Genomic DNA, 72089 nt, shown 5'->3' on the forward strand with positions numbered 1-72089 from the left:
TGCATGATCAATGATCAGAACTTGTTTACAATAAATAATACATATTTGTCAACTTCATATTCTTGAACCGTAATGACATCCCTCGTCGCTACAATATCACTAACACTAAAACGCGACATTTTGGTTTTTAAGTGAAAACTCCATTAATTTGATTTTGAAAATGAGGCAATTTTTTTACGATATACATTCACCAAACAATACACAAACACTTCAATAAATACACACACACACATCTTAAGCCATTATACATCATTCGCATGACAGAATGCAATTTAGTTTATACATGTATATGAGATTTACATGCACAAATCAAAAAGAATTATGGAACCAACTATGGAAGAGTTGATAACAAAACACAAGTCTTTCACAAAATAATCTCAACATCACCATGTCGGTTTGACGGCTCCAACAAAAGAATCTCTCTCCACATCATCTACTGTTGTTCATCACAAGTACCAACACTCGGTACGAAATTGCAAGGGTGGGTTTATTATATAAAAGAAATCAATAAGCATCTGATGAAAATAATTAGAAAGAAAACAATAACAATAATCCATCAGTTCAACATACACTTAACAAAACCAATCAACTCTCAAATGAAATATGATATCATTCGTTAGGAAATAGCCTAAGCATGTCCATGCGACACTCTCACTTAGGAAAACTAGGCAGCAAGTGTCGAGAACACCATATTCTACATAGGCAACCTCACCCCCGCCCCAATAGTGATCAGCCTGAGTCACAAGGGAGTTCCAAACCTAGTGCATGCCCCTAAGTACAAGTATTTTCCCACATGAAAAATTATAAGTACTTATTGATAAAGTTTATACTATTTTCATGCAATATGAAGTATAAAACATGAGCACCATCAATGCATTAACTGTGGATAGTTAAAAAATTTAAGCAATCCCTTTCACTCTCCAGAGATACTTAAGATTCTTTAATCACTCTATTTCTCCTATCAGGGATATCCAACATGATCATTGCACCCCCCATTCCCCGTGTACATACATAGCATACATCCATCACAATGGCATCATCAACATCAAACATCATCTCATCTCCATGTCATTATCAACATCAGCATCATCTTATCTCAATATCATCATCAACATCAACATCATCTCATCTTAATACGATCATCAACATCATTTTATCTCAATATCATCATCAACAACATCTTATATCAACATTATCATAAACATCAAAATTATCTCATCTCAATGTCATCAACATCATCAATAATCACATTCCACATATAAACATATAAATTTTGTGCCTGGGATTCACATTGAAACACCACTTACCCCAAGATACATATAAATAAGAAAAATATATAACAATGTGGAATTTAATTAAACCAATTTTATCAAAATCACGTACAAACATTCATGTGGTAAAGGGTCACATTTGCTTCACTATTACCAAATAAAACTTATTAAAAACATATTCAGCTCAAGACAAGGCCGTCAAAGTTTACAAAAGAAATCTTGTTAAACAGTGGAATAAAATAAAGTAAAATAATATCATGCAATTGAAATAAAAATTCATGCCCCAATGTCACATCTTATCAGAGCATTGTGCACAACGTCCTCTAGCACGATGTCTTTAAAGTCATCCACCTAGTCATCTGCTCCCACAAACATAAGGTTTGAGATCATCACAAGATCCAAACACAAACAACACACATTGAGTGAATTATCACATTTCTAAAAAAATACATATAAACAAAGACGTAATCAAAATAAATTATAGAAGTATTTATAAAATAGCTCAACTTAATACAATCCACATTATTTCACCACTTTATCATTTAAAATTCATTTTTCAATCACCAATCACATTATACATGAATCACACACTCGAGTCAAGATGTAACAACACCCATCAATTTTATAATAAACAATTCACAGACGTTATACAACAATTATACTAAGACTCAAGCCTATATGCAATGTGGTACCATGTAAGTGAAAAATCACACTGTGGTGCTTATAAGTACATAACAAGACACACCACACAATAGGTATGTCAGGTCACTCTCACTAAGTAAAATCATAAGGTGACCAGCTAGTGTCAATCTGTTTTACGAGAATGTTCCAACCATATGGAATCCACATAGGCTTAAAGAAGCGCTCAAATCAAGTTTTTTTACCCTACACCCTAACTCAAACCCCACGCTCAACCCTTGGCACTAGAATAAACCCTAACCGCCAACCCTACCCACTAACATAAACACTAACATACCACAACCTATCCAATAACCCTAACCCTAACATAAACACTCCTCTAATATCTATTTTTATTCAAATATATTAAACATCATAAAACAATGATGTAACAAATATATTAAACATACAAAACATATTTATACAAAATATTAACTAAACTATTTTAAAAAAAGGAAACCTTCTTATGGAAGAACTTCTTCCGTAAGAATAATTTCCTTCTTATGGAAGAACTTCTTCCGTAAGTCTAATACGGAAGAACTTCTTTTGTAAGTTTCTTACGGAATAACTTCTTTCATAAGAAGAAATTTCTTCTTATGGAAGAACTTCTTCCGTATTAAGAAACTTCTTATAGAAGAAGTTCTTCCGTATTAAACTTATGGAAGAAGTTCTTTTGTATCTTGATACGGAAGAACTTCTTCCGTAAAAAGAAATTTCTTAATACGGAAGAACTTCTTTCGTAAGAGTCTTACGGAAGAAGTTCTTCTGTAACTTTAAATTTATTCTTCCATAAGAAGGTCCATCAACAATAACGCATACAAAAGACCTTCTTCTGTATGCTAAAAACGTTTCAAGTCCCACAATTTCACAGAAAATGGAAGTCCTCTACCCTAAAGCCAGAAACTCCTAAACTAAATCACCATTGGACATTAAAGGGGAGGGGAGATAGGAGGTAATAACCTCGACGGCAGAAACGCAACAACGGCCCAAAAAACCTCCCAAAATGAACGGAAATGGCAGCAACAACCTTGCAGGCACGGAGGAAGAAGGAATGCACAAAATGAAGAAAGATGAAGAAAGGCGGAAAGGTGAGATTGTTGGGTGTGCGTGCTTTTTTAAAATTTTAATAAAAGGGAAATTTAGCCCATTCACATAATTGTTGGGTGCACCAGCAATGTTGCTGGGTGCACTTAGCAGCACCCATTTTATAAAGATGCAAAGAACACATTGCTTCAATCATTGTGGTTTGTTTTGTTAATATGTTAAATTTTATCTAAATCCTATAATTAAATTAGCTAATTTTCATATTTGTTATAAATTTTGATTAAAAAATATTTAATAATGTAATTTTAATAAAGGGTATTTTGTAAAAAAAAAATCCTATTTGCCCAAGAAAGTTTTACTATAATCAAACATGGGAATCTTTAATTTTCGAGAAACAATACTAACCAAACTTATATTAAGTATTCCCAAGAAACATGATTCCTACGATTCGTAATTATCAGGAATCATGATTCCCAAAAATGAAAAAAACTTATATCCTTATCAAATGTCCCCTAAGTGTAATATTAGAGTCTTAAAAAAGGGTTTTGTTACTTTTAAATTTTAATTATTCTCCTTGTTTGTGTATTTCTTCTCTTGAATTGTGTGCTTTAAAACTTGTAATATTGTGTTTTATTAATTGATTGTTCAAGCGATTTAATTAAATTATAAGAGAAATTATATTTAATTTAAGTACTTGAATGAATTAATTAATAAATTTAGTGGTTTGATTTTATGTGTGTATGTGGTTAGTGAGTTTTTAGTGATTTGGGCTTAAGAGGATGGACTGCAGTTTATGTTTAGGGAGATGGGTGTGCATAGTAAGGCTTAGATGTGAAAAGAAGGAATTACAGGAGTAATAAACTTTCCTTCAACCTTAAAAAAACTGAAACTCACCACAAAAGCTCTCGTACTCTCTCCTTTCTCTCCAAGAAAACTCATTCCTTGAAGCTTTGATAACTTGGTTGTCTTGCTCAAAGGAGATCTTTTTTTTTCTCTCTTTAGTGCTAATGGTTGTCCCTTGGCGTGGTAAACACCTCTCCTCCCTCATTTACATTCCATTTTTTCCCTAGGGCGCCCATGGGGATTCCATGGAAAATACTTAGTTTTTGGGTTTGAATCTAACTTTGAGTTGGTTTTGGGTATGAATAATGCCCTTATAGTGTGAATTGCTAGAGGAGTTGAAGAAATCTTCCTCCTTGAACCAAAAGTTCCCTCATTTCTTCCTTTTCTTCATCTCAAAGAAAGTTCCTTGAGTTTGATAGGTAAGGGAAGTCTTATCCTTTTCTATGCTTAGGTTGTTGTGGATTGGTTCCAAGGTTGATTGAAAATGAATCTTGTTGTTTAAAATTAAAGTTTGAGCTTTTGAGTTTTCAAATTGAGGTGTTTGATTGTTTGATGAATATTGATAAAAAAAAAGTTCATATTTATAAAGAGTTTTAATTTTGTTTATGTATTGGAATTGATAAAAAGAATGCTGAGTTTGTTTTGGGATGATTAGGAAGCCATAAGAGACAATTCTACAAACTTTTGAAATTTTGTAGAATTCGCATCCAATGACTAGTCTGTCATCCAATGAATAGTTTTGAGTTTAGAAAATCAGTTCTTGATGTGGATATGCTTTATGTTCATTTTCCTTATGTAAATTATTTGTTTTGTGATCTTAATGAATTGATGATAGTACAAAATGTGATTAAGATGATGTTGTTTTAAGATTAGAGTTTACTTTATGTTGACATCATGAGATTCACATTCATATGAGTTTTTGTTGAGTTCTTTGCAAGCATTCAAGGTGTTAGAATGTCTTACTATGCTTATTGAACTATATGTGGATTCATGAGTGTGATGAACATATGAATGGTGAATTTATGATATTTAACCTCTTATGGTGTTGAGATTGGTGAATGAAATTGTGATGATATATGATATTGATTTGAATGATCATAACATGCATAAATTAATCAATGACATTGGATGTGAGTAGGAATGTAAGTTAGGGGGTTCTAAGAAGACCCTCAACCTAGTGTCGGAAGTTGTCGTGATGACTAATGCCAAATGAGCCTATAGAATGAATGGGTGACCAAATTCCTAGATAGGTTAAGATCTTTGAAAGCCTTACCAAGATAAGCTACTTCCAACGCTTATCCATTTTTTGATAAAACCACACTTCCTCCACAGTGTTAATTCAAGTCTTCTTGAATGGTCAAATCATAAAGTATGATTATGTTAGGGAATCTATTTGGATTAATCGCTCAAAAGGTGAAATCTTTCATCTTCCAAGAGTAAAGAGTTAGCATGACATAACATGATAGATAGACATTTGCTTATGATGTTTTGATGATGTAGTGCCTTAGGACACAAGTAGCTTTATGTTTTATGACTTGAGGATGTTTTATGGGTGATGTTTATATAACATGCTTCTATTCATGAAAAATTTATACATATTTTCATTAGTTAAACTAATTCAAGAGTTTTAAAAAGACTAAAAAATGAAGTTTTTCACGTTAAAGTCTTAGTGTTTCATGTAATAACATCTAGGGTCGTTACAAAACTTGATTGACACTTTGGTGTAATTTTGTTTGATTGAATTGTGAAAAATGAATATAACACTTTAGGTGTTTTTCTAGCTTTTAGATTTTTGTGCATATATACTCCATAGTTGTTGATTTTGAACTTTAAATTTACATGATTGTCTTTGATACCCTTGTGTATTGTTTTTAATATTTGTATATTGCTTTTAATATTTTTAAACAAAAATAAAATGAAATGCTTTACTTTTTCCATAAAAATATAACATTTTTTTAAAAAAAGAAACCATGTAATTCTTCATGAAATAAATTCACATTATTGGGTACTAAAAAAAATAAACTCACCATTATTATATAACGAATATCCTAACATAGTATTAACTATTGAGTGAGTGAGACTCTTGGAGACAATTGTAATATAATAGAACATATTTGTTTTCTTTATCAATTTTACTTGTATGAGGTGCATATAGTACACAGTTAGGAAAATAACTTTTAGAACTTAACTTTGGAACAATAGAAAGTAAAGTATGACAATAATTTTTAACTAAAAAAAACTAATGATTCCATTTGTAGTGAATTTTAGATTTTATCACAATTTTTAATTATTTGTAATTTAGTCAATAATATAAAGGATGTGTTTGATGCGCATTAAGGTATAACACAAAGAAAATAACACAAGACAACTACTAACATGACAACTTTTTATGTTGTACCTTATTTAATGGACAATGTCCAATACAAACACAATAATGTAAAATTTATGGGAATACTTTCCATTATTGTCCCCTTGTCCTCTCTCTTCCATTACATTCATCACTTTTTTTCAATCTATTACATATCCTTTATTTTTTTTAATTGAGTTGTGTTCAAGGATTTCATAGTGTATAATTACCTGTTGATATTTTACCATTAATTATGCCAATGTTGAATGGTGGACATTAATTGAATTAGTTGGTGAATGAAGATTCCATAGATGTTGATGAATTAAGCTCTAATAGTTATTTTGATTGGTTTATGAATTGAAATTCACATCTATGTTTTTGTTAGCAAGTCATATTGTATTTTAATCAATTCTCAACTTGATCCCATGATGTTTTAAGTCATCATTGCATGTTAATCAATTCACAACTTGATCTCATTATGTTAATCAATTCACTCTTGATATTAGATTCATGATGTTGTTTTAACTGTTATCACTTTCTCCTTTTGCAACATTTGGCATTACAAGAATAAAATTAGATTTGATTATCATTTCCTCAACTTCATCACGGTCATTAGTTACATTTCCTCTAATGTTTGCTTAATAGGTAATTCTTCACCTAGTACAATGAGCAATTCCATGTTTGAATTTAGCATTTCAAAATATTTCCTAATTAATAGTCCCCTAGGGAAAGCAACAAGTTTAAAGCAATTGACCTAGATCCCTCCTCCTTTACATTGGGTTAAATGTAACACAGATGAAGTTGCCTCAAGCAACCCGAAGAATGTTGGTCGTGGTGGTATATTTTGAACAATAATGTGAACTTGTTATGCTATTTTTCTCATCATCTTGAAATGAAAATCTTTCTATGAAGGACTTTTGGCTACAATCGTTACTATTGAGACAACAAGTAAAAAAGGTTGGAACAATTTGAGGTTAGAATGTATCTCATTACTAGTTGTTCAAGCCTTCAAATGTCTTGGTCCCTATAAAATTTAAAACAAATTCTTTAATTGTACAACTTTCAAACACCATGATAAATTTCAGAATTAATAATATTTATCAGGAGGGAAACCATTTATTCAAGAATAATGATACTCATACAACAAAGTTCTACAACAATAGCCAAGTCAACAATAAATTCAAATTTTAATGAGAAAAAAAAAAAACAAATTTCCTCCCTTGCCAATAAAACAAATCAAATCTTAACAAAGGAATAAATTTCTGAAAAAAAATCAAATTTGATTAGATAAATCTCTTAATGTCTTCATTTTCGTTCCTTTTTTCCTCCTTCAATGGTTTTTATCTTCTTCCTTCATTTGTGGGACTTGGTTGAAGACTTCTCTCTCTAGCTCTATTCATGGATCTTTCATAACTTAATTCACAACTGAAGTGCAGAAATTTCACACTAAAGAGCAATAGAGTCGTGGTTAATCAAATGGAGGCAAAGTTAACGAATTGAATGTACACTTGGGAATAAATCCAAATTAGTTTTCTACTTTTTTTTATCAAATTTGATTTTTTTTTATGCAAATGTAACGATTCAAACTATGCAAACCATTACTTGATAATGAGCGTGCTTATATCATTAAAAGGTTTTAGATTTGTTTTCTGTTTTTTTTTTATCAAATTTGAAATTTTTTTGTTGCTGGATTTGTTTTCCCTTTTTTTTTTAGTAAAATTTGAATTTATTTTTTTTACTTGGCAAGGATGAAAATTTGTTTTTAATTTTTTCTCATTAAAATTTGAATTTACTCTTGAATGGGTTATTGTTGTACAACTTGATATAAAAACTTGTATGAATATCATTACTCTTTATTTAAATAGATTAGCCTCTTATGGTGTCCATGCTATAGGTTATTTTTTGTGGGATTCTCCGTAATCTTTTCAGTCAGGAGTTGCTTCGGTATAGGAAAAGTTTTCCCTTTTACAGGTTAAATAGATTATATTTTTTCTTGTGTTTGGTTTGGTCCCCTCAAATGCTCTGTTACCGCCAATTTTAACTTTTAATAAAATTATTTGGTTTGCTGCGGATGAAAGGTAATGGTTGTAGTGTCAATATAGTTGGGGTTTCTTCCATTATTGTAATGGCTTATCATACCTCTTTTGTTGAAAAAAGAAAAAAAGTTAATGATAATGAATATAATAAAAAAAATTATTCTAAAAAATTCAATTTACCATCTTACTTGTAGCAAGGTCAGGAAGTAATAACAATTAACAACAAATAGTGCTACTTAATAATTATCTATACATATCACAATTTCACATACTAACCTAATATCTTCACTTTTCACATTATTTTTTTTCATCTTTCTCTCTCTTACATACATACAGAGAGAGATTTTCGTATAAAAAATAGAGATGCAAAGTTAATTATCATATCTCATATGACAAATTTAATAATATACATCATTTACACACACTTATTAATATAAATTTAATCAATTATTTTTCTGTTAGATTAATGGTTCTTTTATATAGATTAAATATATAAAATTTTATATCAATTCAAAATTATTTGATACATTATTTATAAACATTAAAAATAATGTAATCTATTTTTAAAAAAAATATACTAAAATATAAATCATCCAATTAATTTCTTATTATTCTTTTAATCATCCAATTAGTTATATAAAGTTAACATTAATTGACAAAATTCAACTTTTATGTAAAGTTATGAACAATGTATGTAAGAATTGATAAGTGTTATAAAGATGCAATGTTTTAACAATCAGATTAATTATCCACTCGGTCCAAAAATTAGGTTGATAGATCAGGGGCCAATGCTCAAACTAATGATCAATAATTGAATCTGATATAAATAATATAATATTTACATACAAATACATTCACATATATATATATATATATATATAAATATATATATATATATATATATATATATATATATATATATATATTATTTGTGTCATAAAATCTCTAAACATTTTCTATGGTGTAGTGATAAGTTGCAATGATTTCATTGTGCTACCGCCTCCACTACCCTTGAAAATGTGGTTATTAGACAAGCAAATTCAAATATTTTGGTTGATACAGACGGGTATTGTGTTGTTCAATTCAGTTTTAGATCGATTTTGATTGGTTTAATGATGTCATCATCCGTTTTGTTGCTTATTTGATATGAAAACAAACTCAAATTTCCTATAAGTCGAGTTTCTAGTTGGACCGACAGGTTTTAAAATACTGTACCGATATAATTTAATCTTTATATTATCTTAAAATATAATAATGATATAATTTGTTAACTTATTCCAACTAAAAACTAAATGAATACGCCTTAACAACATTTGCTAAAATATATCTATTTTTTATAATTAAAATATGTTATTAATAAATTATAATTAAATATTATTATTGAAAAATACTTAAGTCTCACATTGGCTAGAAATAATCTCAAGATAAAGTTTATAAGGGAAGGACAAATTGTGTAATGTGAAAAATCTAACTCAACCCACGCCAAACACTCCTTAGACTTGATGCGTGTTTAACTAAAAAATAAATAAGTATAAGTTAGCAACTCTCTCCCACACACATTTTATGAAAACAAAAATCATATATTAATATTTAATGTGGAGTTTGTCTCCATTAATATAATTTTTATCAAAAATAATATAAAAAAGTAATATATTTAGTATTAAAAAAGTTCATATATATATATATATATATATATATATATATATATATATATATATATATATATATATATATATATTACCATATAAAACACTAGAAAGATTAATAAGAGAGCAATGTTACTAAATCTTTTTCTAACAGTACTTTCTAAATATTAGAAATAAAAAAATTTATAATTTTCATTTCATATTTAAAAAAACTTGTTTATAATTTTATAATTTTTAATAAATTTTAATCAATAACTAAAAAAATACCTCCCAATATAAAGCCACTACATTACATAAGGATTTCAGAATTAATCATACATAAGGATGTAGCATTATTATTATTATTATTATTATTATACTAATATATATATATAGTAATATACATCTTATTTGTAGCAAGAAAAACACAAGGGAAAAAAAAAAAAAGCAAATGTGGTCACAGTGCACTGACAATAGACGGTGGTTGTTACCTAATTAATTGATTAATTGACTAGTCAACACAATTTCACCTCTTAGACGTACTATCGTACTATTCTTGACCAAGTAGCTTCACTTCCCAGTTCCCACGTTCTTCCTTCCAACCCAGCAGAGACCATCTAATTCAATTTTTCAGTACTTGAGGCAGAGCGAGGCTGAGGCCTGGACCTGGGTTTGGGTTTGGGCTTGGGCTTCCCGGTTCTACTTTGCCCGAGCCGATTAATCATATACAAAGCATTGCTAGTAACCCTCGCCACATCCGTGACTCTCCGTTTGACGTCGGGCCTGGCATTCCCTCCGAAGCCGTCGAGGCAGGTGTCGCCGTTGGTGAGGGCGGCGCTGACCCAAGTCAGGGCGTTGCTCATCTGCCACTTGAACGTCTCGGAGCGCAGGTGCTGCAGCTCGTCGAGGCTCCGCCGCAGCTGGTCGACGGAGTCCGAAATCTGTTCATTACAGTCGCGCAGCGCGGAGCGCTGGCGCTTGCTCATGGCGGCAGCGCCTCCATGAGAAAGTGCATGGAGGAATTTGGAGGCCCGGCGCGTGTGGGCCAGGCTTACCCTCAAAGCTGCCCTGGCCACGTCTAACGGCGTGTTGGCGGGACCCGGGTAGTTCGAGAGGGTGCGCAGGCACAGACGCGGGTACCGCGCGTGCACGCACGAGGACCGGACCAGATCCTGCGGCTTGCTTTGTGCTGCCAAGGTTGGAGATGTTAACGTTATTGTTAACAAAAGGGAGAGGTAGAGAGTGGAGAGAGTGGGTTGGAGTTGCATTTTTATTTTATTTTTTGGTGTGTGTGTGTTGGGTAGATCTGAATGAGAAGAGTGAGGAGTGGTGGAGTGAAGGAGAGTTGTCAGTGCTTTAGTGGTGGCAGTGTTGTTGGTAGTGGGAGATTTGATTTTGTGGAATCAATAAATGAAGGGACTTTGTGTTATGGTTTGTAGCAGTATTGGCGGTGGAATGTATGAGGGTTTTTAATTTTTATAGTAGTATTGTGTATGGGTCTTGAGAGTAGCGCTATTTAAAATTTGGAATTACAGAAATGCCTATTATATCCTACGCCAATGATGGAGGGGTTTTGCGATAGTGAAAGTTGTTCCTTTTAGACTATTTGCTTTTCTTTAAATTTTCATGTTGTGCTTGAAATGGCACAAGTCTTGCTCTAGTTAAAGCAGTAGGAATATACTTTCATAGGAATTGAAAGTAATATGTGAGTGGTAATTATTTGGTTGCTTAACTAATGAAGTAGGGTTTGATTGGCAAGAGAAAACTAAAGTCGGATGGTTATAGCGTGTTTTGAATTCTATAAGGTACTGTTTGGTAAGATTTCACTTGTAATTATGTGAAGTATAAGTTAAAGATTTGTTTTTCTTTCTTAATCATCCAATTCATAAGAAGGATGTTGAGTAATCTTTAATTTCAGCACATGCATTTAATTTATGATTAACTTGATTTTAGAATTTATATAAAAATGTAATTCCCACATTTTATATATATATTTATATATATATGAAAAGTGAATTATCACAATTTTATCTCAAATTCAGAATAAATACTTAACAAGTATGATTTTATTGACAACACATATATACCGAGTTTGTGGAAAAGGATTTGTGTATGATTCTTGTAAAATACATTTTTGGAAAGGGATAATGAACTTTAAGTGTCATTAAGTTCGATTGAAGATTAATTTTATAATCTGTTTAAAAATTTAAAATTTGTGAGAATATCTTAGAATATTACCAGAGAGTTTAAAATTCTAATTACATTTATTATCAAATAAAAAATCACAATAAATATAAAAGTTAATAAATAAATAATAAATTGATAAGCCAAGACGTTGTCCCACTTACTAAAGTGAGCATCATATATCTACATTAGTCAAGCAAATTGAAGTTAGGTTATCATGGTTAGTAGTTAGTTAGGGGTTAATATACACTTAACTTGGATTTTTTCAAATCGACATAAAAAGACTCAAAGCAAAAGAAACTTACACATGCAACGAGTAACACATGTTTCACTACTCCTACCTTATATACTTACTCTCTTAAACCTTAACTACATACAATTGTTCAACATTCGAACTCGCCTTAATTAAAAACATTTTCCCAATCCCTTGCCAATGCATCATAGTTATCAAGGAAAATATCTTAATTCTTTAGGGCACTTACTAAGAACCCATTCATTACACTTAGTATTCTCAAAGCACACAAAACGTATAAATAATTGTTAATTATTATTAGAGTATTTCGTGCTGTAAATGAAAGGTAATGAAGGATTATTCCGTTTCATTAATTCTTATGACTTTTTGGGGAGAGAGAATGAGAGAGAGGCCAGTGATTAGGATTTAGGAATCCCCAAGGCCTAGCCAAAGCCAAAAGCTTGGAAAATAACGAGTAATGTACGCGTGTTCATATATAATTGAAGACTATGGAGGAATTATTTGTGTTGTACCCTTAAATGATACACCATTTTTCTTAGAGCACTCGCATATATAATCGCAAGTAAAATATGTATTATATATATATATATATATATATATATATATATATATATATATATATAAAAAAAATTAGTCATTCATAATTTTATACTTCCAAAAACATTTTTTATTTTTCTTTACGTCTTTTTTTATTACATCATAAATTTAATCGTATTTATATTTGTTTTTCTTTTTTTCTGGGTGTCGATTGAATTCAGTTTCTGTAAACATTTTCTGAAAATATATGTTATCCTCGATGCAACTATGTACGTATTGCGCTCGGAACAAACAAGGCATGTGCAATGTCTGCCATTTGCATTATTTCATCGCATTGCCTGAACAGCCAGTGCCCCACATTAGGTCAAATCGGCGGTGTTTATGCAGCAAATGTTATGTTATAAAAAAGTGAATTTTATTCCACTTATTAATAAATTTCTCATTTACATTTTAAAGATATTTTCAAAGTTAAAAAATTAAAATAAAAAATACATAAAGTATACAACTACACCAATATAGTGATTTTCTTTTTCATGCAACAGTTATTATAAGTTCTAGTGACAGTATAAATGATCGCAAAAAATTTTGACATTTAGATTTTTTGTTTTAACAGAACTGACATATAGATTATAGCAAGCATATTCTAGACCAGTATTATTATTAAGATTAAATGATGATTTTGATCTTTTATATTATTTTTTAGTTTAATTTATTCTTTAATTTTTTTTAAATTTCACTTTAATCCTTTATTTTATTTATTTTATTAAAAAAATTGTATTTTAAAAAATTATTTTGATAATTTATTTTATTTAAAAAATTTAAAATGTCCCTTCAACTATTTAAATTTATTTAAAGCAATTAACATAAAGTATTAAAGTGAACTTTTTAAAAAGATAAAATCATTTTAAATCTTTTAAATAAAATAAAGGAACAAAGTAAATTTTTTAAAAAGATAAAGAATTATCTTGAATAAAATAAATAAAATAAAATACCAAAATACTCATTTAACCTGTTATTAACAATTATATCAAGTTCCGGTAAAAGTTATTTTATTAAGTCAAATATGTATATTCCTTGTCACATAAACATAGAGCTGCGCACATATGTATCTTTCTTTGGGTGCTTTTTTTGAGGCATATCAACCTCGTTTAGAGTCTTAATTTTTTGCATGAAGATCAAGCATTGTTGGATATAATATAAATAAAAGTTAACTTGAGGAAAAGAGATATATCAATGAATGTCTTGTTTGCCATAATATGGATTATATGACTACATAGAAAAATGTTGTAATACCTCTATATGGGTTGAAGGGTTTTTTTTCTCTTTTTTTTAATGGTCACTGCTAAAATATGGGCTTTTTATGACGGTTAATAAAGGCTTTTAACGACGGTTTCTCTCCTCTACATTCTAGCATGCCGCAATCACCTTAGAACATGTATAGTGGTTACTCCAACTCTGGAACACTTTATCAAAATAGACACCAAGGTGGTAATTACATGTTAAACACGGGAAATCAAAATCAACCACATTTTCTAGGACATCTCCATTAACCTATTTACATGAGCAACAATAGTACCATTTCTCAGCATTCTTTCCCTAATCCCATTGTTGCTGCAACTGAGGCAATAATCAAAAGCAACCCAAAATTTCAATCAGCACTAGCAACTGCTCTCACAACATATGTTGGCAATGGAGCTAGTAGTGGTAGGACAAGAGAAAACCATGTTCTTGAAAGTGCAGAACTGATGAAGTTAAAGCTGCTACGTAGTGAAAATAGTATAGGAAACTCAAGTATATTTCCACTACCACTACCGGAGCAAAGGAAGTGAAACAAAACTTCAAGCATTGCGTATGTGTTCGTTTGTATAAGATGTTGGTAGACTTGATTTCAATTTTGAATGAGAACCGAAGAGTTGATTTCAATTTAAAAAAAAAAAAACAGGTTTTTTTAAAACTTTTGCAGCAATGCATGAAAAGAAGAGAAAACCAGGTTGGGGAGCTATGGGTTTCCTGATCCTTGTAGCCAACTATTTTGAGAAAAGCAAGTGCAACCCTTGTAGCCAACTCTCTGCAATATTGTGTCATTCTTTTGGATTTGGAGTAATATAACAGATTGGGGAGCAAAATTGCACAAAAGGAATAAAGTTGATGACTTCAATCAACCATTTTAATTTAAATTTCACTAAAATTAGGATTCTACACTAACTTCTGGAAGGGATTAAAGACCAAAAAATTTATTATCATCATAACAATTACCATGTAAAGCTAAGATTCAACTGTATATGAACAAAGTTGAACATATCAACAAAATATCAAATTAAAAAAACATAACCAATATATCAATATAAATATATTTTACTAATAAAACACCATACGAACATCAACCAGAGCTTCAATAAGAAATAGCCACTGACCCATTTGCAGCCCACTCAAAAATGCATCAGCTTCTTCATCAACAACTCATCGATAACATGCGCGCGTCTTCCCTGCAACCACGATTACCAAACATCACCATTAAAAGAAATTACATGGAACCCGCGACCTTTCTTCAACAGTACACGAACCACTTAACCTAAAACAAGGTTAAAATAAGCTCAAGTACCTAACAAAGTTACTAACTGACTAACCAATCTCTGTCTTCACGAAACTTCGAACCGAGAAGTTGGAGCGATGAAGTCGAAGAGGTGAGGTCAATGTCAAAGAAAGGAGCTTCAATGGAAGAAGGGGTAGGGCTTCAATGTCAAAGAGCTAAGGTCAATGTCAAAGAAAGGAGCAAGGTGAACAAACATGCGAGGGTTCAAACAAGGAGCAAGCAGAAAGGTCTAGGGTTCAAAGCAAGGAGCAAGCTAGCAGAAAGGTACAGCCGCGAGGTTCAAAGTAATCAGCAAGCGGTTTTGCCTTTTTTATTTTTAGAATTATGACGGTTTTTTTCTAAAAACCGGCATAAATTTTATAAAACATAACATTCTAAGGCGGTTTTCAATAACCGCCTTAGAATGTGCGTCGTAAAATACAATTTGTTACACAATAATTACAAAAATGCCACTGCATCACTTTCTAAAGCGGTTCCTCAAATAACCGTCATAAATCACGTGTTGTAAAAAACCATTTTTCTAGTAGTGGGTCTATACATATTCTCTGCTGCAATTGTAATACCTCTATATGGGTTGGATTGCCTTTATACCCCTATTTAATATATTGTCTTAATTTCATTTTTGGTCGTTTAGATATTGTAATTGCGTAATTTTAATTTTTTATATTCTAATTATGTCAATCGATTTTTTTAAGTATACTATATATAATTTTATTCCTCCAATTGTGTTTCAGTTATGTTCATTGGATTCCTTGAGTTATAATTGTGTGATTTTAATTTTTTAATCAATTGAAATTTATTGATGTGACATTAATTGATAATGTGTTACCTGATATAACACTTACATGATAACATCCTATTATTATGTTAAAATCACACAATTATAAAATTTAAAAGACCATCATATAATTATAAAACTTAAAAAAACTAAAGTTATATATGTTAAATCATTAATCACATAAGCATGTCAAATCAATTATCATATCATGTTACGTCATTATATAAGTGATATATTAAATGACACATCATTAATTAATATTAAATTAATAAAGTTTAATAGGTAGAAGAGTTAAAATCACACAATTATTATATTTAATTTAGAGAGACTTAATGGATATAATTAAAACCTGAGATTAAAATTAAACATTTGTAATATCTAATAAACACAATTGACATAATCGAAACTTGGGAGATTAAATTATATTATTATAATAGTTAAAGACCAACAAAGTAAATAAATATATTTTATTTTGTTGATAAAAAGTGAGGCTTTTAATCTTTTTCTCATTCTTTCAATTAATTTATTATTTTTATTTTATTTTATTTTAAGTGTAACTTTTACTTGCAATAGCTGATAGTCTAAAGGTTATCTCTCTCTTCTTATTTTTACATGCTTTTAATATTAATTTATAAAAAATAAATTACAAATATTAATAAATTAGAATATTTATTTCTAATAATATAAAATTTAAATTTGTCTTTACTATAATATTATTCATGTCATATATTTTATTTTATATGAAGAAATAGATGACACTTTATTTGAATTTAAAATTAGCAAGAATACATTTTTTAAAGGTTAAAAATAAATTTAATTATATTTACAATGATGAAAAATATAATTTATCCTAATATATATTATCGATACTATTAGTATGCATTACAATTAATATAGACCTACAATATATTTACAATTAAATTTTTGTTAGATAAATGTTATATTAATAAAAGTATTCCTAATTCTCAACTTTTTTTTTATAGTTGGTACTTCGTAATATACACATAAAGTTTAAATTAAATTAATATATTATTATTAAATAAAAATTATAAAAATTTTATACTAAACTAGGCAGAAAACAAACCTTAAGCCTTGGCATGGATTAGATAATGATCACGTATATCTAGTATAGTATGCACAATAGGAGTCCCTTCAATATCCCTTTTAGTTAGGCTCAATCAATAAAATTAAAGCAAGAATGTGAATATCGGAAACACATGAGAACCCAACATCATTGTCCATAATCATAAATGTTTATATATATTAGGGTAGGAAGACCCGACGAATCATAGCATAGTCACCATTGGCTCCAACATTTTTAATTTGTGCCCTTGGCTTGATTACGGATCGAGGATTGTGAAACTTTTCGTAATCTAATTGACAAACTTGAAAAACGGGAACTCTGAAAGCGATTGGAATCGAAAATTAAACAAGCCATGAGGATTAAGCAACTATTGGAGTTTGGCTGTATTAATATAAGGAGAGTGACCCCAATGTCCACGTGAAACTGTACCATTAGGTAGCCATGCATCCCTCAAAAGTAGTTACCATCTTTCTGGTAATTGAATGTGGGGTTCCTATGGACGAAAGGCTCATATTCAATTATAGTACAGGTTCGTGCCAGTAATAATTGGACAAGTGTCATATCATAGAAAAAAAATAGCTGAGTTGCAACGCAGTATGGACCAATAAATAATTGAGAAACTTTGTTGTTTCATAATTGCTAGCTTGATGCTTTCGTGTTCTATTGAGAAAAAGCATGGTGTACATTAAATTTTTTGAATGAGATTGGTGCGGAGTGGGAAAAATTGTGGCCGGCTGGAGGATATGGAATGGGTGCTTTGAAAACTGATTAAGAATTGAAAAATAAAAATAATAGATAAAAGTATTTTTTTAAAAATCAATATATTAAGTACTATATTTTTGTTAAAAAAATTATACTTTTTGATTTCTTTACAAGTGTTCTTCGTTAGTGGGACTTCTTTCTTTATTCCGTGAAACATGGTTAATTTCTCTATCCAACTACCACATGGGGGAATTAAAAATATCTATCTCGATCAAAGGTACTTGTCTTGTTTTCTTTAATTTGAACTGAGAGTTCACTTGTGGCAGTTGATAAATGTATAGGTCATAGTTTTGTTTTGATCGACCAATGCAATGTCAATGTAAATTTTTACATACATATATAATATTATCTGTTGGCTGCTTTAAAATAGATTTAATTATGTTTTTAGTTCTTTAGAATTATCTTTTTAAGTGTTTTAAATTTAAAAAATATTCTCCTCAAATAAAATTAATTTATATTCTTTAATCCCTTAAATTTTGGAGAGAGACAAAAAAACATTTTTTAATCTTGCAAATACGTTATCAATTCCTTTTGCCAAGTATAAGCCGACCTATGTATATAGCACAATACTCATCTACTGAATAGTCTACTATGTCATATATCTTTTCCCGCTCCTGTATCTCCTGGAGCTTGTTATGCTAAATCATTAGCTTCTTCATTAGCACTTCGAGGTATGTACTCTAAAGTTACATCAAGAAAACGTTCTACAAACGTTTAGCTGATTCATGAAAATCTAAAATAGTATTGGCGCTGCACTTATAGTCCCTGTTAATTTTTTTATTACCAACTGAGAATCCCCAAAGGTACGGGCATAAATAATGACTCCTTTCCCAGGTAATATTCAAGTCACCGTATTAATGCCTCGTATTCATTCAGCTTGATTATTGGAATATTTTATACTTAAAATATGGTTGATAAAACATTTTGTTAGTATTAAACTTTTTATTATTTAAAAAATTTGTTTGATTATTTGATAAATAAGTTTTTTTTTTATAATTTTTAGTTTTTCATATTTTATTATCAATATATTTATTCAATTTTTTAGTTATCATTTTTAAATGAATCATGATTTTATCATTTTTCTGCCATTTTATATTTTTCAATTACTTCAATTATTAATTTTATCAAATATTTATAATTTAATAAATTAATTTTTCAATTATTTTAATTGTTTCATACATTTTCATTCTTCCCTAGTCAGATCAATTATTACTATGCAGATTCCAACTCCATTTTGTGTCCTAGAACCATCAAACCTTAATGTCCAAGGTTGCGTGCTAACATACAGGGGCTTAGAATATTACTTGATCTATTGAATTTTTATCGGTCAAAAGCTATTCTTTAATTTCAACAATGGTGAGAAAACCTTCTTATAGTGTCCAAAATTGGTAATGAACCTTCATAGAAAATCAATATTTGATAACTGCTAAATATGAACTATTTTTATACTAAAAATATAATGAAAATATCCTTAAAATTATTTATTTAGCAGTTATTTATGTTTAATTATTAAGAATTGATATTTTCCAATTTATGGCTTGCACATATGAAAATGAGGAATTAAAAACCTAAAAGATGAAGAAAATAGAAAAAAATTTGAAAAAAAAAGACTCAGTCCAAGACGCGCTCAACGCAAAAACAAACACTGGCGTTAAGCGAGGAAGAGGCGCGTTGAGCGTGAATACAGGTACCCGTGCTAAGCCAGTGCGCACTAAGCGCGAGTACGCATGCCCAAGTTCATTCCAGTAACTATAAAAAGAGAGTCAAACCAAGGAAAAAAGACACATCGAGTCTCAGAACACTCTAAAATACACCCAAAGCCTAAGAACTCTCCCTTAGGGAATTCTTTCTTTTCTTCCATTGTTTTCCATTCCATCTCTTCCATCAGTTTCTAAACTCCTTTTCAAGTGTAAGATCCCTTATGGCTATGAGAGGCTAAACCCTTAGTTAGGGTCTGACAGGCCTAAAAAACCAAAAGATGTATTGTATACTTCATATCTACCAATGCAAACATGTGTTTTCTTTCCTATTATCTTTTCTTACTTTTAATTTTATGTATCATTCATCCTTGTATCATCTTTGGGGGTTAGGTGCTCGATAGAGGGTAATCTTTAATAGAAATATAAGGAAGATTTTATATGCATCAATTTTTAGGGATTAGTCACTCAGCAGAGGATAATTTCTAATAGAACTAAAAGGAAGAGGTATCTTAATAAAATCATTGCTAGACATAGAGTGATTGCATTATGTCCATGCATCAAAGCCAACATCTAGATTTAGAACTTCATTCATTTTATCTATTGAATCTTTGTAAAGACATTTGGGAGATAGATAGGTAAGATGTGCATGCCATCGTGAGACATCAGGGGCAAGTGTTCTAATAAATATGGGTGGAAAAAATTCACCTAATTGATAGAGAAAAATCTCTAATAATTTAGTTACCGTTCTTTTAAATTCATCTTTTATTCCTCATCTTATCTTTTTTCTCTTATAAATTGGAAATTATCCAACACAAGTACAAAACAAAGTCCATGTGGAAATCATCACTCAGACTTTCGAGTCTTTACTACTTGGACATTTGGTACACTTGCCAAATGGTTAACAAGTTTTTAGCGCTGTTGCCGGGAACTTTGTTCTTCGTACTTGGTTGCCATGCATTTTCAATTTGTAAATATTAATTCTTTTATTCTTTATTTTAAAATTTTAATTTTATTCATTATTTTTCTTCTCCATTATTTTTCTTCTATAATTTGCACGATAGTGCTTGTTTTGGTGTATGCGAGGTAGAACTGCAATCGAAGATTTAGCTCCACTAAATCCGGAAATTGAAGCCACTTGTAGGCACAACAACCCTCACCTCCACCTTCTCCACAAAGCTACTATCTAATGGAAGAGGAGCATGCATGATGAGTGACACTAGAGGACTACTCTAGTACAACTATCCTGCAATTCTTCACTAGTATTGCAAGGTCGGAGGTTCAAACGACCAACATATCTTATCCCCATTCTCTCATACAGCTGATACAAGGAAACCTTTTCCACGATCTACCAAATGAGGATCCTTACACTCATCTCTCCACCTACATAGAAATATGTAACACGATAAAGATAGTCATGTTCTCGAGAATGCCATACGCCTCATTCTTTTCTTTTTTTCTTTGGCAGGGGAAGCAAAAATATGGCTACACTCCTTTAAAGGCAATAACTTGCAGACCTGGGAGGAAGTTGTAGAAAAGTTCTTAAAGAAATACTTTCCAGAGTCAAAGGCTGCTGAAGGGAAGATGGAAATATCCTCATTCCACCAATTCCCCAATGAATCACTCAACAAGGCGCTCGACTGTTTCCACGGACTACTCAAAAAGACGCTTACACATGGGTACAGGGATCCGGTGCAATTAAACATCTTCATAGATGGCTTACGACCACAATCAAAGCAACTCCTTGATGCATCTGCAAGGGGAAAAATCAAGTTGAAGACACCGGAGGAGGCAATGAGGCTGATAGAGAACGTGGCGGCCAATGATCACACCATTCTTCGTGATCGAGCATACACGCCAACAAAAAGGTGCCTTCTAGAACTCACAAATCAAGATGCAACACTGGCCCAAAACAAGCTATTGGCCCAATAGATAAAGGCCTTGATGGAGACCCTCAGCAAGCTCCCTCAGCAACTACAAGCGGTAAGTCTCTCAATCTTTGATCATGCAAATAGGGGGATGCATAGCCCAAGAAGATTCTTCCAAGGAGGTGAACTACATGGGATCTTAGAATCGCCATGGGTTCCAAGGCTACAATCAAGGAGGACCATCGGGATTCAACTAAGGGAGCAATTTCACATAGGGCTCAAGCTGGAGGAATCATCCAGGGAACCAGTTCAACAAGGAGCAAAAAAAGTCAACCTATCCAAAATTCCAACCAAGGGATTGATCTTTATGAGAAAACCAACAAACTTGAGGAGACACTGAATCAATTCATGCAGATATCCATGTCAAACTATAGGAGCACATAATCATCCATCAAGAACCTAGAGATACAAGTGGGACAATTATCCAAACAAATGGTTGAAAGACCCACTAGCAGCTTTAGAGCCAACACAGAGAAAAACCCGAAGGAGGAATGCAAGGCGGTGTTGACTAGAAGCCAGAGGAGAACGTAAGGAGAAGAAGAGAAAGCTGAAGAAGACCAGTCTGAGGAAGGAAGGGCAAACAAAGAGGAAAGAAAGAGGAAAAAGAGAAAGAAGAAGAGAAGAAGGTCTTAACCTTTAAGACCAAAAGCCAACTAGCCCGAGAGGCTAGGAAAGAAGAGCCATCAACCCCTCTAAAGGAGCTCTCATATCCTTTAGTGCCATTAAAGAAGAATAAGGAGCGCTACTTCAAGCATTTCTTGGAGATATTCAATGGGTTTGAGATAACTATGCCATTTGGGGAAGCCTTGCAGTAGATGCCTCTCTACACCAAATTCATAAAGGACATCTTCACCAAGAAGGAGAAGTACATTGACAATGAAAACATTGTGATGGGAGGCAACTGTAGTGTAGTAATACAGAGGAAGCTGCCCAAGAAATTTAAAGACCCCGGGAGCATGACAATCCCTTGCACCATAGGGAATGAGTCAGTAGGCAAGGCTCTCATTGACTTAGGGGCAATCATCAACTTGATCAATCACAAACTGTACAAGGTAGTAGAAGATGTCCTCGTCAAAGTCTGCCACTTTACTTTCCCAGTGGATTTTGTCATCATGGACATAGAAGAAGATGCAGGGATTTCTTTTATCCTAGGAAGACCCTTCATGCTGACTGCCAACTGCGTAGTAGATATGGGGAATGACAATCTGGAAATGAACGTCGATGACCAAAAAGTAACCTTCAACCTTTTCGAAGCAATTAAATACCTAGGGGAAGATAGGAGGTGCTTCAAGGTGGAGGAGGTCGATAAAGAAGACATCGTTGCTCTTCAAACCACACAGACTTCACTGGAGAAAGCTTTGATCAATGTTGTGGATTGTCTAACAAGCGAAGAGGAAAAAGATCTAAGGGCTTGTTTAGAAGACTTAGATCGTGAAGAAAACATTCTTGCAGGGGGGGGACCAATTTTGAAGAATTGAAAAGCGGGAGTCCATCCAAGAAGACCAAGGTGGAGCTGAAGATCCTACCCAACCACCTAAAGTATGTGTTCTTGGAGGAGAACAAGATCAAGCCTGTGGTGATCAAAATGAGCTAACAAATGAAACAAATGAAGAAGAAAACGGGGTTGGTAGATGTCCTCAAGAAACACAAGGTAGCAATTGGATGACACATATCAAATCTTAAAGGAATCAACCCTGCCTATTGCATGTACAAAATAATGATGGAAGAAGTCTATAGACCAGTCAGACAGCCCCAGAGAAGGCTCAACCCATCAATGAAGGAAGAGGTGTAGAAAGAGGTGCTTAAGCTCCTAGAGGTTGGGCTTATCTACCCCATTTTCGACAGTCCTTGGGTAAGCCCAGTCCAAGTGGTACCAAAGAAAAAAGGCATTATAGTCATTCAGAATGAAAAGAATGACCTAATCTCAACAAGGACTACCACTGACTGGAGAATGTGCATCGATTACCGCAAGCTCAACGAAGCCACAAGGAAAAACCATTTTCCTTTGCCTTTCATGGACCAGATGTTGGAGAGGCTTGCAAGATATGCTTATTACTACTTCTTGGATGGATACTTTGGATACAATCAGATTGTGGTGGACCCCAAGGATCAGGAGAAGACGACCTTCACATGCCCTTTTGGCATCTTTGCTTACAAACAGATGTCATTTGGGTTATGTAATGCATCTGCCACATTTCAGAGGTGCATGTTGGCCCTTTTTATAGATATGGTGGAGAAAAGTGTCGAGGTATTCATAGATGACTTCTTGGTATTTGGGCCCTCATTGAATGCTACTTGAAGAACTTGGAGATGATGCTACAAATATGTGTGGAAACAAACCTAGTTTTGAACTAGGAGAAGTGTCATTTCATGGTTTGAGAAGACATAGTCTTGGGCCACAAAATTTTGGCCCGAGGGATTTAGGTAGACTTGGCCAAGATTGATGTCATTGAGAAGTTTCCACCACCATCATGTTAAAGGCATTAGGAGCTTCCTAGGACATGCAAGGTTCTATAGGAGATTCATCAAAGATTTCTCCAAAATTACAAGACCGTTGAGAAATTTGCTGAACAAAGATGTTGTTTTCAAATTTGATGATGAATGTTCAGTGGCCTTCCAGACCTTGAAAGACAAGCTCACGACCTCCCTAATGATGATCACACCTGATTGGAGTAAAGAATTTGAACTGACGTGCGATGCTAGTGATTATGCAATGGGCACAATCCTATGACAAAGGCAAGATAAGACATTCTATGCCATTTATTATGTTAGCAAAGTTCTTGATGAAGCACAAATGAATTATGCCACTACAGAGAAGGAAATGCTAACTATTGTCTTTGCCTTAGAAAAATTCATGCCATACTTGGTGGGGTCAAAGGTAGTGATTTTCACTGATCATGTTGCCATCAGGCACCTTTTCACCAAAGCAAATTCAAAACCAAGGCTGATTAGATGGGTCCTACTTATACAATAATTTGATACAACCATCAAGGATAAGAAGGGATCCGAGAATGTGGTGGCTGACCACCTCTCCCGGTTGAAGAATGAAGAAGTAACTAAAGAAGAATTGAAGGTGAAGAGAGAATTTCCAGATGAGTTCCTCTTATAAGCCACCACTAGACCTTGGTTTGCTGATGTGGCCAACTACAAAGCCACATGAATCATTCTTGAAGAGCTTAGTTGGAGTCAACAGAAGAAATTTCTACATGATGCCTATTTTTATGTATGGGATGATCCACATTTGTTCAAGTTAGAAGCAGTCAATCTACTGAGGAGGTGTGTTATAATGGAGGAAGCACAGAGCATCCTTTGGCACTGCCATAGTTCACCATATGGCAGTTACCATCGCAGAGATAGGACATCAACAAAGGTTCTACAAGCAGGTTTCTTTTAGCCCTCAATTTTCAAAGACACGCCATGATTATGTGCGTCGCTGTGACAAATGCTAGATAACAGGGGGGATTTCCAAAAGGAATGGGATGCCTCTACAAAATATAATGGACGTAGAAATCTTTGACTGTTGGGGATTGACTTTGTGGGGCCTTTCCCATCTTCATACGGGAATATCTATATCCTAGTAGTTGTTGATTACATGTCTAAGTGGGTGGAAGCCATAACCATTCCCAAGAATGATGCCAGGGTAGTGATAAAATTCTTAAAGAAAAACATTTTTTTCCTGTTTTGGAGTACCATGAGCCCTAATCAGTGATGGGGGAACACACTTCTGCAATGCACAACTGAAGAAGATTCTAGAGCATTACAATGTCAGACATAAGGTGGCCACACCTTATCATCCCTAGACAAATGGCCAGGCAGAAATTTGAAATAGAGAGCTAAAGTGAATCCTGGAGAAAACTATTGCATCTTCAAGAAAGGATTGGGCTTTGAAGCTAGATGACACTCTATGGGCTTATAGAACTGTGTTCAAGACTCCCATAGGCCTGTCACCATTTCAGCTGGTCTTTGGGAAAGCATGCCACCTACTGGTGGAGTTGGAGCACAAAGCCTATTAGGCCCTCAAACTGCTTAACTTTGATGAGGCTGCATTTGGAGATAATATGAAGTTACAATTGCTGGAGTTAGAAGAAATGAGGATGAATGCCTATGAATCATCCAAGATTTATGAGCAAAAGATAAAGGTGTATCATGACAAGAAGCTACAAAAACAGAACTTCTAGCCAGGTCAACAAGTGTTGCTCTTCAATTCCAGACTCAGGTTATTTTCAGGAAAGCTGAAGTCAAAGTGGTCAGGGCCTTTCGTGATCAAAGAAGCAAGACCCCATGAAGTTGTGGAATTGGTGGACCCTACGACAGGCACCCCTGAGAAAAGACGGATCGTCAATGGACAATACTTAAAAATTTATAAAGGAGGCCAGTTAGAAAGATTAACAAGCGTTGTCTACTTGAACGATCCATAAAATGAAGAACAATGTCTAGCTAAAGATGATAAATTAAGCGCTTAATGGGAGGCAACCCAGCATTTTTGTTAATTTCTATTTTTCATTTGTTGAAGAAAAAAAGCCCAGCAGTTGTATATATTGATTTTATGGGTGCATGAAGCAAAAAAATGTTTAGGCTGACAAAGCTATTGTGCTAAGCGCACATCTGCGTGCTCAGTGCCTAGCTGATGACACATACGCTAAGCGAGGCATCCTCACTAAGCGCACAGGTAATTCAAATTTTGGAGAAAATACCAAGGGGCGTCACCTTTGGTGTGCTTAGCGGCTTCTGCTCGCTAAGCACAAGTGCCATAACTGCTGACAGTTTTCGGAACTGTCCAACCCTCCCAATTCCACCCTCTTCTCCTTTTTATTTCCTTTTCACAAACATTCTTCACCTTTTCCTTTCTTGTCTCACCTTTCTCTCCTCTCACTCATCACTCCTTCTCTTCTCACTTAGATTCGCTCTCATTAACTCCGTGGTTACTAAAGGTAAACTAATTTTGTCTATTGTTACTACATTTTTTTGTAGGTACCAACTCACTAAGCCTTGCATTAGGCTTAGTGAGAACAAACAATCTAGAGAAGAAAAGCAAAAGTTTTGGAATGAACTCGCTAAGCACGACCCTACACGCTAAGTGAGTTCATTGCAACAGAAGAATATGGCCAAGCGTGCTAAGCGAGCAGTAGCGTGCTCATGAAGAAGGATAAACTCGCTTAGTGCATAGCTCATGCTAAACGAGACTGCAGCAGAGGCATCAAGACTATGCGTGCACTAGTGGCTTAAGGCCAAATTTTTCGTTGTTTTGTTATTTTATTGTATTTATTTAACTATTTTACTATTTGCACCCCTATTTTTACTAAACCCAGTCTTATTTTCATTTTTTCAGATGGCCTCACGGAAACGACGATCAGTGCCCACTCAAGGAGGGGAATCCAACTAGGATTCCTCCCACTTCACTACAAAGATAGCCTGGCACCGATATCAAGACAACATTCACCTCTGGAACATTTTACTGGAAAGGAACATAGAGCTCTCCGCAAGCATGTTTGATGAATTTTACAGAGAGCTCCAACAGAAGCAGTGGCACCGGGTACTCACTAGGCTCCCAGAAAAGTAGATAGACGTTGCTTTGGTCAAAGAATTCTACTCCAACATCTATGACCCAGAGGATGATGCTCCAAACTATTGCAAGGTGCGGGGGCATGTTATCATTTGACGGAGAGGCCATTAATGATTTCTTTGATGCCCCGTCATCCTTGTTGATGGAGAAGAATATCCAGCGTACTCCCAGTACCTGCACACGTACCCAGATCATCAGGCCATCATGGCAGCATTAAGCACACCTGGAGGAGGATTCATCTTGAACACCGATGGGGCACCATGGAAGGTGTTGTAAAAGGATCTGACTATGCTCACTCAGACATGGAGCGTACTTTCTTATTTTAATCTCGCCCTTACCTCTCACTCTTCTGATCTTAATGTCGATAGGGCAAGACTAATTTATGACTTAGTCATGAAGATGGACATGGACCTGGGCAGCTTTATTTCATGACAAATCACGTAGATCGCCTAGTCCAACACTTCTTGGTTGGGGTTCCCGACATTGATCACAACACTGTGTGACGCTCAGGGGGTCGTTTCTGACACCTTGACCTTTGAGTCACTAAGCCCTGTGATTAACTTGGCCTTCATAAAGAAAAACTGTTGGAACCACATTGACTTGTCCATCACCTTCCCAGGGCCCTGTCGTGCCCGAGCCAGAGCCGCAACACCAGACGCCCCACCTCGGCACAACCTCCATAGTCAGATGCTTCAATCCATCTACCAGGGCTAACATATCATTGTTTAGGGTCTTCACAAACTCTCTGTACACCTGGCGATGAACCCGTCACTGCCAACCCAAAGGCCTTCATCCAGTAAGTTGCTTGGCCAGGTGTCCAGCCTTCTACTGATGGGGGGGATAAGCCCTCTGAGGTCAGAGAGACTATTGAGGCCGGAGTAGGGGATGACATCATGGCAGATTTGGCAGCTGCTGATTTGGGGCCCATGGCCAGACTTGGGTTGAAGATGTAAAAATTTATTTTTGTTTTATTTTTAATGAACTTGGTCTGTAAATAAATGATATTTAAATTCAGGCATTATATCTTTAGTTTTATTTTATTTTTTTTCTTCCAAATAATTGCACGATATTTATGAAGTCACTATTTCTAAGGCTTTTTCTAAAAGGACTCAAACACTTGAAATGATGCATACCAATTTTGTGAAAATGATGGTTCCATGAAGGCAAGCATCAGTTCAAGTAATGGAGTATAAATCGCAACAAAGAGAAAAAAGGTTAGCCTGTTTGAAAGAAATCATGGTAGGGTAAGCCAACAACTTAGTCTTGTCCTGGTGAGTTGTGTTAAACTTACTTGTGAGAGAATGCCTGTTTTTAATTTCCTGATTTTGCATCATTCTCAGACTGTTAGATTAATTAAATGAGGTGGAAACGATCAAGGCCTTGTTTCTTTTTATTTTCAGCCACTTAGCCAAACAACAAACTTTTGATAAAAATTTACCCCTTGCACCTTATTTGAGCTAAAAATGATAATTATGATTTTATAAAAACCCCTAAGCCTATTTTCTGAGATATCTCTTACCTTATTTTAGGGTTTAAGAGAGCATAAGGGTCTCTAGTCATGTTATGCCCCTAATTTGGGGGAGGGTTAGGGTAAGGATTGTCTCAGGAAGGTAAAACAACACACAATAAGGCACCCTCAAAAAGCTTGTAAGCCCAAAGTATCTTCCCAAAAATAAAAGAAGAAGAATAAGGGCAGAAAATAAATAAGTGCCATAAATGATGTTAGAACAATAAATTGAGGCTAATAAACAAATAAGCCTACGTTGAATAAGTGGATATTTTCTAGGATAAATGCTCTCTTATAACCCTAATTTTTGAAATTCCAGAAAAATCATAATTTCTTTGATTAGCCATGCCACCTTACAAGCCAATAAAAGTCCTTAGTGATCCACCAAGTGTAAGCAGGATAACTTTAACTGAGATGAAGTGCAAAACTGGAAATATTAATTACAAGTCATGGAATTTTAAACACTCATCCAAGACACTTGTGCATAAAGAGAAACACTAAAGCCTTATGAGGAAAAGTGAGGCAAGCCGACCTAATTTCTGCTATTGACCAATTCTATCTCAATGTTTGTTTATGCTTTCATTGCAAGATCATGGCAAATGCAAGAAGGTCTAGCTAAGGGAATTTGAAAAAATTACAGCTATTGAAAGTGTTAGAGTATTCAGAGCCTCCTCTCATTTTAAATTTTTTCTTGAAGACATGCAAAGTTTTTAATTTGGGGGATTTTGTTAACTGTTAAATATAAGCTATTTTTATACTAAAAATATAATGGAAATATCCTTAAAATTGTTTATTTAGCAGTTATTTATACTTAATTGTTAAGAATTGATGTTTACCTATTCATGGCGTGCAGATATGAAAAGGAGGGATTAAAAGCCTAAAAGATGAAGAAAATAGCAAAAATTTGAAAAAAGGCTCAGCCCAAGACGTGCTCAGTGCGAAAACAAACATTGGCGCTAAGCGAGAAAAAGACATGCTAAGCGCGAATACAGGCACCTGCGCTAAGTGAGTAGCGCATGCTAAGCGTGAGTACGCATGCCCAAGTCCACTCCAGCAACTATAAAAAGAGAGTTAAATCAAGGAGAAAAGATACACCGAGCCTTAGAGCACTCTAATACACACTCAAAGCCTAAGAACTCTTCCTTAGAGAATTCTTTATTCTCTTTCATTATTTTCCATCAGTTTCTAAACCCCTTTTCAAGTGTAAGACCCCTTATGGCTATGAGAGACTAAACCCTTAGTTAGGGTCTGACAAGCCTAAAAAGTCAAAAGATGTATTGTATACTTCATATCTATCAATGCAAACATGTGTTTTCTTTCCTATTATCCTTTCTTACTTTTAATTTCATGTATCATTCATCCTTGCATCATCTTTGGGGGTTAGGTGCTCGATAGAGGGTAATCCTTAATAGAAATACAAGGAAGGTTTTACATGCATCAATTTTAGGGATTAGTCACTTGACAGAGAGTAATTTCTAATAGAACTAAAAGGAAGGAGTATCTTAATAAAATCATTGCTAGACATAGAGTGATTGCATTATGCCCATGCATCAAAGCAAGCATCTAGAATTAGAACTTCATGCATTTTATCTATTGAATCTTTGCAAAGACATTTGGGAGATAGATAGGTAAGATAGGCTTATCATCGTGAGACATCAGGGGCAAGTATTCTAATAGATGTGGGTAGGAAAAATTCACCTAATTGATAGAGAAAAATATCAAATAATACATCTTAGGCAAATAAGACATGCTAGGTCCTAACATTCCCATCTCATTGAATTCCCTATTATTTTCTTTTGTTTTCTATTAATATCTATTATTTAGTTATTGTTCTTTTAAATTCATCTTTTATACCTCATCTTATCTTTTCCTTTTATAAATTGGAAATTATCTGACACAAGTACAAAACAAAGTCCCTGTGGAAATCGACACTAGGACTTCAGAGTCTTTACTACTTGGACATTTGGTACACTTGCCAAATGGTTAACAATCTTCCCAATTAAGCTTTGCATTTATTTCTTATCTCAAAGTGGTCTTGCTTCCAAAAAGGCTTTGGCCTTGTTCTTGTCAACTTTGAACCCTTATTGATGAACTAGAAATCCTAAGAAGTTTCCAATTGATACCCCCAAAGCGCACTTAGTTGGATTCTTTTTTAACTTTTGGAATCTCATCTTTTGCAAGGCCTATTCCAAATCAGCTAGAAATAAGACATGATCTCTTCTGTTTTCTTAGATCTACTATATTGATCTCATAGAGATTGTTATGTCTTTTATCAATAAAGAGGGTTCTGTCATCATCTATCTTAACTAAACATGTGTCTCTGTTGAAGATAATTTAACCACCATCACAAAAATCACTTATGCTCAACAAATTATATTTGAGTCCTTCAACACGTAAGATGTTATCTATGGTGGGTAGAAGAGGCTTATTAATTTTGGCCTTACCAACAATGTATCATTTACCTATCCCTTTAAAGGTGATAGATCCTCCTTCAAGTGTTTTTAGGTCTAGGAACATAGATCTTTCCCTTATCATGTGTCATAAGCACCAATTGTTTAGGTACCAGCTTAAACCTTGCCTTTTTCCTACCAAGGATATCTGCAATAGGAATAATTTAAGATTTTGATACCCAAATCTTTTAGGATCTTTACACATTAGTACGCTTAGTCTTGCTAACTCTATATCTCTTCTTATGGATGCAACTAAACACGAGATGTCCAATTTTACCACAGAAGTTACATAGAGTTGTGTTAGACTCAGAACCAAAAGAAGATGATGCCTCTTTACCCAAGCCGAAACTAGATTCATCATGTGGATGTTGATTTTTCAAAAGCATTGTTAATGTGTTAGAACTTTCCAAAAATTTGGCAAAGTCTCTAGTAAGACAAACAACTTTGTCTTAGTTTTGCAACTCTAAACGATTCCTTCTTCTTATCAGAGTTCTTGGTTTGTTCTAAACTTTCTTCTTGAGTCTTGATTTTCTCTTCTAAAATCTCATTTGATTTCTTTAGTGAGACATTTTCACAAACAACTTGTTTATATTTTTCTTTGTATTTTTACATTGTAAAGAAATCATACAAGAACTTTGAAGTAAAACACCATAGGTGATATCGTCTTCATATGAAGAAGAATAAGATGAACTATCAAACTCAACACAAGATTTTATCTTAACTTTATCGTTTATATTTACCATTAGAAAAATGTTGGGTTGTTCATTGTGTGAGCTACTACTACTACTACTATTGTTGTCAAGATCTTCCCATGTAGCTATGAGACTCTTATTCTTTTTTCATAAGTGTCACTTCTTTTGATGCTTAAGACACTCAACTTTTATGTCTTGGCTTCTTTCACTTGAAGTAGATGATATCACTCCTTTTTGACTTTTTTTTACCAAACTAAATAGTTTCGTAAAACTATATACCAAACTAAGTGGTTTCAAAAACTATTTATCAAAGATGGGTGATTTTGACTTTTGACATTGATTGTAATTATAAAAGTGATTTTCTACATCGTTTATGGTTATAATCGGTATAGAAAGTCACTTTTCTACATCAATTATAATTACAACCGATGTCAAAAGTCAAAATCATCCATCTTTGGTAAATAGTTTTCAAAACCACCTACTTTGATATATAGTTTTATGAAAGTACCTAGTTTGGTAAAAAAAAATCCATTCTTTCCTCATAGTCCTTCCTTTTGAATTTATCTTTCTTTTTTTGGAGGAATGCTTGAATTTTCCTTTCTTTTTAAGCACCTACCTAACCCACTTGAGCTGCCATCTAAGCTTTAGACTTAGGAGTGTTCGCGACTTGGTTTGATTTGATTTTTTTTATAAAAAATTCATCCGAACCAAACTTTAAAAACACATGGTTCGATTTGGTTTGATTTTCATTTAAAATAAAATTTGAATTGAACCGAACCAAACCAAACCAATCTTTTGTGGTTTGGTTTTTGTGATTTTTGTCGCTATAAATCTGTTGAACATTTTATAATGTAAATTTACCAAATAAAGTCTCCATAATTACTGACATATTCATATTTTCAAGTTGCTACAATATTTATAAATAAATGACATAATCTTGTAGTAAAAAATCTTAATACAACTATATAAACTTATTGACATGTTTTAATAAATATAATTCCACTACTAACAAGAAGAAATTATCATTAATGTCATTATAACATTTTTCTGAAAGCCAAAATATTATATAGAACTAGCAATAAAGTGAACATAACATATGCCCACACAAGTCACTAGACACACATCAATGATTAGCTATGTGTACTCTTGATGAATAAATAAACCGTAAAACTCCATAGGTGCCACACCCACATGCGTGTTAATTAACTCAAAGTCTCAAAACATATAACAAAATACTACACCATGAGTTACACAAACATAAAACAATAACAAATTAACAATAGCCAACAACACCCATCAATAGGTCTTGCCAATAGCTATGTCCTGCAAAATTTAAAACATCAATTAATAGTTTAAATGAAAATTGATGGCATTTTAGAAAGTAACACAAATAATTAAGTGATGAATCATACCATACTCCAACTCCATCTCCAAGTGAAACATCTAATCAGACTCAATATCAAAGTTCTCTTCATCAAGTGGTGGAATTGGACCAAGTTCTAAAAATATATAAAATGTAATAATCAATATGAATAAAAAATTAGACAATGACAACAAAAAAAGTTTATAATACAACAAAAAAACCTATTTCAATTCTTTCAATGTCGTCCATGAGCTCTTCATGTTAGTTGACCATGGGGAGGATTGCCACCAATTTTGTGTACAAATCAATGCTTCAACTATCTTTGGGGAGAAAGAGAGCTCCTATAACAATTAAGCACTCTACCTTCCATGCTAAAAGTAGACTATGTAGCAACTCAGGCATGACCAAAAAATCCCAAGCAATTTGACTAAGAATAGGATATTTGCTAGAATTAACTTTCCACCACATCAAGATATCAAAAGTATTACTTTTCTTCTCCAAACTCTCCATGAGATACAAATCTACTTCATTTTTATGATTATTGATATTAAGATTCATGTCTTTCTCAAAATCCATATCAAAAAAAATTTTAGGTTCATCAAATTCATCAATTTCCATATCAATAAAGGGTTATGTAGAATTTTCAGCGTGCTGCTCATTTCTAGTTGAAAGCACATACACATCTAACATAGTGTATAATGTGTCATTCACCCTAGTACACAAAAATCAGCTTTTTCCTTCTCATAAAATTTGTTTAAGCCCCATTAAACAAACTGAAACTTAGTCCGAGGATTAAGAACTACAACAACAAAGATCAAAATATTCATATTTTTAACATTCCCCCAATACTTATCATATTTTATAACTTTCATATTTTCAGCCATGCTTCCAAACAATGGGTCAGAACTCTTTATCCATTTCTGAAATGCTTGTAATACTTTGCAATGTTCATTGAAATATATAGAAGTCACAAAATTAGTCTTTGAAACTTTATGAGTAATATCAAAAAATATTTTGGAGAATCTAGTAAAGCATATTGTGTTTTTGCAATCCTCATTATTTGGAATACCGTCATTTAGAATCACATATTTAGAAAACTTTTCACCCAATCTCTTAAATACTTTCTGAAATTTCAATGCACTTTCAAGCATTATGTAGGTGGAGTTCAACCTAGTGGAAACATCCAATTGCATAATAGATTTTTCCACTAACTTAGCTTCCTTGATGAAAATTTTGAACCTATCCATGCGATCAGGTGATGCACGAACATATTTAACAGCACTCCTAATTTTTCTTATTGAAGAATGATACTCCTTCAATCCATCATTGACCACAAGATTTAAAATATGTGCACAATACCTAACATGCAACTGTTCTTCTTTTAATGGATTTGTGTTCCAATCTTCTATTCCACTTTTCAAGTAAGATATTGCAACATCATTAGAGCTAACATTGTCTACTGTGATACTAAAAACTCTACCAATTAGCCAACCCTCTAAGCATTTCTCAATTTTTCTTCCAATGTTTTCCCCTTTGTTATTTGTCAATGGACAAAAATTGAGAATCCTTTTATGCAACTTCCAATTTTCATCAATGAAATGCACAGTAAGACAAAGATAACTCAAATTTTGAACAGAAGTCCAACAATCAGTTGTGAGACATACAACTTGATTTGAATTAGTAAACATACTTTTCAACTTCTTTTTTTCATTGATGTAAGGACTCCAACAATCCCTAGTAATTGTAATCCCTCTTCCTCAACAAACTTAAAAGACAACTCATCCACAATTATCATTCTAGCTACAACTTATCTACAAGCATCAACATCAAAATGAATGTCAGTAATAACACTAACACTTCCTTTCTTATCTTCTTTTTTCATTTGTTGAAATGCAAGAGTTTGTTGAGAAATATCAAGAGACTATTTGGGAAACATTTTACATTTATACAACAAATGGTTTATAAGATTACTTGTGCCATTTTTATGAGAATCAGTAACACAATCTTTTGTGCACCAATTACATTTAGCTCTACTTGTGTCCTTAATTTTTTTCAAAATGATCCCAACACCAAGATCTAGGCCTACAAGGCTTTCTGTTACCTAGATCTCCAGCATTATCAGGTGTTGGTTCTTCTGCAACTTTTCTTTTCTTCTGAGTGCTTCAAACATTGGATTTTGAGGCTCCCACTTTGTTCAAAGTATCTTGCTCATCCGCCATCCGCCACATTTATTGGTTCATTTAAAGCCTTGCCAGATTAAGTATTTGTTTTTTTCTCTCTATCACTACTTTGAGTGTTTTCAGCTTGCAAAACATGTTGACAAAACACCACCTTCATACATATTTTAAATAAATTAAAGAAATATTAATCATGTGATAGAGGAAGGGACTACCTCCATGGTGTGATGGTGGATTAATGGATTTTGATAACTTGAAAAATCTATTGCACATCCACAGGGCAAAACAAAAAAATAATTGAATTATTAATCAGTGACAAAAAATGAAACATAAATGAATTATGAAATCTATTACACCCACAATGCAAACTGGACCAATTCTTGTTTATCATATTAACAAATAAAGAGGCTATTTATTACGATTTTCTTTATTATGTATTCAATTTATTGATTGTAGATATCATGATGTTTTGATGATGCCAAAGAAACGCGCTTCTCAAGTTTGATCCAAAACAAGACTCCAAGAAATCCAAGATAAATGATGAAGTTAGTCTCTAGAGTCTTAGAAAGAAGTTTCCAAATTGATGATGCATAAGTTATGGCCAAAGGTTTTTCTCAAAAGCTTTTAAAAGAGATATTTACTCTCTGGTAATCGATTACCAGTAACTGTAATGGATTACCAGTGGCCAAAATGCTTACTGGAATGTTTTAAAATGTTTTTAATATTTTTAAAAGCTTGTAATCGATTACACAAGGCTTGTAATCAATTACCAGATGTTTTTGAATGTTTCAAATGTGAAGAGTCACAACTCTTCAGAAAACAACTGTGTAATCGATTACACCATTTTGGTAATCGATTACCAGTGAGGAATATTCTAAAATAACTCCCAACAGTCACATCTTTTCAAATGATTTTGAATGGCCATCAAAGGCCTATATATAGGTGACTTGGGACACAAATTTTCTGAGGGAGTTTTTTTTGAACTGAAATGTCTTATCCTCTAAAAAAGGATTCCTTGGTCTAACACTTTCATATTCAATAAGGATTCTTGATTGATCTTCAATTGTAATATCATGTTCTTAAAGAGAGAAACTTCTTCTTATTATTCAAAGGAAATTGTTTAAGAGACCGAGAGTCTCTTAAGTTGTAAGGATTCCTGAACACAAGGGAAGGGTTATCCGTGTGTGATTCAGACTTTGTAAAAAGAGTTTTACAAAGAGAGTGGAAAATCTCAAGTGGGTTGCTTGAGGATTGGACATAGGCACGGGAAGTGGCCGAACCAGTATAAATCAACTTTGCATTTCTCTCTTCCCTTAAACGTCTTTTATTTATTTCTATTTATCCTTTGCTTTAAAGAAGTTTATTTTGAATTGTCTTTTGAGTAATTCATATTAAGGGTGCATTGTTAATCCAAAAAAAAAGAGTGAAATTTTTAATTGGGGAATAGTTTTTTATCTTAATTCAACCCTCCATTCTTAAGATAACTGAGGCCACTTGTCTAACATTGATGTTTATGTTATTGATCAATTTTTGGCAAGCAAACAAAAACTATATTTGAGTATAAAATAACAGAGTATAGTGTGTAGGGCCTTGTTCTTTATTTTTGTTCACAATATGTATATGCTTACTTATTTTGTATTTTTGTTGGCACAACCATTGAGTCGTATTATCTCAGTGGCTCACTCTAACTACTTCTCTTTCTCTCTATTTAGTTGTTAACAAATTGTCAATCCTAAGATAAAATAAAATAAAATTAACTAGCAGATTCAATATTATTAGCCAAAACACAACATAGGATTTTTTGAAAACTACACAATAATCAATTAATCAGCAATTCAACATAGAAATGCAAATGTACAATGAAATTTGTCACAACTAATAACAATAATAGCATGCAGTAATGGCTCACAAGCTCGGAGTCATTGACAATGGTGGCTCACGGTCATGGCGATGATTGTGAGAGTTGAGAGGAACACATCAATACAAGAGAGGTGGCTCTGGCTCACAATGGCTTAGTTAGCAAATTTGGAAGAGTGGTGGCTCAACTCTGGCTCATAGTGGCTCAGGTAGCTGATTTACGAGAAAGGTCAAGACTTGTGAGAGTGGTGGCTCTAGCTCACGACGGCTCAAGTTCAGGTTAACGAGAGAGGTTGAGACTTGCGAGAGTGGTGGCTCACGACGGACAGGTAGCTGCAAGAGTGGTGGCTCATGGTGGCTATTCACTAGATAGTGAGAGACAGAGATAGAAGAAAGGTCGAGAGAATGAGAGACGGAAAGTGGCAGTGCCTCAATGGTAGCACAACTGCGCAAAAAGAAGAGAAGAGAGTGACACCTATAGGGTGAGGCTGTGACTCGTGGAAATTTAGTGAGGGTACAACACTACAACCTATTTAAGATTTAGTGGAAATTTAGGTTTACTACATACACATGTGGTTGGGCTTGATTTTTACCAATTGAACCGAACCGCTCGAATTCACTAAATAAAAAATCAAAAAATTCCAAAGATAATTTGGTTTTGATTGGTTATCGGTTTTTTGATCGATTTTCGATTGATTTAGTTCTAAACACCCCTATTCAGACTTGGCCATTTTTACTTTGAGAGCCTTAGACGAAATATATTTCTCTTCAAGTTTGTCTCTCCAGTCTTTAGGGCAGTTGATGTGTCATCATTTTCTTCTATTTTCTAAACCCTTTTTGCACCATTTTAATTACTGATTGGTCTTAATTGTCAATTAATCAGGCAGTTTTATTATTTGGGCTCATTTAGCTAATTTGATGTTTTTAATCTAATTTCAGGAATTAATGAAACATTGGGCTTAATCCGGATTTTGGTTATGGACTTGAAGAGGGCAAATAAAGCAGCGCTTACCTTAGTTAATTTCTAATTAGGAAATTTCGTAATTTATTTTATGTTGTTCAGTGTTTATTTCGTTTTGGGCCAGAGTATTGTAAATAGGGCCCAGTGACTTTGAGTGACTCTTTTTAAAGAGCAGCCTTGGGATTCGTGCAAGGCATTCTATTTCTGCTATTTTCATTATTCAGAGCTTTGGTTTTAGGTTTTCACGTTTTTCTATTCCCTTGTTATGGTTTTCGTTCTTAATGCAAATTTCCGTTTTCTGCTTCTAATTACGAGTTCATTCTTGCTTCTTCTTCTACTTTCATTTACGTTTCTGTTCATTTACGTTTCTGTTCATTTACGTTTCTGTCTCATTTACGTTTCTGTTCATTTACGTTTCTGCTTCATGTTCCATTTGCGTTTTCTGTTTGAATCCATGGAAGGCTAGATTTTCTGGTGTTGTTTCCTTTTGAGGACGAAGCCCAACTCTCTTTGAGGTTTCACTTGTAATGTGGTTTCCTGGCAGTTTTCCCTTCATCAGTTATCCCAATTTCGTGAATATTAATCAGTGCACGCTTCGTGTTCGATTAATTGCCTCTGAGCCTAACTTGCGTTCATGCTTAATGGACGAAGGGCTAACTGGTGTATGTGGTGCCTAATCACGTATTGAAAACCCTAAGTTGATTTTTGCTTAGTAAATTGAAATAGGGTTGGATTAAGTGGTTGACTGTTAGGGACGAATTCTCCATAACCCAGGATAAGAGAATGGCTTCTGAATCAGAGGAAACAACCCGTTTTTAATATTAGTAGTTTCGTATTCCAGTTACTTGTTCTGCTCTTTAATTACCAAACAACCGAACCCCCCCCCCCAATCGTTACTGTTACTGCAAGTATATTATGAACATTTGGTTTGTCACTGCTCGTTGGGAAACGACCTAGGATCACTTCCTAGTTACTGCATTTTCATGTTTATTTGATTCGGGTACGACCTCGATCAGCAGTAAAGTCCTTGCATGGGAAATAATGACAGTTTTATAAATGAAGCTCATGAACACACAAGGCTCACAAGTCCCAAAACCTCATCCAATGTGCGAGTTTTCATGTTACGAGCTTTTTGGATGACAATGGTCTTAGGTTCCCAAACCTTAGGAAGATTGTCGAAGATCTTCATGTTGCTTGAGCTTTGGCAAACTCATGACTGAGGGTGTTCAAATCCAAATTGATTGGAAAAAAAAAAATTAAAAGCCTGCTATTTTTTTTTTGAACTAAACTAATATTTTTTGGATTTGTTTGGATGACTTTATGCTCAAACCAATCGGTTTGTTTCGATTTTTGGTTTGATACTTTGAAACCTATCCAAACTTAATCAAACCACAACCCTTATATGTTATGTGTTTTATATAGAATATACTACTTGTAGTTTATAATGTTAGACAATATTTTATAGTATTATGTATATGACTTATATAGTGTATACCATTTTCTTTTCCAAACAACTTTTTCAAGATATGTATGGTTAAAAATGGATGAAAATTTGAAAGACGGTTATTATAGAATGTTTAGCATATTAACTAGGTTTGTAGATTGTTGTTAGCATTTTTTTAAAATCTAATTTGGTATAAAAGATGAAAACAAAGTAAAATTATTTAATGAAATAAATATTTTGGTAAAAATTGTAGAAGCCGGACCAAACCTAACCGCAAAATATTGGTTTGATTTGATTCGGATTTGAAATTAAATTAAAATTAAACCAAACTAAACCGCATATGTTTTTTATGTTTGGTTTAGATGATTTTTTTTAATAAAAAATTGAATCAAACTGCAACACAAACACCTCTACTTATAACCTAGACCATCGTTCAAGATAGTTTGAAATCTTCTAAACATCTAATCTACGGTCTCTCCTTCCTTCATGTTGAAGTTCTCATAATGCCCGATTAAGAAGGCAATTTTCCCAAGTCTAACATCCTCAATGTCTTCAATCTTCATAGTTGATTCGAAGAGCATCCTACATTTCTTTGTGGTCTTAAAGCTGCAAAACTTGTTATATTCAACTCTAGTTAAAGCACAAGTTAGAGTATACTAGGCTTTATTGTTGAGCCTATGAACTGTGTAGTCCTCTTAAGTTCATTCAGCTTCTGGCCTAATGAACTCAATCCATTAATTATACGAGTAACTAAAATTATTAAAACAATTTATCATTTTTGCATCATCTCAGAAGCTTGATAGTGATCAAGGTTATGTCTAGAAAAAAGTAATTCAAAACTTAGTTGAAAGTTGAAAAGTTAGTTGATAGTTTAAAATTGTTAAATTATCTAATTGCATCATAAATGTTTGGTAAAATCATTTGTTGAAGTAACTATAAAAATATAAAAATATAAATAAACATATTTATATGTTTTTATATAAATTTTAATTTTATTTTAAAATATATATTTGAGGTGGCAAAATCATTTTTTTATAATTTGTTTTAATTACATTTTTTTACTTTCAATTTTTTTCAAATATTGTATTATACTTTTCATTTTATAATATATCTTAATATGTTTATAATAAAATTTAAAATAAGTTATGAAAATAGTATATTTTTAAGTAGACACCATACTTTTATTATGTTAATTAATGTAATAGTTACACTGTCTTACAGTATAATGTTTAAAATATTCAGTATAACATAAAAAAAATCATATCATCTATTAATATCAATATGATGTATAATGTAGGAATAATAAAACAAATATTGTAAATAGTAACGTTGTTAAAATAAAAAAGCAATATAAAACATCAAGATAATAATTAGAAGGAAATAAAATAAATTTATTATCTATCAATATCTTATGTAATAAAAATGTAAAAATAAGAAAGTCCTATACTACTTAAAAAATATAAAAACAAAAAAATACACCTTAATTATTAGTGGAAGAAGAAAAAGAATCTTACTTAGAAAAGAGTAAAAGGAAATTTAATAAATATTTTAACAAAAAAGAAGAATAGATATAAAAAAAATTAGAGGTTAGTATTTAGCATTTTAGAAAACGCTACATGAAGTTAGAGTATGTTAGACAAGATATTTTAATTAATTTTTAACTTTTTTTTTCTAGTTGAAAAGTTTGTGTAATTGTTCTATTTAAGGTAAAAGTTTGTTATTTTTATCTTTTATGTAATTTTATATTTTTCAGCTATTTGAATAGATAATGATATCAAACACTTATGATTCAATAAGATAATTTTCAAGTGTAACATTCTAATTTTCCATGTGTATATGGTAGACAATGTTACTGTTTTGTTGTGTGATTGAGTAGTGTTTTTTACTATTGAAATGGTAAAAAATGAGATATTACCATAGAATATCTAAGCATGGTCAAGCTCCTAAGTTTTGAAACTAAAGTTTAGAAAAAATAAGGATAATTCAGAGAAAATTATTTGGTCAAATAATGATAAACTCATTAATGGCCAAGATGTTAATAATTTAATTTTGGTTTGAAAATATAAACAGAAGCTTGAAAGAAAATTAGTAATTAATGTAAGTAAAGTTTAAAATTAAGTGGGGATAATTAAAGTTGATTAATGGTGGTCTAATTTTTATAGAATTATAAAAGGGGTACTTATGTCATAAGAGTTCAAAGTGAATGATATTTTCGTAAATGACTATACAAATAGTTTAAAAATAAATTTGTAGTTTAATTAGTTGGTGACTAATTAAAATGTCTAATTATATGATGTAGAATAATTAAAATAAGTTAGAGTTGTAACACCCTGAAAAATTACAACTCAAACTGACAGAGAAAACTTTGTGTTGTGTCATTTGTTCATGTATGAATTTAATTTTAGTAGTTATATGTTTTTAATCATAGAATTTTGTGCTATGTATATATGTGTGTGTGATTGATTTAGTAATTTTTGGCAGAAAAACAAAAATTGTTTGAGTTAAATTTTCATTTATGCAAGAATTATATTGTATATTGAGTCACTATGTAATTTATCTCTATGTGAGTAGATTTTGTGTGAGGTTTATCCTAAGTACACATATTACTAGGGCGGTTAGCACAATAATAAAAAAAATTAGCACAATAATCAAGGTGTTTAAGATAGAATTTAATAGTTTTGGTGAAAAGCAAAAATACTTATTTTTGGCAAAACTCTACTTTAGCCTTTTTAAGTAAAAATTTCAAAAGTGAAACACACCACATTCAGTAGTGATGTACACGTTTTCCATGGTTGAGCAAGGGTCATTCATGATTCAAAATTGAGTGATTAAGATAGGCCTACACCTTAATCCAATGGACCAACTCTAAGCTTCTTTTATAAGTTCATTTAGACTATCAAACTCACCATTCATGCTCATTCTTCCTCTTCTTCATGAGCTGGTCAAGAACGAATGAGATGCCATTTCCACTCTTCTTCCAACTCATTTTTGACCTCTATCTTTAACTCTAAGCTTGATTTTCACTTCATTCTCTTGCTTTATTCTCACTTGTAGTTTCAAATCTTATTTTTGCACTCTTGAAGGTTGAAAACTTGAATCTAAACTCTCTCATTCTTCCTTCTAAATTTCATGGAGACTAAAAAAAGGTAACATGGGTCTCTCCAACTCTTGAACCTTATGCTAGTTGTTAAACTTCCTTGAACATGTTGTTGTATTGAAACTTTTGTCATTGCCGCCCTTTTTTGGATCTGTGTGCTGAGCTATTTTCTTTGAGTTCTTGATGCCAAAAATGAGTTCTTTGAATGTTAAAACATAGGGTTGGCCTTAAATTTCACTTAAATCATAGTTTTCTAGCAAAAGTTATTAATAAAACAAGTTTTAGAACATTTTAGTGAATAAAATGTCACAAAAATAATTTGGCAGTGAGAACTGTATGGACTAGTTTTATTAAAGTTTTGACCTCAAAAATGAGTTTATTAGGTGTGGAAATATAGGGTAGCATATAAGATTTGTGAAAAATCGATTCCTAAAGCACCGAGAGCATTGAGAATAAGTTAAGAGCGAACCTTTGTAAAACTAAGCAACATAGTGATTTTAGACAATAAATAGCTTAACATTGGAAACCCTACATTTGGATAAAGTTACCTTGGAATTATTTATTTTTGGAACTATTGATTTAATTGTTATATGATTGCTGAGATAAACTCCAAACTTTGATGATTGATTGCAAGCTCTTAAACTATGATGATTTTTCTGTTATACATTCTTTGAAAGGCTTGTATATTATAATTGTTGTTGTTGTTGAATGATAAGACCGACAAAGTGTGAACTTCAACAATTATATATGTGTCATGTGAATTTATATTTTGTTATATATATTTGTATATTGTCATTTTATATATACACGTTGTGGTTTGGGTCCGGGGGTGTCCGACCCTCGACAAATTGTTTGCTATAATTTCTGGATGATTGTATTCCAGTCGTTGTGTTGTCCACAAATCTACTTGTTCTTTTTATTACTTTAGAGATTTAGATTGATTTCCTGAGAGTAATACGTATGTTTGATCCTCGCCTCGATTTCTTATTGGATGAATGTTTGATTATGTTTGTCGTACACATCACGAGGGCTACACACACAACGTGACGACAAGAGCAAGAGGACCAAAGGAAGAGTTAAGAACCAAATGTTCTATGTCATCCATGAATGGTGAGGTTGCATCAAGCAAGTGGATCATGGACAAAGATACACTAGGGTGTAGTGGACAGAGAGATTCATGGGATTTAGGGGAATTAGCGAGTGATGACTCATTTGGCATGGGGATGTTCACAGACCTCACATTGTTATTCCTAATTGGCTCTCATATTATACTTTTTGAGTTGGGAGCTTGGGGATCAGTGTACGATGTATCCGTATGTGGTGATCACTCCCGATTGTCATTCATATGAACATAATTATGTAAGAACATCATGACCTAGGAGGCTTGGTGGCAATGGGTGATCCCTATAGTGAAATAAGTGGAATAGTCATATGCTTAGGACGCGAGAGTCTTGTTTGCTTAGACAACCACACATAGTGGTTAAGTAGATTTTATGTTATGGTGTTGTTTGTTGTTTGAGGAGCGGAGGACTTACCCCTACAACCAACAACTTTTAGGGTAAGGAGATGTCAATGAAGTCATGCCCCTGCGAGCTTGGTGTAGTAGGTAGACAGAAAGAGTGTGATCATGTTGGGAGACACACATGTCAATTTACATGAGCCACACTTTGGTGCACATGGCATTGATAGATAGACTAGATTTCATGCCCATCACTATCGATCACCATCGATACTATTACATTCCGTGGGGATTTACGTCTTGCCGGTGACTATAGTGGTTTGGAGACATAAGTTTTTATCTTGGTATGGAAGTGCCTCATGATGCTCAAGAATTTGAAATGACCCCAGTGAGGTTTGATGCTAGAAGTAATGTCCTAAGTTGGAGATTTGAGTTAGTACATCTTGTGTAGGTCACTGAGGATCGAGGAGATCACACATTGATATGACACCTGACGAGGAGGAAGTGTATCGCGAGCTTTTGAGATCTAGAGCCTTCATCTGAGGAGGAGGATTGATTATCTTCGTGTGTTTATACCTTAGGCGTAGTTTAGTACTTTTAGTCGGGTAGTAATATACTTTGATCCTAGATCCTTTTTGATATTTTGATGTATTTTGAGGGGTGAGATCTTCACTAAAAATGTTTTTTTTTATGTAACAAATGTGTATCAATCATTTAAATACTTTTACAGTTTGGGTTGTATCCAAATTTCTTCTAGTGTGAGACTATTTATTTGCTTTATTTGCGTACAAAGGCATCATATTATAAACCTAAGTTCATTTATTTACAAATTTAATATTGTGATGTGAAAACTTTCATTTTTCAAGCAACACACTTATTTTACTTTATTTTATTTCATCTAATTTATAAAAAGAAAATTGATGAGATACTTTGCCAACTTAGAAATAGAAATTAAGAGTAAATGACACATTTCATAATATTTATTATTTAAATAGTTTTTGAAGCAAATTTTTGGAAAAAGAATTTAAAGTGTTACATAAAATATTGACTAGCTAGTTTTTAAGCTTTTAAGCTTCCAATTAGTTTTGTCAAACATAACCTTTAGGTAGGTTTCAACTACCGGTTGGTTTTTAAGCTTCCAACTAGCTTTCTAGTTTATAGGTAACTTCTTAGTTAATTTTGTCAAACATAACCTTAGAAAGTGTTTGGCAAGGCATTTTAGTTATCTTCTAACTTTTTTACTTGCTAAAAAACTTGTTTGATCATTTCGCAAACAAACTTTTTAATATAGTTTTTAGCATTTTTAGAGACTCTACTTGAAATAATATTTTATAAAACTCTAGTTTCTAACTTCTAGTTTTTATATTTATTTTCTTTTTGTCCTTGAACATTTATTAGATTTCTTTTTTAATCTTTTCTATTTAAGGTAAAATTTTATAATTTGTACCCTTTTTTTTTTACATATGATAGGGTTTTCTCATTTTTACCTTTTTATTATATATGATATTGAAAGTGATATATAATAAGTTTATGTAGTTTTCTTTTTATTTATGGGTATTTTATAAAAAAAAAAGTTACAAGTGTTTAAAATTACTTTAATACTAAAGTTGTAAATATTATAAAATATATTTTTATCAAGAAAATCAAATTAAAATTTGAATAAAAGCATTACATAAATATGTCTATTTGCACAATTTTATATTTTTCTGCTAGTTCAACAAATAATTTTACTCAATACTTATGATTTAATAAGATAATTTTAGTTATCAACTAACTAGCTTTCAGCTAATTTTTATATTATTTTTCCAAACATAATTTTACAAAACACAAGAAACTACTAGCAAATCTAATTGTTTACCAAATGGTTAAATAAGTTTTATAATTAGTAAAAAAGCTAAAGTTAGCTAAAATAACTTGGCAAATTTAAATTTTAATGTAACATTAATGTAATTTTATACTATTAATTAATTAATTATAAATTATTTTGAATACAATTTTAAATTAGTTATTACAAAAAATTTTATATACATAATATTGTATCGTTCATTTTATTAAACTTTAAAAACTTTAAATTTACATTTGTTCAATCTTTAAATTTGAACTTTGTTCATAGATATATTTACATATTATGAATGTTCACTTTTATTTATAAGTTTGATTATATTATTTAATTAAAAATTATATTTACAATTAATAATTATTAAGCAAGTTAAAATGTAAAAAATGCAAAAACAAAAAAATGCAGCATATTAGTGAAATCGAATAAGCAGGCCTAAGGGGAATCGACATCATCCTTAAAGATGATCGGCTCTTCCTGCTTACCTTTTTGAAACAATAAAAGGTTATCAGTGAAAAAATCTAATAATAATAATAATAATAAGAAACTGCGAAGGGTGATCAATTCACAGCTGACCACAATCACCAACCCATGATAGCAACATGGATTGTCAATATCACATATGGCTAACCTATTTGGTAATTGAATTCGTTTACGGCTTGTAACTTTCTTTTTATATTCCCTAAAATAAGATTAGAAAGTATGAAACGGTGAGAGCAATTATTTCACATATTGGCATATTCGCATATGATTGAGAATAATTAATATACAAATAACTACGTAGTCTGTGTTTCTCTTCTTTTTTTTACCACATTCCGGTAGTAATCCCATTACCAGTACCTTGCACGAAGCCTTGAGTTTATAGAACGAGATTTAACCACTGTCCCATTTCACGGAACATTAAATTTTTCAAACATATGGCCAACAACCATTATGAAAATGACTAATAAGGGACATTATCCAACTCAGCTAAACACTCAGAATGTACTATGTGGCCTTTTCTTCTGCGTTCTTTCACGTCACACATGTTGGGCATTTTGCTGCCACACACCACAACCATCTCTTTCTTCAATAAATCTTCGTCCCTTCCAGACTCCATTTTCTGTGCTTGTGGTTACACATTTTTTTATGCCTATACCTATATTTTATAAGTAATAACTTTATTTGAACCACATATGATTAATATCACTCTAGATGGATTTAATGTTGTTATTGTTAAAATTTTAGGGGATCCTTATAAAATATTAATAATCATTAAGATCGACACATTACATTACATTATCAGAAAGAAATTTAGAAATACCTAGATCTATGATAATTAATCAAACAAATGCAACAAAATCTAAATCCGTAAATAACCGGTGACTTCATGATTCTTCCTCAATCGAAACCATTCTATTCTTTTGTTGGACCTTCGTAACTCTTCAGATGGGAAGAATAGAAACGATATGTAACGAATCAGTATATTGAAAATCATAGTCTTCTTGTAGCGTATTAACCTAATAGGGTTTTCCTTATCCCCTAATATATGTTCATTTAAGTCCATATCATCCAATTTAGTTGTCTAACAGACTATCATCAAATTTAGTTGTCTAACAGACTCACTTAATTTGATCATATAAAATAAAACTCATTAATGATAAATAGTTAATATAATTGTCTTATAATATTAGCTCACATTAATTATTAGAATAGAAAATTTCAACAATCTTTCACTTGGGCTACATATTGTAACAATTATATTAATAAAAAAACATTAAACGTGCATTTGTATGTTATTTACCTTTAGACTTCCACCTTAATAACCTGGTTCATCTCATGTATCAATAATGGAATCACTCTGTCTTTCGTCACTACAACAAATGTAACTAGACCCCAATGACCACCACATCCATATACTCGATGGCATAGGTCAATATGGATAAGCAACATGGAAATTACATGCAATGTGATCTCAGTTATACCTATTTCCAATTGGTTCAAACTTTATTCTTTATAGAGATCAATCCAAACATAACATAAATATTGCAAACAAAACAAGCTTATAATGAAATGATAAACTTCAACTTTATTACTGCAAAAAATCCAAAAAACAAAATGTTTGTAAACCGTAAGTTATAGAACATAGGTAAAACTCTCACTAAATTAAGGTACTATCAGGAATTACACTCATATGAGCAGTGTACTCATGAAAAACTTTAAGTGTCATACCTTTAGTAAGTGGATCAGCTAGCATGGAATGAGTTCCTATATGTTCTATACAAATCTGTATTTTCTGAATTTTTTATTTAACAACCAAATATTTTATGTCAACAAACTTTTACTCGGTTGAATCCTTAATAATACCGCTAAGATATTATCCCAATAAACACCCAATGGCTACTTAATGTTAGCGACAACAGGTAAGTCAGTTACAAAAATTTAGCAATCATAAATTCTAGTATGATGTCTCATAGCAAAATATTAACTCCACCAACACGGTTAAATGTGGATCCTTATGTGGAGCGATTGCTATTAAGACATTCCGAAAAAATCAAAGTCAGAATATCCAACGATCTCTAAACTTTTAGACTTTCGATACGAAAACATATAGTTTCTTGTTCTCTTCAATTAATGCATGATGTGCTTTACTACTTTCTAGTATTACATACCAAGATTACTCATATATCACCTTAGGACTCTCACAAAAAATTATTTAAGGACAATAAAAAAAAAACTTAAGCATACATGATAAATTGTAATATAACTGTTTTACTCTCACTGAACTTTTAGCACACACAATCATCAACCAAATTTACCTCAACACCATAAGAGATAATCTTAATAAATTTTGTAATATCATAGACAAGAGACTTGTTTAAAAGCATAAATGAATTTCTTTAGTTTGCATACCATAAACTTTAGATCATCTTAAACAAGGTTTTCTGGTTGCACCGTGTAAATTGTTTCATCAATGTTTCCTTTTAGAAACATAATCTTTACATCCATCTATGCAAAATAATTATCAAAATAATCTACAGTGTCATTATAGTCCTAAGAAAATCTTTTTAAGAAATCAGAGAGAAAGTCTCTTTCTGATCAATGTCTTCCTTCTTGTAAAACTTTTGGCGACAAGACAATTTTTATATATCTCAAAATTACCCATTAAATCCCTTTCAACTATAGATATTTATCTACAACTTATGGGTTTTACACTTTCAAACAATTTGACGATATCCTAAATGTCGTTTTCAACCATCGATTTTATTACATCATTTATGGCATCAATCCACTTGAGAGTTAGAGCATAACATGACTTGACTAAGATCAATTAGACCTTCTCAGACAACCTAATATCATATTCATGTTTTTAAAGAAATATGACATAATCATATCAAATTATATTTTTTCTTTCTCTAGTGGATCTTCTTGATGACACTTCTTGAGGTTATTGAGTTTGACCTTTAGGTGGTGCTTGAGAGGGAATCTTAATGTTGTCTTGTCTTTTAATAATGTTAGGAGTAACATCATTATTTAATTATCATATCAGTTTATTGAACAATGGTAAGTACAAAGGTTTATCTATTGTCAATAACAGATTATTCTTTAAAGACAACACTCTTTATGTTTCCTTCCCTTCCAAACTCAATTTCCTCAAGGAATTTTGCACGTCTCAAACATGATCTTAAGGTGGAATCGTAAAACTTATACATGTAAGAGCTTTAAATGTAACAAAAAAAATTATAACTAATTATTTTTAAGTCCAACTTACCTTCATGTAACCTATAAGACATTGCTTCGACTGAGCATCCCTAAATGTGTATATGTCTAATGTTGGAATTTTCCCGACTCATACCTATAGGGTAGTGACTACTTCAATTGGTACCCTAAAAGGATATAAATTGTATTCTTTAATGTTTTTCCCCCAAAGCGACTTTGGTAGAGAAGAATTAAACTTCTTACCATATTTGTACAAGTCTAGTTTCATCATTCTGCAACTTTGTTCATGTTAGGTTTGCCTAATATTAAATGTTGCAAAACAATTTCACAATTATTGAAAAATAACACATGGAGGACTCTAAATGTTGTACCTTATGTCATATATATCATAGTATTTTCCACGGTCACATTTGACAACCTTAATTTTTTTTTCTTTTTCTTAGTTGAAGTTCAACTTCATCTTTGAAAGACTAAATGTCTAGAGACCAAAACTTCTCATAATTTAAATAAAGAGGAATAATCTATTAACATAATAAAAATACATTTGTTTATTCCATGAATCCATAAGGAATAGAACACAAATATATGCATGTATTAATTCTAAGACATCCTTATTTCTTTCAGCACCTGAATTTCATTATGTTTGTTTATTTTCCCTTTATATACTCAATATAGACTATAAGGTCCAACCAATACAAAGGATCCATAATTTCCTATAATACAAGCATCCAAATTCTCTATTAAGAGATATGACTTAAGCACTTATGTTATAAAGTAACAAAATTCTCATTTAATTTTAAGTTTTGTTCCACCCAAAAAATGTTTGCAATAAGAACACTCAAATATCCATAAAAAACTCATAACTTGTAACATTTGAATCACACGAGAAACTAACTTTATCATTTTTAATTGTACAAAAATAACTGAATTTGTCCATATCAGAAATAAAATTTGATTTAATAAATAGCTCAATATATGTCTCAACTAAATTCAAATGAAATGAGTCTTTTAAAGCAACATAAAAGTTCTCATCATAGCTTCAACTATAACTTTATGTTATTGTTCACATAGAAAAATCTTTCATTATCACTTGGCGGATGACTCCATAGGTAGCATTGTATAGACATGCTTTTGTGAGTAGTAGAACCAAAATCTACCCACTAACGTCCTTCAGTACAAAACTAAATTAACTTTAAAACAAACCAAAATGATAAGTTTACCATTTTCACACACTAAATAGTGTAAATGAGACATTTTTTTATATATCTCATCCTAGAAAAGTAAAAAGGAAATTTCTGATCTTGTTCTCTTGTTTCTTCTCTAGAAAAAAAAATTATGCAATATCTTCAACTCTCAATTGACTTCCCTCAAACTCTAAATTTTATACATGCAACTTTGGGATTTAAATAATATGAGTAATTTAAATCATAGTAATAACAACAACAACAATTAAAGAAGAGAACAATAAACATACGATGCACAAATAATCTTTATGGTAAATTTCGAGACCCAAACAAGATACCTAGCGCAAGTATGTAATTATTCTATCAAATTGTGTCTTCCTTTGGGTCGAGTATAATTCACATGAATAATTTCATGCAACATCCATGTAAATTCAATCAAATCAACTTACGCAACAGAGATTACTTTGGTAACATGTTGTTTCAATCAATTTAACCAAAAAATATAAGACAATTTAATATAATAAAAGGGAGGTCTTAAAATTACACAACTTTCACATATAATTTAGTTATATAAAAATATATATAATATAACATGCAAATATTTTGCAAAACAGACTCATCACAAGATACCTAACACAACATTAATTCCTAGAGAAATTAATTTGTAATTGGTACTCTCAATGCAATGATCAAATATTGACAATAAACTCTGTCAAATAATAGCATTTTTTGGACTGACTATTGTTCACATGAAAATACCTTTATAATTATTACACATTTATCATCATAGATACAAAATATTATTTGGCCAAATTGTGTCTTCCTTTGATTGAACACAATTTGCATAAATAATTTCATACAAAATCTATGCAATTTTAACTAAATCAATTTTCACAATAAGGATTACTTTTGCAATATATCATGTTAATCAATTTAATTAAAAAAATAATAGACATAAAAATAAATGAAAAGGATATGTTATTGCTAAATTTACACTCAATCATGATAGCAAAAAAATAAAAAACATTAATTACGACAAGTAAATATCATATCCTTAAATTATGTTTAATACTATCATTGATTTATACTTAAAATATCCCAAGTAAATATTGCATCCGTAAATAACGTTATCACAAATTTATAAAAGAAATTAAAAAAAATCATGTAAAAATTCCTAAAAGAAATCTTTAAAAGATTTTATATAAAAAATAATAATAAAATTATTCATAAAAAATATTTCCTTAATATTGATTTATGTTTGTGACGTTTGTGCAATGCACCTTGGAGACAGGAGAAACTTCACTTCACCTCTAACTTTAATTTGCTACCATGTTAGAAAACCAGAGTTATATAAATAAAATATATAATAATATTTCTCCTTTAATTTATTAGGATTACAAAAAATGTGAAACACAAATTTTATCCAAAAGAAAGTGAAACAAACCAATACACGAGTAGATGACATTAAAAAAGTCAATCGTCAGAAACCATGATCAGGAAAACAACAAAGCAACATTTTTTTTTCTTGATGAAACAGAAAAACAATCCAAAAACTTTAATTCCCAAAAGCTGACATATGCTCTTTTAAGTTTATATCCTCTAATTTAGTTATCTAACAACCCATTAATAATAGTTACTTGTTTAAAATTCAAGATATTTTATTAAATCAAAACAATTTCATGTGATTCATGGACTTCATAGTCTTTTAGTTACACTATTTTTTTTTGTGTGTACATGTGAATATAAAGAAGTATCTTAGTTTGTCACTTAAAATTATTTTTCTCTGAATTTAATAACACTAATAGGTGGACGGTCCTCTCCTAACAATAACTTCTCCACACACACTTTGTGGATTCAAACTCTTGAACACATGATTAAAGAATCCAAGTCCACCTACAAATTATGCATTTTTTTCTCATTACGAATTAGAATTTGAAGATGCAAGATATATTAAAAGAAAGTTTATGTATAAAGAGATATATGAGATAAAATTATATCGGAGTAATATCTATTTATTGTGAAGTTAAAAAAAGATAAAAAAATATGACTATTTTAGAGTCAACAAAAATTTATTATCTTTCTTTATTTTTACGAAAAAAAAATCAAAGGAGTAATAATGCCCGATAAATACAGATTAAGAATTAATAATCATAAACAAAGCTTACTTTCAAGCATCTGCGTGTCAAATATTAAACCCAAATGCGTAAACGATAACAATGATGATCTTTATTGCTCTAATTTATAATATCATCAAAAATTGCAAATCCACTACCAAAATACCATATATACAAATTCTCAAATCTCAACAATCTCTCCAAAGTCTTGAAGGAGAGAGCTTAATAGTTAAAATCCAACACGCTATCATGATTATTTTTTACCAGACATGGATACAGCTGGAGTTGGAATTGGAGTTGTACCACGATTCCCTGACGAAAGAACCACTTAACCCACAGTCCCAAAACCTAACGACGTTGCCGTTAAGCTCTGTCAAGTCCTGCCACGTGTACCACCCGTTCTCGTTCTCCCCGTTTCTCAACCGCAACAACCTCTCCCACCTCTTCCACCACTCCGTTTCGGTCCCCTCTTTCTCTTCCCACGCCGTTAACAACCCCTCACGCTCGCCGCACGTGCATTGCATGTCCATGTCCTTCTCGTAATAAACGGTAAGCTTCCCCTTCCTCGCGCCGTTTTCTCCTTGCAATAACGATGGAGAAAAAGGAACCAACACTGCATCTTGTTGCGTCGGCTCCGTTTTCTCCACCGTTAACAAATCCGCAACCCGGTCGGGCCTGATTGAAGGTTGGGCCTGGACTTGGGCCTCGGGCTTGGGCTCGGGCTTGAGACAGCCCGTGGAGCGAATCTTCCAGAAGCTGAAGGCGGCGGTTAAGAGAGCGAGCCAGGTCCACAAGTTGTTGAGGGCTGTGAGCAAGCCGAAGCTCAAGTAGTTGAAGGCTAGAGCCTCCACATTAGAATCCAACACATTCATTTTTATTTTATTTTTTCCTTTTATGGACTAATAACACTATTGGATTGGGAATTTAACAATTTTTGTGTTGTGAGAGATGAATTGATTGCGGGAGAGGAGAGGGAAGGATTTAAGGGTGGGAGAAGAGACAAGTGAGTTAGGGATCTCTAAGAAAGATGCCAGAATCGGGACCAAAGATGCCAGTTACAGTGTACGCTGTCTTGTCAATCGTCACAATAAATAAATAAATTAAATTATTATTTATTGCTGTTATTTTAAGAATTATATATATATATATATTGATAATACCATGTTGGAAGTAACACATTCACACGTGTGTGGTTAAGAATCTGTTTCAGACTCAGTTCCACTTTCGTCGCTCAGTCAGTGATGAAATTTCAAAATTCTACTTACATAGATTTGTAGTTTTTTAATTTGATTTACTAATGTTTTTCATTAAACGGAATATATAAATTAATTATATTACATGCTTTTTAGAAGTATAGTAAATTGGATCTCTGGAGTTAAAAATGAAGTTTGACACCTTGTGGTTACAGTCTCACAATCTCATCTCATAGTATATATTTGTTTTTTTTAAGATAATATATATGTTAAAAAATATATTCTTTTATTGGATAAATCAAATTCTTTACTTTTTTTTTAACGTTTAGCTGTAGAAATTTTACATTTATTTAAGCTATGTATTATCTTCATAGCGTAAGTCTCCTTACTCACTCCATTGGCATAATAATAATACTAATAATAATAATAATAATAATAATAATAATAATAATAATAATAATAATAATGATATATTGATGTGATTAATTATTTAGGAAAAGTCTTACACTTAGTTTGATACATGAGAAATATAATAGAAATAAACATGTGTCGACTTATTTATTCATTCTCAATGTGAATTTCATAATTATACCTGTATTGTAACAAGATGGCATAGAAACATAATTGGTAATGTTAAAACAGGATATGAGAGAAATAAAAGTGAATGAATCCCACATGCACTTTCTTATTTCTTTCCAAAACAACAAAGAAATGAATAGGAGAGATGTTAAAAAAATAACCAATTATGAATTGTTGATAATTGATTGTCTACAATTTTGTACCTGAACTAATATTGTTTGTTTGAAGGAGGCAATCAATTTTTTTAAACAATCAATTATTTAAAAACAAATAATTATTATTAAAAAATAATTTCAAATGATTTTTAATTATCTATTTTTCTTAAACCAAGCATATCTATTGTTACTCTATTCTTCATCTGTTCCTTTGGTTCTTACTTTTATTTGTTATTTTTCACATTTTTTTACCTTCCTCCCTACCAACATACACACAGTAGAATAAAAGAATATGATAGAGGAAATCTGAATTTTAGTGAGTGTGGGGTTATTTAAGTACACGTGGCTGCACGTAAGGATGTGTGCGAATCTTTTTTACATGACCTGCACCGAGAGAGATAAGTTCTGGTTGGACCACGATTCCTAGAGGTACGTAGTTATATGACTTTAGGGGGTCTCAGATTCATAATTTAATGAACTTATATTTAATTAACTTTTTAATGTATGGAAGAAAAAAAATATTGGTGGATGTGAGTCAGCGCCACTAGGAGAGAACAGCACAACAAAGTTATATATTATTATAAGAAAATGTTAAAATTCTTTGATAAAAATTAATTATTATGATAAATATTTCACAATATTATTATGATAAAGAAAAAAGTCAATATTACATAAACACTGGTTACGGGGAACGTGATTCCTTAGAATGGTAGTTGGTAGGGGCAATCCTTAGTTGGTGTCCGTCTGGATATGAACATTGATATGATTGATAGCATCCTATCTTTACTGAAAACATTCAATTAAACTACTTGCTTACGCACACCGAATTTTATTACTATTTACAAGAGTAATTGTATTTTGCTAAAAAAATTAAAATATTGCAATTAGTTAATTACATGATGTTTTAATTGTATAAAATAAAAAATAAATTAGACTGAACAAATTAAGTTTAAGTTCATTTATAATTATGATACTAAATAAATAAGTGGCATGTTAGTATGGCAATCGCACAGGTCGAGAATGGGCTTGGTCTTACATTTCAACGCATCTAATTGATCTGTGATTTTCAAGTCTAAATCAAATAAAATGTAGAAGCTACACAGATTAGTTTTCAAGTTAAAGTGAATCCAATCCTTCAAAACAAATAACTAAATATGCACTTACAGACATACCCATCATGCTTTGGCTCATTCCGGCTATTGTTTGGAGCGCATGTGTGAGTAAAAAGTCTCACATTATTAAATATGAAGGACAAGTTAAATAACCTATGACTAAAAAGGATTTACAGACCTAATGTCTTAACGCGTGTTTGAAAAAATGTTTTGTTCAGTGTAACAACGTTTTTTTCAAAAGTAACACTCTTTACACTTCTACGTTCATGTCTAGAAAATTATATTTTTTTTCCCGTTTAACGGGTTTTCCATGAGTATCCAAGCATGTTAATATTTTGGATTCTGTTACGGAAAATGTAAGGGAAGGGGTGTCAATAGCAAAGGAGGTGCAGGAAGCAAGGAGTGCGAGACCACGAAGGGAAAGGTCCACCCCAGCGTATCCAGAAGGTTACGACAGAAGCCATGCAGAATGGAACGTGTGAAGCTTATCGAGTGAGCCGTGAGCATGATCAAGGGGTTAGAAGGCTAAGATACCCTTCAGTTAGTTGTTTAGCTTCTGTTAGGGTTAGTTAGGATGAATCTAGAAGCTTGTAACCACCTATAAATATCGTGTAATCATCTGTTGAAAGCAGGAAATAATACTTGATCATTTCTTCCTTCTCTTGCTTCTGGGAGGTTTGCTTGGGCCTCGAAAGCCAAGCTATAACAGTGGTGCTTTCATTGAGCATCAATGGCGGATGGAACACGTTCTAAGGCATCATCAGAGCGTTTGGAAGATGCAATTGCCAAGCTCACTGCTTCGTAACTTGCTATGAATTCGAAGATTGATGATCTTCTCCATCGAATATCTCAGCTCGAAGCGAATCAACAACAACCACAGTCTCCGCCGTCGTCGTCCGCAGGACACACGCCACAGACTCAAACCGCCTTCCACCGTATGAAGCTTGATGTCCCGAGGTTTGATGGATCTGATCCAACCGGTTGGACCTTCAAAATTACGCAATTCTTTGAGTTTCATGCTACGCCGGATCACGAGAGGTTAACCATTGCCTCCTTCTACATGGAGGGACCAGCACTCGCGTGGTTCCAATGGATGCATCGAAATGCTCAGTTATCTTCGTGGTCAGCTTTTCTCCATGCTCTTCATTCACGATTTGCAACATCCACGTACGAAGATCCTACGGGATTACTCTGCAAATTGCAACAACGTTCGTCGGTATCGGCGTATCTTTCAGAATTCGAATCCTTGGCTAACAGGATAGTAGGGTTACCGGCTTCGTTCGTCTTGAGTTGCTTCATCTCAGGATTGAATCCAACGATTCGCAGAGAAGTACAAGTCTTACAATCGATATCGCTGGCTTAGGCAATATCCTATGCACGATTACAGGAAGAAAAACTTCTCGATGCCCACCGGCCGCCGCTGTATCGTCCACTAGTCTCCACAGGATCTCTTACCACACGTTCATCATCAAGCAACTCTACACAAACCTTGCTACCAACACCGGTACGAACTCCCTCTTCAATTCCTTTTAAACGTTTAACACCAGAAGAATTGGCCACGCGCAGGGAAAAGGGATTATGCTTTCACTGCAATGAGAAATTCTCTCGAGGCCACAAATGTGCATCTTCATTGTTTCTTTTAGTTATGGAGGATGAGGATACCATGATTGAAGCAGAGTCATTACGCGACTATACACCAACTCAGGAGTTGCTACCAGAATTGCCGCCGGCGCAGCTAAGCTTACATGCATTATCCGGCCACTTGGCACCAGAGACGTTACGACTTAAAGGCTTTATTAATGACCAACCTATCAACATCTTGATAGATGGAGGCAGTACTCATAATTTCCTCCATAATCGTGTGGTATTGAGCTTAGGATTAAAATCCAATGAAATAGCGCCGCTTAGGGTCACGATGGGGAATGGCGAGGAGATTCACTGTAATCAGTTGTGTACGACGGTACAGGTTCACATACAACAACATTCTTTCACTATTGACTTCCATGTATTACCATTATGTGGAGTTGATGTGGTCTTGGGGGTGCAATGGTTGAAGACTCTCGGCCCAGTCTTAACAGACTACGGCGCTTTATCAATGAAGTTCATCACTGGGGGTAAGCTCATTGAACTCCATGGAGATCGTGAGAAGGGAATCGAACAAGTGTCGCCATCTCAACTACGCAGGTTCGTATACACAAACCCTACTATGACCTTCTTCCATATTCGTGTCGAAACAGCAACCACACATAACTCTTCCCCAAACCATCCCTTATCGGCAATCAATAGATTGATTTCCAAATACGCTTCCCTCTTTCAACCTCCTACGACCCTGCCACCATCGCGATCCACATATCATACCATCAATCTATTGCCTAACTCAACCCCGGTGAATGTTAGACCATATAGATATCCTCACTTTCAGAAGAAGGAGATCGAAGAGCAGGTAGCTACTATGCTCGCGAAAAGGTTCATACAACCTAGCTCGAGTTCGTTTTCATCCCCAGTCTTGCTGGTAAGAAAGAAAGATGGATCATGGAGATTTTGTGTCGATTATAGGGCTCTTAATGCCATCACGGTCTGCGATCGCTTCCCCATACCCACAGTGGATGAATTGCTCGATGAGCTGGGTGGAGCACGGTGGTTCTCTAAGCTTGATCTCATGCAGGGATACCATCAAATATTGATGAACACGTCTGACATCTGCAAAATAGCATTTTGAACACATCAAGGGCATTACAAGTTTCGTGTAATGCCCTTTGGATTGTGCAACACACCTTCTTCCTTTTAGGCTACAATGAATCAGCTATTTCAACCATACCTCAGGAAGTATATCATCGTCTTCTTTAACGATATCTTGATATACAGCAGGACCATACATGATCATCTTCTTCACTTGGAGACAACTTTTCAGGTTCTCGTGGAAGGGAAATTTTCTCTCAAGATTTCCAAGTGCATGTTTGCACAGGAACAATTAGAGTATTTGGGGTACATGGTGTCGTCGAGCGGGGTAATTGATGATCAGAGGATGTAATCGATTACCAGTGGCCAAATTCATTTCTGAAACAAATTTGCAAATTTTGAATTTAAAATTTAAAGCCTGTAATTGATTACACAAGACTTGTAATCGATTACCAGAAGTTTTAAACGTTTTATAACAGTTATGTAATCGATTACTAGTCAAATTTTCAAAAATAACTCCCAAGAGTCACAAAGGCCTATAAATAGGTGATTTGGAACACGAAATTCCTTAAGAGTTTTTTCTGAACAACATTGTCTTATCCTCTCACAACAAAATTATCTTATAACTCTCAAAATATTCCCTGGCCAAAACAATTACAAAAGGAATCTTAATTAATATTCAATTGTAATATTCTTCTCTTAAAGAGAAAATTCTTCTTCTTCTTATTCTTATTCAAAGAGATCTGTTTAAGAGACCGAGAGTCTCTTAAGTTGTAAGGTTATCTGAATACAAGGGAAGGGTTATCCCCGTGTGGTTCATACTTTGTAAAAGGCTTTTAACAAGATAGTGGAAATCTCAAGCGGGTTGCTTGGGGACTGGACGTAGGCACAGGGCAGGGTCAAACTAGTATAAAAACTGAGTTTTCATTTTCTCTTCCCTTAAACTTCTTTTATTTATTATTGTTTATATTTCGTTTTAAAGAAGTTTGTTTTGAACTTTTCTTAGAGTAATTCATAATAAGGGTTGAATTGTTAATTTTTTTTAATTGGAAAATAGTTTTTGTATCTTAATTCAACCCCCCTTCTTAAGATAACTGATACCACTTGTTTAACAAGTGGTATCAGAGCTTCATTCTTGTGTAAAGTTTAGAAGCTTCAAGAATCATGACCTCATCAACTATTTATTTCCCGAAGGGAATTCTATAAATAGGCCTTCTATTTTTAATGGCGTGGGTTACCATTATTGAAAAACCCGCATGCAAATTTTTATAGAGGTTATAGATCTGAATATATGGGAAGCCATAGAAATTGGGCCCTACATTCCCACTATGATGGCAAGAAATACATCCATAAAAAAACCTAGGGAAGAATGGAGTGAGGAGGAAAAGAAATTAGTTCAATACAATTTAAAAGCCAATATAATTACATCTGCTTTAGGGAAGGATGAGTATTTTAGGGTATCAAATTGTAAAAGTACAAAAGATATGGGAGATACCCTACAGGTAACACATGAAGGTACAACAGGTGTAAAAAGATTTAGGATAAATACATTGACTCATGAATATGAATTATTTAAAATGAATCCAAATGAAAGCATACAGGACATGCAAAAGAGGTTCACACACATAATTAATCATCTTGCATCTTTAGGAAAAATATTTTCAAATGAAGATCTTATCAATAAAGTTTTGAGATGCTTAAGCAGGAAATGACAACTCAAGGTAACAACCATTATTGAATCATGAGATCTATCTAACGTGTCTCTTGCTACCTTGTTTGAAAAGTTACAGGAACATGAAATGGAATTGATGAGATTGAATCAACATGAAGAGAATGATAAGAAAAATAAAGGACTAAAGGGGAATTAAAATATAAAATATAGGAACTAAAAATATCATTTTTAAATTATAGAGACTAAAAGAGAATTAAAATGTAAATTATAAGTACTAAAAAGACCATTTCTAAACTATAAGGATTATAAGAGAATTAAAATGTAAATTATAGAGACTAAAAAATTACTTTCAAACTATAAAAACTAAAAAGTAATGACGAAATTATAAGGAATAAATTAGTAATTAGACCTAAAAAAATTATTAACTAACCTCATTCCAATTAAATTGGTGAAATTAACTTGCATGCCTTGTTTTGCAACTCTGACATTGTTATTTTGGGGTCCACAATTATGTGGCTTGCCTCCAAAACATAATAAATTAAGTGATAGAAGTGTTAACTAGCCACTTTCAACTTGAGAAAAAATAATTAATCAACAAATAAGAGAATGATTGTTCTAGTTTCACCCTGAAACCCAACTTTCATTTTCATAAAAACTAGATTTAATCCCGCACATTGTGCGGGTGTTTTAATTATAAGAGTGAGATTAAGATGGAGGTTTTTTTTTTCCGTAAATATACCTTCTCTCTCCTACTTTTTTTTAATCTACACTACTTTGTAAATTAATTTTCAATATATACTACTTGGGAATTTCTCTCTCTCTCTCTCTTTTTTTTAATTTAAAATATTATAAAATATAAATACTATATTATATAATTTTTTAATTGATTTTAAAATTACTTATTTATTAAATTAAATTTTATAATTTTGTTTTTTATTTTTTTAATGAAAAATTATACAGATAAAGAAAAATAAAAAAATTGGATAAAATTAGAGTACAATTTTTTAGTTACTTTTTGTATGTACTTTTGTAGTTAAATTTATGTGTTGTTGATATTTTTTTTGTTATGTTCGTTAATTAAAAAATAAGAAAATTAGTTAGTAGTATTAAAATAAACTAAAAAATACATTAAAAAATAATTGATACATCTATCTTATACAATAGACATAAAGATTCAAAGAATAGTAATTGTTATATTGAAAATATCTTTAAAAATATTTATTTAGTAGTTATTTTGACTTAAGTGATAAGAATTAATATTTTTATTATTTAGGGCTTTGAGATATGAAAAGAAAAGATTAAAATATCCAAAAAGACACTGATAACAGTTAAATATGCGCTATTTTTTATAATAAAAATATATTAAAAATATCTTTAAAGTTATTTTTTGCTGCCACCCAAATCAATGTGACAAGAATATGTGAATGAGATCAGTGGGGTCCTAATCCAAGGAGAAAGAGGACGACAAAGGATCGTCCCGTTTCAACTCGTATTCCTACTAAGATGGACGAAGAAGAGAATGAACGGAAAAGTAGAAAAAATATAGAATTTGTCGGCAACATGATCATAACAGAAACAATTGTTTTAACATATCTTCATCTTAAATTTTTCCTTAGACAAGTGTAATTGTTTAAGTATTTTATTGATAATTGAATATAATATTCTTCTATAAATAAGTTGTTAAACAAAAAGTCTTATCATTTTTAATTGAATCTAATGACATAAATGAACTAATTATATTTAATAATATAATTATATTAAAAAATTCAGATTTTAAATAAAAATATTCACCTAAAAATATGTTAAGTAAATTAAATAATAAAACAAAATAATTATATTTAATAATATCATTTTCATTAAAAAATTTAAAAATCAAAATTAGAAAATTTAATTTAATAAATAAGTAATTTTAAAACCAATTAAAAAAATTATATAATATAATATTTATATTTTATAATATTTTAAATTAAAAAAACAAAAAGAAGAGAAAAAATTTCAAATAATGTATATTGAGAATTAAATTACAAAATAATATAAACTGAGAAAAAACAAGATAGAAAAAATGTATTTACGATCTTAAGATAAACAATCTTGATGAGTTCTACAATCACCACAATTTTTTGAGAATTTTTTGTTTATAGTTCTGAAATGTTCCTTTATTTCTAGCTAACCACACAAACCACAATGTTGCAAACCATACCACATTCCACATTCTAGATTTTCTTTTGCACTTTAGTACTATTTAACAAACTTAAGAATTGTAGTCATTATGATCAGGGTGAGTTTGAGAAAGAATATTGCATCCCAGCACTATGCAAGACAATCCGTACACTCTTCCCGATGTTTTGCATAAGACATGTTTTACAAATTTGTGGCAGTTTTTTTAAAAATGTTTTTGACGGTTTTTTAATCCTAAAAATTATTGACAACAATCGAATCTCGTACGAACAAAAAAAAATATTTCAACCATTTATTTATTATCACTAATCTCTTTGTACATTTGATACAATTTAATTTTGCTTATATCCCTTTTCTCAACACCAGCGGGAAACAAAAAAGTTATCCCAGCTGTATGTTTGTATTTTTATTTGGTTATTATATTTATTGTGGTAAAATTTATACATTGCAACAATTTCTCTTATTATATACATTGATACATTGATGTACATATTATGAACATGCAGTTTTACAGTAATATATTTTGAATATTTGTTTATCTATTCCATTAGATAAAATATATGTTTGTCTATAAGTATTTTTTTTACTTCTCGAAACATTTAATGTTAATTTTTTAGAAATATGAATGGTTTTGTCATCTTTTAAAACTGTCATTAATTGAGAAACCAAATAATAATTGTATCTCATAAACATTTTTTTCACTGAATCACATAAACATTTTTATTCCTTTGCAAATAAAAAAACAGGTGTAATGGTTATTATTTTTAGTTAAATATAGAAAAGATATCAATGAAATAAAAAAATAAACTTGAATAGTTTTAGATGTTTGCCTTGTAAAGATTTTCTCAATTAATTATACTTACCAATAAATTTTTTAATATTTTTCCTTTTTAAATTTGAGAATCTCAACTGAAATAAGTTAATACTATTTATCGTATTAGCTTGATCTAACTTCAACTCAAATACATTTCTTTTTAATTTTATCGTATAATTTTTTAAGATATATTTTTTATATCTAATTAAAAATCTCAATGGAAATAAGTTCTCATTTATTTTATAAGTATACTCTAATCTCATATGAAATACACATCCTTTTAATAAAGAAGCATAACAAAAATAATTATATTAAAAATGGGGAAAATATAGAAAAATTGAAAAGATTAATTAATTATATTTAATAAGTTTAATAACATATTTTTAATAATTTTAAAAAGGAAAACATAGATTTTGTTCATTTCTTTAGAATTTTAAATATTTTTTATTATTAATTTTTTTTTCATTTTTAAAAATTTAACTCAGATAAACTGAAAAAGAAAAATCAACAACAGTCATATTCATTAGTTGTGATAAGTTAAAAGGAGAGCTTTCATGAGCGGTAGTTAATTTTGATTTTAAAAGTAAATCTGATTTTAAAACTACCCATTTATTATTTTCATATTTAATTGTGCCAAGTAAGCTTTACCCATTTTTTTTAGATCAACATCAGGTAACGTGGTCTCTTTGAACTATAGATGAATACATTGACAACAAAATGATTAGTATATATATATATATATATATATATATATATAACTAATTTCCAAAGTGAGATGGTTACAGCAAATCATAAGCTCCAATTCACAATCTTGTTATTTTTTTCTTTAAGCTTGTTGCATAAAAATTTATTAATTGGTTGAGTGAAAAAGTTTTGATCAATAGCTCCCTTGGGTATAGTTCTTAGGAAACTTGCACAAAAAAGTAAGATTGATAATTAGTTACGTGACGGTATAATGTTTACTTATTTGTAAGAAGAGCCTTAGTAGCAACTTTCCAAATCACAATTCTACAAGGTGTTCATGTTTCCAAGAAAAGTTTATTCTAAAATTACAATATGTCAATATGAATTCATGATATCATATAAATTTGATACTCACATAAAGTTAAGAGTGAATGTTTGAAAGTTAGCGGTTAGCTTATTTATGTACAGATTTGTTATGAAACCTTCAAAGTACATCATCTTTATAATTGTTTACTTTGAATTATTTTAAACAAATAAAATATAAACACCCTTTTGACATGCACCGTAAAGCAAATCAGCTGGGAACAAAGACGTTAGATACGGTTCTTTTGTTTTGATTTTGTCAACACAAAAACCTGAAAGAGGCCACATTAGAGATGTGCAGTTATGAAAGAAATAGTTATCTTCAAAGATCACGGAGTTAGATAATATTATATATGAATTATAGAAGAGGTGTAAATGATGATGACCTTATAAAGGAGAATCTATCTGCCATTTTCTTTTTTTCTTTTTTTAATTTGTAGAAATGTCAAAGTTTGTTGCACGGGATTAAAGGTGCCCATGAGGTCCATCTCTAGTACTCTACCTATTTTGAAAAACTACAACAAACACCAAGCAAATTTCAGCTTTGAAACAAACTTGGAATGGCACTTGGTAGACCCTGTAGAATCTGTCATAGATTAAGCAATCAATATATAAAATAATTGAAATAAGAGTGATTGTTATATAATTATAAAAACTTTAAATAAATATAGAAACTATAGACGGTTGCATCAATAATATACAAAAGATAGCAAACATCAATGGAGAACTATGCGATTCACCATCTACATTTTCGTCCTCCATACTCTCTCTCAAGTTCCTACAACAAACATACAGATTATATAATGTAAGATCAAAGATGTTGCATAATGATTAGGAGATATAGGCTATTCCATGCTTTTGAAGGCAACATGAGTTATACACTGTCAATCCCATAACCAACAATTGATCAATCATATAAAACCAAAATATATAAATTAACTGAAGATACTCACATCGCTATGGGAGATAATGACAAAATTGACTTGGTGGCCAGAATTGAAGAAGACAAAATGATAATGAAACTGACAAAAACACAAAAATAGAAAGAAGTCAATTGAAGAAGGCAAAAAAGAATCAAAGAGATAAAAAGAAGAAGGTGCTTCGGTAAATTTAAGAGCATCTCCAACGACTAAAGATCTCATTGTGAGATCTTAGCTACTTTTTAATGGACTTTGCAATATCACATCACTTTTAAGATCTCCTTCATTTTTTACTCCAATAGTAAATCTCATTTTGAGATCTTAAATTGTTTTTTTTTTATTTTCCTTCATCACCCCACCCTCTCTCTTCCCTAATTTTTTTTCCTTTCTTTCTCCACCCCAACCCTATCCTTCCTCTCTTCCTTTTTTCATTTCAGGTCCTCACCTTCCCCCCACCCTTCCTTCTTTCGCCACCCACCTCCTCTCTTTGCACACCCTCTGCTCTGCCCCCACCTCCTTCGTCTGTGTCGTTCTATATTTGCATCGACGAATAGGGAGAGGAAATAGGCCTAAGAGGGTGCTGTTCTTCCATTTATTCCACGGAGGAGTTAAAAAATGGAGAGAAAAAAATGAATATGTCCTTTCTTCTATTTGTTAATATTTGGTTAATTAAGGGCATAATGGTTAAATAAAAGTAGACACTAAAAGCAATTAACAAAAGTAGTATCCCCTTTATCTATCTACTATCTCTATGCTTTCTCCTTCCAAAGAAACTTGAGTTTGCTCTCGTTCTCATTTTGTTGCGATTTTAACACAACTGTTAGACTTGGCTTTCGAGGCCCAAGTAACCTCCAGGAGAGAGAGATATCGAGAGAGAGAAAGGGAAACTAAGGAAATGCTTTTTCTGTTATTATTCACGAGCGCTTTCTTACATTTTATAGACATTCTGTTCTCAACGTCATAACAGAAATGCTAATAGATAATATTCCTTATTCCTCCTAAGCTTCTAGAAGATACCTATGCCAACCTTATGCACTTGCATGCACACGTGAACGCTTATGCCGCTAGCACATAATCCTTCAGATGACTAGGGGTGTGGCCTTGCCTCTCGGGCCTTCCTGCAGCTAGCTCCTTGCTGTTATTTGTGTTGAGCCTGGCAACTTGTGACTCATTATTGCTACTTGTAACATTCCCGCGTGCTTCAAACAACACCTTGTCCTCAAGGTGGTGAAGGTTTTAAAGGTTCGTCCATTCCTCCCACGACGTCTCGTTAGGGTGAAGACCCTTCCACTGCACTAACACAAACTACTTTGGCCCGGTATCTGACAAAATAGTTTTGTGAGCCAGGATAGCCAATGGTATTGGAATTGGTTGATTATCAACCGCCAGTGGTGGAAGGTCCATAACCTGCACCGTATCCCGAGGTCTGATGAAGGGCTTTAAAATGGAACAATGAAACACTGGATGAATGCGAGAGTGCTCTGGTAGCGCAAGCTTGTAAGTGACTGGACCCATCCTCACACTAATTCGAAAAGGCCCATAAAAACACTTTGAAAGCTTGGACTGGGCTGTACCCGACACTGTGGACTGTCGGTACGGCCGTAGTTTGACCAAGACCTATTCTCTAACCTGGAACTCATGGTCCCGACGGTGTCCGTCGATGATCGCTCTCATACGATTATGGGCTTTCTGTTGCTTTTGTCGGAGTAAGGCAAATACGGCCTCCCTTTGGCTGAGTAATTCATCTACTGCATCAACCTTTGATGTGCCCGTCAGGTACTGCGGAAAGCTCAGAGGTTTGCAGCCAAAGGTTACCTCGAACGGTGTCAATCCTGTGGCTGAGTGAGTGGACGTATTGTATGACCACTCAACCCACAACAGGAAATGCCCCCACGTACTCGGCCGTCGGTGGATGAACACTCGTAAGTACTGCTCAATGACTCTGTTGGCAACTTCAGTCTGCCCATTCATCTGAGGATGATACGCAGAACTCATTCTGAGCTTAGTGCCACTTAGGGAAAATAGTGCCTGCCAGAATTTGCTGATGAAAAACTGGTCTCTATCGGATGTAATGCTTCTGGGCATGCCGTGAATTTTGCCCACTATCTCTATGAACAGCTGAGCCACACCTTGTGATGTGTGGTGAGGAGGAAGTATGTCGAGATGTAACCCCTTGGAGAAGCGATCCACAACCACGAAGATGCATGTGTTGCCGCGGTAGGCTGGCAGCCTTACTATGAAGTCCATTGAAAGGTCTTCCCACGGCTGCGACGACACCGATAATGGACATAGTAAGCCTCTGGGCTTTGCAGGTTCATATTTTACAAGTTGACAATCCAAACAGCTTGCAACAAACTTTCGAGTGTCAACAACCATGGTGTTCCAAATAAAGTTCTCAGTGACGCGATTCAAGGTCTTACGAAAACCCATATGACCCCCAGTTGGTGATTGATGAAACTCCGCCAGTAAGGTCTTGATGAATGAACAATCTGAGGGAAGCCAAATGCGACCCTGATCTAAGATGAAATGAGGAGTCAACGAATGATCAAGGTATGCTATCGTATCAGTGCATATCTTTTCCTTCAAAGTTACAAACTCATTATGTGTCTGCAACTCTTTGCACAAGTCCTCAAGGAAGGTGAAATGTGGCATTGAAAGAATGAAGAACGAGGCAGTAGCTGACCCCGATTATCGTGATAACGCATCTGCAACTACATTGCTTTTTCCTGCTCTATACTGGATAACATAATTAAATCCTAGCAAGCGTGCTAAGAACCTATGTTGTTCAGGTGTTTGAATGGCCTGATTCATAAGCTTCTTTAGGCTTCGATGATCTGTTAATATAACAAAATGATGACCTAACAGGTACTGCCTCCATTTCTTGACGGCGGCGGTGATGGCGGCGAGCTCGCGAACATACATGGAGGATCGGAGCAACTTGGGACAAAATTGTTTGCTAAAGAAGGCAATTGGGTGTCCTTCTTGAGAGAGTACTGCACCCATATCCGAACCCGAAGCATCTGTTTCTACCGTAAAGGGCTTAGCAAAATCAGGGAGTGCAAGTACTGGGGCCATAGTAACTGCATCCTTAAGAGTTTGAAATGCATGCTCAGCTTCTGGTGACCACATGAAGTCTGCCTTGGTTAAGAGTTGCAAGAGGGATGCGACCATAGCAGTGTAACCCCTTATGAACCTGCAATAAAATCCCAAGAGGCCAAGGAACCCCCGTAAAGCTCGAGTTGTGCGCGGTTGCGACCACCTTTGGATGGCTTGAAACCTTTTCTGGTATGGGTTGTACACCATTGCCGGAAACAATGTGCCCTAGGTAATCTATATGCTTCTGCGCGAATGAACATTTAGTGAACTTGAGAGTAAACTTACCATCCATTAACACTTGAAATGTAGTTTCTAAATGATTCAAATGTTCCTCCAGATTTTGACTGTATATCAATATATCATCGAAGAAGACGATGATATATTTTTGCAGATAGGGCTGAAACAAGCGGTTCATCATTGCCTGAAAAGATGAAGGGGCATTACAAAGCCCAAAAGGCATCACCCGAAACTCATAGTGTCCATGGTGAGTGCGGAAGGCGGTTTTGCTCGTATCAAATTCTTTCATCAGAATCTGGTGATACCCTTGCATCAATTCTTGCTTAGAAAACCAGACTGTGCCTCCAAGTTCATCCAATAATTCATCCACCGTAGGTAAAGGAAGTGATCGTGAACTGTAATCGCATTGAGTGCCCTATAATCAACACAAAAACGCCAAGTTCCGTCGTGCTTCTTCACTAACAAAACTGGAGATGAGAAAGGACTCGAACTATGTTGTATGCGGCCTTGACTGAGCATGGAAGCTACTTGATTTTCTATCTCTTTCTTTTGATAGTAAGGATAGCGGTAGGGTCTAACGTTAATAGGGGCTGAGTTTGGGAAAAGTGTGATGGTGTGGTCTATGGGTCGAGATGGAGGTAAGGTCAACAATGGTTAAAACAAGGAAGAGTATTTGGTGAGGATCTTCTGGATTGTTGGTATAGGGTGAGCCAAGGGTAACAATGCTGTGGTGTGAGGTTCCATCTGAATGTGAAAATAAGTGCTAGTGTTACCTGTGTCTACCAAACGATGCAACTGGGATGGTGAAATCTGATCAATAGACGTATCGCGATCCCCCATAAGTTTAATCAACTTGCCATCATAAATGAATTTCATAGTATGAGTTGTGTAGTCTGTTAGGACAGCCCCAATGATTTAAGCCACTGCACTCCTAGGACTATGTCAGCCTCTCGAATGGGTAGCACATGGAAATCCACCTTGAAATCATGCTTCTGAATCTGTGTTGATACATCCATGCATACCTGGTTGCACTGCAGCTCCTCACCATTGCCCATCGTCACTTGTAGTGTGGAAGTATTTTGGGGAAGCAACTTCAGAGAAGAGACCAGCTTCTGTTGCAGGAAATTATGTGTACTCTTGCCATTGATGAGAATCTGGACACAGTGATTCTCAATTAAGCTGGTGAGGCGTAAGGTTTCCAGAGCTCCTTAACCTGAGAGCGCATGCAGGCTAATCTGGGCCGGTGACGGTTCTTGCGAAGAAGGAGGAAGAGTTGGCGACAAAGGCTCGGGATCGATTTCTTGAGCATACTCATCCTCCTCCGTAACAAACAAGAACAAGGAAGAAGTGCATTTATGACCACGAGAGTATTTCTCGTCACAGTTGAAACATAGACCTTGTTCTCGACGAAGAGCTAATTCCGTCGGAGTCAATCGTTTGAAAGGAATGGTGGAGGAGCATGCTTTGGTCAAGGACGGAAGCAAGGACGATTCTGAAGGATTAATCCTAGGAGGAGGTTTGAGTCGTGAAGGAGGGGAGATAGAGGTCATAGTAGGTGAAGATTGAACCCTCGGCCGACGACTATCTAGCAACTTCTCCTCATGGAGTCTTGCTAACGAAACTGCTTGAGCCAAGGAATGAGGCTGCATGACTTGCACCTCCCATCGAATCGCAAGACTCAGTCCAGATACAAAATAACTAAGCATAAACGGCGCCGGAAGGCCGATAACTTTATTAGCGAAAGCTTCGAACTCTGAGAGATGCGCCGAAACAGTTGAACGCTGCGTCAATTTACAAAGTACTCCAGTAGGATCTTCGTAAGCTGAAGACGAAAACCGTGCGTGGATAGCATATAGAAAAGCTGACCAAGAAGACAATTGGCCACTGCGATACATCCATTGAAACCATGCTAAAGCAGGACCTTCCATGTAGAACGAAGTGATCGTAAGCCGATCATGGTCTGGTGTCACATGATATTCGAAGAATTGCATAATCTTGAATATCCATCCTTCAGGATTTGATCCATCAAAGTGAGGAACCTCCAGCTTCAGCCGATAAGCAAAATTTGTGGTTGCGGCGACTGACAGACTTGCAAACGCTGGTGTAACCTGAGGATTGGTATGCGAGGTCTCCAACTGATTCATACGGTTAAGAAGCTCGTCGAACTTTGAAGTAATAGACGCAGAAAGCTTCACGAAGGCATCTTCCCAACGATCAACATTGGTTTTGGATCGTGTAGCTTTGGCCATGGCAGAAATCAATGAAAGCACCAATGTTAGACTTGGCTTTCGAGGCCCAAGTAACCTCCAGGAGAGAGAGATATCGAGAGAGAGAAAGGGAAACTGAGGAAATGCTTTTTCTGTTATTATTCACGAGCGCTTTCTTACATTTTATAGACATTCTGTTCTCAACGTCCTAACATAAATGCTAACAGATAATATTCCTTATTCCTCCTAAGCTTCTAGAAGATACCTACGCCAACCTTATGCAATTGCATGCACACGTGAACTTTTATGCTGCTAGCAAGTAATCCTTCAGATGACTAGGGGTGTGGCCTTGCCTCTTGGGCCTTCATGCAGCTAGCTCCTTGCTGTTATTTGTGTTGAGCTTGGAAACTTGTGACTCATTATTGCTACTTGTAACAACAACCCTAACTCGTACATTGTGAAGATTTTTTTTCTCCTATTAGCATTCTTGTTGTGATTTAAAATCAAAACACTAACTACTTGCTTTCAATTTTGCTTATGTGCTTCAATTGAGAAATGAAATTGTTTGCAGATCCATGGTCCTTTTAGCTATAATTCATATTCAAATACTATTCAATGCGAAGTGAGGTTTCAACTCAAATGCTTGGATCTGTCATTGGTAAATCACCACTCATTTTATCTTGCTAATAATTTTGTTTCTTGTTTTTGCTAGCAATTTCAATTCTGTTATGTTTATTTTTGGTTCCCGATAGCATAGTGTTCTCAATTCAAGGCTTCAAGTTGCTATGTCTCTTAGCATTGGTTGGTTGATAAGCTTTTTGGAAGATATCAATTTTTTTTTCCAAATTTTGAGATTTACTGTGAATGGAGGTGAGTCTATGCATGATGTAAGTAGGTCCTTTGTTTGATTTGAATGTGTTTTTCATTGTTATTGTGAAACTATCAATTTTGAAATTGTGAACCAATCCATGAATTGTCTGAACTAGGGATTTTGCACCATTAGGTGGTTGAATTAAACTTAATAGGCATTCTTTTAAAGATTTTATGACATTTAATTTTCTTTCAAACTATTTACCGCTGTTATGCTGACTGTTTCCTTTGATTAGGTAGTTTCTTTGTGTTTGCTGGTGTTAAAG

The 72089-nt window shown here is 33.0% G+C and overlaps 3 protein-coding genes across 3 annotated transcripts; 1 reads left to right on the plus strand and 2 right to left on the minus strand.

Annotated features, from left to right (window-relative positions):
• Window positions 1–10192: 10192 nt before the first annotated feature.
• LOC114386847 (pectinesterase inhibitor 3-like) lies at window positions 10193–11347 on the minus strand. Its single transcript, XM_028346900.1, has one exon. The coding sequence runs from the start codon at window positions 11110–11112 to the stop codon at window positions 10462–10464; it is 651 nt and encodes a 216-aa protein (XP_028202701.1). The 5' UTR covers window positions 11113–11347; the 3' UTR covers window positions 10193–10461.
• Window positions 11348–22475: 11128 nt separating this feature from the next.
• LOC114385913 lies at window positions 22476–23138 on the plus strand. Its single transcript, XM_028345945.1, has one exon. It carries the CDS (start codon window positions 22476–22478, stop codon window positions 23136–23138), a length of 663 nt encoding a protein of 220 aa, XP_028201746.1.
• A 30016-nt stretch (window positions 23139–53154) lies between these two features.
• On the minus strand, window positions 53155–54112 carry LOC114386849. Its single transcript, XM_028346901.1, has one exon. It carries the CDS (start codon window positions 53934–53936, stop codon window positions 53325–53327), a length of 612 nt encoding a protein of 203 aa, XP_028202702.1. The 5' UTR covers window positions 53937–54112; the 3' UTR covers window positions 53155–53324.
• Window positions 54113–72089: the final 17977 nt, after the last annotated feature.

The sequence above is a fragment of the Glycine soja genome, chromosome 15 (genome assembly GCF_004193775.1).
Source record: "Glycine soja cultivar W05 chromosome 15, ASM419377v2, whole genome shotgun sequence".
Lineage (NCBI taxonomy): Eukaryota > Viridiplantae > Streptophyta > Magnoliopsida > Fabales > Fabaceae > Glycine > Glycine soja.

Bases quoted from the DNA above. Each gene is read 5' to 3' on its own strand.
- LOC114386847 (XM_028346900.1), bottom strand. From the start codon at position 11,112: ATGCAACTCCAACCCACTCTCTCCACTCTCTACCTCTCCCTTTTGTTA.
- LOC114385913 (XM_028345945.1), top strand. From the start codon at position 22,476: ATGCCTCTCTACACCAAATTCATAAAGGACATCTTCACCAAGAAGGAG.
- LOC114386849 (XM_028346901.1), bottom strand. From the start codon at position 53,936: ATGAATGTGTTGGATTCTAATGTGGAGGCTCTAGCCTTCAACTACTTG.